Source organism: Pezoporus wallicus, unplaced genomic scaffold, assembly GCF_028554395.1.
Source record: "Pezoporus wallicus isolate ANWC-B61680 ecotype Strahan unplaced genomic scaffold, APGP_CSIRO_Pwel_v1 contig_7640, whole genome shotgun sequence".
NCBI lineage: Eukaryota > Metazoa > Chordata > Aves > Psittaciformes > Psittacidae > Pezoporus > Pezoporus wallicus.
In genome coordinates, this window is record NW_026635488.1 from 52484 (window position 1) to 114536 (window position 62053).

The 62053-nt window shown below is 41.4% G+C and overlaps 1 protein-coding gene and 1 long non-coding RNA gene across 4 annotated transcripts; both read left to right on the forward strand.

Moving 5' to 3' along the window:
- The first annotated feature begins 20752 nt into the window (after window positions 1-20752).
- Window positions 20753-45380, forward strand: C6 (complement C6). Of its 2 annotated transcripts, XM_057432402.1 has the most exons (18): window positions 20753-21094; window positions 22304-22461; window positions 23171-23327; window positions 25447-25591; window positions 26241-26382; window positions 27210-27348; window positions 28954-29154; window positions 32684-32924; window positions 33626-33748; window positions 34645-34811; window positions 35919-36144; window positions 37340-37511; window positions 39170-39281; window positions 39712-39844; window positions 40828-41019; window positions 41530-41620; window positions 42933-43174; window positions 45081-45380. In XM_057432402.1, exons 2-18 carry the CDS (start codon window positions 22304-22306, stop codon window positions 45260-45262), a joined length of 2823 nt encoding a protein of 940 aa, XP_057288385.1. In that variant the 5' UTR covers window positions 20753-21094; the 3' UTR covers window positions 45263-45380. The 2 variants fall into 2 exon arrangements, with proteins under 2 accessions (XP_057288385.1, XP_057288396.1); XM_057432413.1 differs by lacking the exons at window positions 22304-22461; window positions 23171-23327 and having other exon boundaries at window positions 20754-21094.
- An 890-nt stretch (window positions 45381-46270) lies between these two features.
- On the forward strand, window positions 46271-52488 carry LOC130611589 (uncharacterized). Of its 2 annotated transcripts, none has more exons than XR_008975270.1 (3): window positions 46271-47031; window positions 51326-51509; window positions 52120-52488. It is a non-coding gene; the product is annotated as an uncharacterized LOC130611589 (long non-coding RNA). The 2 variants fall into 2 exon arrangements; XR_008975271.1 differs by having other exon boundaries at window positions 51355-51509.
- Window positions 52489-62053: the final 9565 nt, after the last annotated feature.

The following is a 62053-nucleotide window of genomic DNA, read 5'->3' on the forward strand; positions in this document are numbered from 1 at the left end:
CCTTTATATATTTATAGACACTTATAAGGTCACCCCTCAGTCTCCTCCAAACTATAGAGACCCAGCTCTCTCAGTCTTTCCTTGAAGAAGAGGAAGTATAGACCATCCAGTCAGGTGTTACGGAGTACTTAAGGTACAGAAAATTTAGACTTTGGGTTTTGTTGGCAATAAATTGTTAAGACCTGGTGTCCTAGGCTACCGCACCACTCTGTCCAGAGCAAAGCACATCAGGTAGTAAGTATCTCAGCTTTCTAAGGGTTCAATTAAATGGTTCTGGGTTTATAAAATTTGACTGCAATTTAGCCTGGTGATGACAAATTGGTGATTTAAAACCAGAAATAGGAGCATATGAAAGCAAATGCAACCCCACCCTTCCTGGAGCTGCGCAAGAGGAGGCTGTTTTCTGGTGAAGGGAGTAAACAAAGCTGCTGCTGCTCTCAAATGTTTGTCATCTTCCCCCTCCTTTCACTTTAATAAAGCCTGAGTTCTAAATTAGAGCTTTCTAAAGGACTTGACAAAGAGAAATTTAAATCAACAATTTACATTAAGCTGCTTTTCAACTTTCAGGGCTGCTTTTTCTGTGCATTGAAAGTGCCAGTTGTGCAAAGGCTGCAGTTAACAAGTGTAGAGTGTGTTAATTTGCCTGTAATCATAATGTTTAACACAGTAGAGCTCTGAGAAGCATTTCCCCTGATGTTCTATTTGTGCAGCTAAGATTAGATTTTGGATCAAATAAATAAAACTTTTAGAGTAAAAAAAGGAGTTTAATTTAAAGGACCAAATCACTCTTGTGAGAACTTGTATATGTTAGTAAATTATTCAGTAACCATCCTGATACTTTTTCTTAATTTACCCTTTTTCCAGTCTTTCAGAAAGAAGCTCTTGACCTTCTCAAAGAATTAAATAAACAGCCTGGAGAATTACACTGACAATTTTGGAGTAACTGTCAGTCCTACAGCATTGTGCAGAGCGATAGATAATTTGACTGTAATGTTTCTCTTTTCATATCAGACCAAATGCTTGGCCTGCTACTGATGTAAGGAGCTCTTTTTTTAACTCTTTCTTAGGCACTGTGGCCAAAACCAGGACAAAAAACCTGATACCAGTGGTGTTTACTGACAACGTCCTGCAGCTTCTATTGCAGCTCCATTGAATGAATCAGATCAGTCAAAGGAAGTGGTTTAGTAGAACTTTCATGGGAGTGAAATATCAGTGGTAACTTCAGGTCTTGTGGGTCTTGAGGGTCACAGTGCATGCTCAGAAATAGTTTATTAATAAAGAGAAATGGGATTTATTTACAAGTCTGGACATGTTTTCTCTTACTTCAAAGAAAGTGGTAAATATTGTAGTATTAAAGATGCTGGGCTGCATCAAAGGAAGAGTGGCCAACAGGTGAGGGAGGTAATCCTGCTCCTCTGCTCCACTTTAGTGAGACCCCACGTTCAGTACTGTGTTCAGCTCTGGGACCATAGAGCAGCTTCCAGTACCTAAAGGGGGCCTACAGGAAAACTGGTGTAGGACAGAGTAGGTGTAGGACAAAAGGAAATGGCTTTAAACTGAAAGAGAAGAGATTTAGAATACAGATTAGGAAAAACTTCTTTACAATGAGAGCTGTAAGTCACTGGCACAGGCTGCCCAGAGAAGCTGTGGCTGCTCCATCCCTGGCAGTGCTCAAGGCCAGCCTGGACAGGACTTCAAGCAACCTGGTCTAGTGGAAGGTGTCCCTTTCTCAGTTTGTTTGCTCCACTTCCTCAGTGCTTTCTTGACATTTGTACCTCTACAAGTGAGGGTAAGATATTGGTGCTCTAATTTGCTAGCACTTCACTTGTCGAAAGCATGAAGCCTTGTGAATGGGAGTGTCTGTGGATTTTGCGGGCAGCCAGGGGTGGCAGTGGTGGGAGGCTTGGGGTCCAGCAGGTTCCCAGCTGCCCATGAGCGAGCTGAAACAGTTTCTCTATCCACTGGGGAAGGCAACCTCTGTTGTATCATGTTGCAAAGGATTCCTTTTTAAACTATAATATGTCTAACAGTTTCTATACCTTTAACATGTTCTTAAACAACAGCATTTTCCTTCTCTGCTGTATCTAAGATGTGTTATCTGAGATCCCTTTAATTGCATTTTTATGATAGATGGATATGGCTCTTCTTTTTTTTTGCTGCATCTCAAAGTTTGCCTTCAAAGCTGCAGATGACTTTCCTGTATAAGTAACACCCCCTGATAGTTCCTAGGCATTTCAGGGTACAAGCATCTCTACATAACACATCCAGGTGCTTCTGTGTTGCATCTGTGTGTCCAGATGGCAGATAGAATACTTTAAAATACTGTCTGCAACCTACACTAATCCTGTTGCTTTGAAGGTGATGACTTATGCAATTCTCAGTTTATCTGTATATGAATGAAAGAGAGAAGAATTTTCAGGAAATTCAGGAGAGACATCTGATTCTGAAATGAGCTCCTTCTTCAGACCAGACCTAGGACTTGGATAAATCTCAGCCTTTAAGGACCCTGTTTTTGGTTACTATATATCCATTTGAGCGTATGATGCTAGCTTATTGCCTGGCTTTCCCTTATGTTTAAGCCTTATTTATGTTTAATCACACTGAATTCAGTCCTCTGGCAATCATCAAGAGCTCAAAATACTGCCACCTGGGCTGACCTCCAGGTCCCACGCAAAGAATGTTGCACTGGTATTGGGGGTTTTATAGGAATTTTGCAAAGGCTAATTGTGAACTAAGCTATCCAAAGGCACCTCCAATGGTCCTTCTGTTTTCAAACCTGAAAGATTTTGGACATTTTTCAGCAGGGAAAGAGGCAGGAAAATATTCACTTCCCCCATCCCCTCATCGACCAAAAATGTTCTTGGGATGCCTAAATAAAACTGAAGTTTGGTAGGATTTAATGGATCTGGGTTGCATCAGTCTGTCATAATTCCTTTCACAGTGTTGCTCAAGGACCAAATCAGGTGAAAAGTGGCTGCTGGAAAACAATGAATGTGCAACATTGGCAGCTGTAAGGCTGTGGGGACAATTTACCTTAGACACTAGCCAAACATTCAAATGTGTTTATATGGTACTTTGAACAATTCAAGGCTTAAATCAAGAAGGGTGCTTTATGGTGACTTAGCAACCTATAAAATCCCACATTAAGAAGACAATCACATGTAATGCGAGATGTGCTTGTTCTGTCCTAAAGTCCATCACTGTTGCTCTGTTAGTGCTCAGTGTATTGCTTCCCATATCAGACACCATTAGGGATTGCATGACTTAATTTCTGAGTCTCTGCTGATTGATTCAGTTATGTTTTGGTCTAAAAGTTTTATTGCCATGAATTATAAAACACAGTAATTCTTACTGCAAAGGGGATCCATACAGTCTTGGAGCTGAATATTAAGGCATTAAATGGCAGGGTTTGCTTCCCTTTACAAGGGGTGATAGTGCAACTGCAAATCACTCACCTCAATGCAGATAACAAGGTCCTGTTGTGACTTAATTAATATCGATCCAGTTTGTATATTTTTTCCTGAGGACTTGAAAAAGATCAGGTTTTGCTCATGTTCGTAAATTCTTGAGTGAATAGTGCAATTAGGCTTCAAGTGATATTTAAAAAATTAAATCAATATTTTAGTAGTACCTCTTCAGGATTCGTACCCTGTGTTATGCAGAAAACAATAAGCCTGGCTATAATAAGCACACATGCATACACATATACATGAGGCAATATTTGTATTAAATAAGTTGGGATTTCTCTTGGGAGAGAATTCAGGACAAGCTTCCTGCTGTACAGCACTGTTCTCTCACTTGACGTGTAGCTGAATGTGTTCTACAAATCTACTGTATATAGCTTGAATACTATTTTGCTTTATTTAACTTACTAACCCAAAAACTGCCTTTGGATCATATGATCTTTCATTTTAGTCAGATTGTGAGGATCCTAGAAATGGGAAGTCTCTATGCAGAGCTGATATCAGCTGGATCGTGTGTCATTAGCTCACACTCCTGGTAATTAATACTTCCTTTAGGCAATGGATTCTTCTTTCCCTCAACTGTTCCAATTCTTCTACAAAATCTTTATGATCATCAAAACATTAAAGTCAAATTCCTGTGAATGAAACTGAATCCTACCTCACTCATTCATAAGAAAAATGATGCTGAGTTAATATGGTATCACCAATTTTTTTTTTTTTTTTTAATTAGGTATCTTGTTCAAAAAACAATTAAAATTCCTTCATGGGTTTGGTCATACAGAACATGGTCTTCTTTGCTATTATCTCCGTGTCCAAACTTCCAGTTCTAGTCACTGTACTAGTCACTTCTTCTGCATACTCTCCTGATACCCACTTAGTCTCTCTGACATTTCACTTAAGAGAAGCTTCTCACCTGACTTGATCTTATTTTTTTTTATTTTTCAAAGAAAGCTTCAACCACTATGATCAGAAAATGTCAAAATAATTTCAAAATGAAGACTCCTTTATTGTGCTTCTCAGTGCTCTACTTACAACCTTGCTTTGAAGTTTGACCTGTTCTAATTTTGGTCTGAAGGAATAGCCTATTTGTACCCACAGATGGAGCTACCTATGGCTGTAGCACTGTTATTGCACCATGCCACTTCTATGTAGCTTAAAAAATTCAGGTAACTGGCCATTTTCTTACCTCTGCAGAGCAGAATTAGCACTAAAGTATCAGCTGGACATTAATGACTTAAATTGCCATTAATGAAATGAAAGACATTTTGCGTAAACTTGGCTGGGGAGAACAGCATTAAAAAAAAGAAGGCAAATTCTGATATATGTTGCTTAATTTGTTTTTACAGGTTCACTTGGGCTAAATTACTGCAGTGGTGTGGTCAGCTTTCTTCACAAGGCCCACCATCACTAGCAGTGCTGAAAAGCCTTTCATTATGAGTATCTTTACAGGTCAAAGTTGGCGTTAAGCGAGTGTTCATGCAATGTACTATGAGTCTGGTGATGGTAATATGCTGATGGTGTTCATGGTTCAGCTTGTTGCAGGTTCTATCATGAAGACTGACTTTAAACATCAAAATGGGAAAATATATAGCCAAAAATGTGATCTTGGAATATCCTTTTCATAGTTACTAGAAGGCCTACCCAGTGACTATGTTTCACAGCCAGCCAGCTTGTGGTGTCTCAGCAGGGAGATATGCAATGATAGTCTGGAGCAGCCTGTGGAGGAGAAACCATAACCAGGGCAGCCTAGAGTGCTCCTAAGCCTCTGTGAAGACATGGTGGTTGAGTGGATGGATGGATGGATGGATGGATGGATGGATGGATGGATGGATGGATGGAAAGAATGAAACAAGGTTATTACTACACTATAAACTATACAAGCAAACACAAGCATCACAGCTCGGGCGTTTATGTACCAGGAACTTATATAGAAGCTGGAATCCAGGGTTTTCCATGCCCAAATGCTGGGAATGGGAAGATTCGGTGGAAGAAGTGTGGGTGGGAAAGCAAGCCTCAAAATGCCTTCCATTAGTAGTGTTGATGCTTCAGAGCCCTAAGTGTGCTGAGTTAGTCATGAGACCTACTTCCTGTGGAGTTAAATCTTTGGAGGGAAGCGTGGGCTTGCATCTTCACCAGTTTCCTCCGTCAGCAGCCTTCTTGCATCCTGCATCCTCAGGGCTCACAAACACAGAACAAAAACCCTTCTGGTATGTTCCTCCTTCTGCACAGCGCTGTCTTCTCTCCCCCGCATAAGTTCATGCAGACGGCAAGGACCAGAGACAGGAATCCAGACTGTGCTCAGCTGTGCTGGAGCATGTGATGAGAAGCAGGACTAGTTGTCAGTGATGTGTTTATCCAAGAAAATTAACAACTTGAAGATCATGTAGTGGAGTTAGAGGTGAAAATATTTTTTTTTAAATGGGTGAATTTACCCCTGAGTCTAAAAATTGATGCGGAAAAGGGCAGGAAAAGTGACTCAGTATAATCCATAGAAAAAAAGGCATGGGACTGGGTGTTGTAATTTCTAGTTCCTAACCTTGTGTTTGGTTGTCTGCACAATTCTTCCCTCTGCTGCCCTATCTTGAATTTCATTAATCTGATTACTTCAGTGGGAACAAGGAGAAACACCTTAAGGCTGGGATATTTGAGGACAGTTGAAGGAGTCGGCTGCTGATTTCCAGAGCAATTTTATTGTTATTAATATCTATTGGAAAGTCAAGGTCTAGGTTACTTCTAAATAGTGGTTTATGGAATTTGAAGATCTTTTCTTCACCTCCCACTTGCACAGCAAGAAGTCAGACAAATTATGTGGAGCCTGGTAGAGCTGTCAGTTGATTGCTGTATTTGTGGGCCACTACATGTAGCCATCAGGTTCCTTGACAGGTAAGTATGTACATTTTTAGACAATTAAAAAAAAATGAAAACTGAGTGACAGGTGGACCACAAAATCACAGTGTGACCTACTGGATCCACCTCTTAAATGCCTCAACATGTGTTATAAACTCAAAAATGACTCACTGAGGACCTACTGCTCCCTTGGGTAGGAGAAGGGACAGTCTATGACTACATGGCAGCAAGGAAGGAATCATTTCTCCATCTTCATCAGTCTGTCTGAGTTTCCACCAATGTCTGTTACAGAGGACTTAGCAGTGAGTAGATCATGCAAGTGTAATAGAGATTCCCCTTTATTTTCCTGGATATTCAAGGATTTATAGTGCAGCTCAGGAGATTAAGGCTGCCTGATGTGGCTGAGCTGGGAGTTGGGTCAGCCTGGGGGTCTCACCATGGACTTTGGAGGAGCTCAGCAGGGAGAGTGAGCAAGAGGGTGTCTTGCAGAATGGCTAAGACATATGACGCAGCATATAATTTTTCACACACCTTCATCCAGATGTTCAAGGATTCATGCATGCAGTTATCCTTGGGTACAGAGGAAAGCTCATGAACTTTTCACAGCCAGCTGCACTCTGCATGCGGGTCACATGCAAGTAAATGCATACGCTGCAAGTTTGGCATACAACTGTCTTTCAGACGCATGCGTGAATGTCAGCATAAGGGGTAAGCATTAGATACCCGCAGCTGAAAACCTGACCATTAGCATGCAAAGGAGTTTCAGTATTATCAGTCCCCTGTGTTTCATCTTACCATAAATGGATCACTGATAAAACATTCCGAGTCACAGAGAAGAGCACAGCTCCTGTAATTGTAGGTGAAAAGATGTAAAGATGACATGGCAACACCACCAGCTACCATCCCACTGTAAGACACGGGAAGTGACAGAGAAACATTCAGGATCTGGTCTACCTCCGGTGGAGGCACACATGCACAGGCAAAACATCATTGGATGAATCTACAACCACAGCTCCTGGCTCTGCTGCCAGGATGCTGGACCAGGAGCTGAGTTCCATCCCAAAGTTTGGGTGGAGAGCTGAGAGCATGTCTTTCTAATGCAACTCTTTCATTGACTTTTAGATTTCACCAGTAAATTCTGTCCAGCATTGGGCAGAATTGCCTAACCACAAAAATGCATACATGTAAAATTTTATTCATGTTTGCAAAACTGTAACTAAAAAGGTGACAGAGCTGACAGAGACATTATGCTTTTCAGAATTTGTGGAAAGCTGCTGTAACTTACAGCTCTCATTGTGCCTATGGAAAACATGTTAACATGTAGCAGGAATATCTCTAAAGCCTGTCTATAGGGGTAGGGACACTAGTGGCAGAAGATAATGTTTAGTCCCAGGGAAAAAAAAAGAAAATCACCGTTTCCAGATTTGCCCGTTTATTGGGAGTGCTTTTTATAGGCTTTCCTGTGCAAAGGACCTTGCTTGCTCCTCTACTTCTGTTTGGTTGACCCGTAAAACAAGCACACAAATACACATGCACTCATCTGTCATTCCACCTGTATCTCTGATTAGAAAGATCTAACCATATACTTGCTTGAGTTACTTTCTGAATCCATCATGATTTATAGTGTATCATGTTTCCTGTAAACAGCCTGTTTCAGGTCAGAGTGTAATCAAAAACAATTAACGCAATTACTCACAAATGTGTTACAGGTAACGCTTCAGATGCCGATACAGCACTGTTTTTCCTCACAGGCTCACAGGCTGTGCGTTTATGATTTCCTAGTGTTGCCATTCATTGTGGTTAAACCAGGGGGTGGATATGGGAGAAAAGTACAATTTATTGTTCCTAACTCCCCACAGTGAAAATTTCAAGTGTGCCAGGAAGACCTCAAACCCATTTGCCTATTCTATTTTCTATTCACTGACTGATAAAGAGTAAGAAGACGACAAGGGTGGAGGCTGCCATGCAAAATCATCATATTTGAAATATTGTAAAGCACTATAAGAGAAAAATAAAATTACAGAACTCATATCTAAAATTAAACGTGCTAAACATGTTGATTTCCAATAATGAGTTTTATAATTATAGAGTGACTATTCAAAGGAACTGTAACTTTAGGCAGTGAAATCTGGAAGACTTGAAATACCTGTGAAATTCAAATTTTGTTTGGAATCTAGCCCTGTCTTTCTCTTTTTTCTCAGCCACTGCCAAGTACTTTACAGTTCAAGAAAGGCTAATGGAGCTATAAACAAAGCACAGATGCCTCACACATTTCCTTTATTAGGCTGTGGTATGAAAATAATCACTGCTTCCACAGGATGGTATATGCATAATTGCAGAAGTGCCTCAAATCTCCTGCTTATCTGCAGAACAGGTACACCGTAACTTATTTTTCACCTACAGTTGGGCTGGTTTAAGGGGCTGAAACTTACCTGAATTCACTCTGTGTCCTCTTAGATTATTTTTTTAAAGTGAGCATTGGCCTAGTGGGATGATCATTAACTCATTACATTTCTAAAGAAGGATTGACTACTGTAAGCTCAGTTTTAAAAGCTGCCTCAGGTAGATGGTGGGATATCTTTAGATCACCTTGTGAGCCTGTCAATCCTGCACACACATTAAAGTTCAACATTTCCCACTTGTACCAGCATGAAACAAAAATATCTCAGCTGAGCTGAACAGTGTTGAAACTGTTTTACAGCCATGCAGCTGTGACTGAGTTCATTAGCAGTAGATCAGGGCTGTCTCGTGTTCTCCTAAGCCTTTCCTGAAATGCAGGTTCAGCAGTGCTGGACCCTAGGCAAACAGCACTGACCTGCTCCAACTGATGTCTCTGAGCACACTCTGCCTCCAGGGTCAGCTGTTGCTGCTGCTGCTGGACAGAGACATGGCATGATCTAAGCTCTCTAAAAGTTTGAGCAGGGCTCCAGCTGACCCATCTCCCTGTTTCCTGTGGAGATGGTTGCAGGAAAGGGGAGTCCGTGTCCTTGGAATGATGCAGTAGGATCCATCCAGCATTTCCTTAGGAGTAGGCAGTTAACAGATGCAGGTAGCTGGTGGTCAACTTCACAGCAAGCAGATGTATTCGTGCATATACGCATATTTCAGGACATGAGTCCAAATCAAAAGGAGCGTGGTCAAGGGAGGTGATTCTCCCCCTCTACTCCACTCTTGGGGACCCCACCTGCAGCACTGCATCCAGCTCTGGGACCCCCAGCACAAGAGGGATGTGGAGGTGTTGGAGTGAGTCCAGAGGAGACCACAAAGATGATCAGAGGGCTGGAGTATCTCGGCTATGGAGACAGGCTGAGAGAGTTGGTGTTGTTCAGCCTGGAGGAGAGAAGGCTCCAGGGAGACCTCAGAGCAGCTTTCAGTGCCTAAAGGTGCTGACAAGAAACCTGGAGAGGGACTTTTTACAAGGGTATGTAAGCATAAGATAAGGAAGAATGGCTTTAAACTGAAAGAGGGAAGATTAGATTAGTTATTAAGAAAAAGTTCTTCCCTATGGGGATGGTGAGACAATGGCACAGGTTGCCCAGAGAAGCTGTGGCTCCCGCAACCCTAGCAGTGTCCAAGGCCAGGCTGGACAGGGCTTTGAGCAACCTGGTCTAGTGGAAGGTGTCCCTGCCTGTGACAGGGGAATGGAACTGGATGAGCTTTAAGGTCCCTTCAAACTGAAACCATTCTATGATTCTGTGAAATGAGCAGAAAGACAAGATAGCCTGCATGTGCACCTTGCTGTTCACTCCCCATTTTTCTGAATCTGAGTTTGCTGGCTCTTGCAGGGCAATCATTTCTGTCAGATACAGATAGTCTCTGTGCAAAGCTAAGGCTGATCTTTGACTTGAGTCAGCATTGCTGTCCAGTGAAAACACAAAGAGGCTCGGTTATGTATGTATCAGCAGCCAGAGGAAAAGCTTTCCATGCATCAGTTTTCATGAGCCCTGATGTTAAGCATTTGCATCTCAGCTGACAAGAGCCATGGTTTGATTTTTAGGTCTGCTCAGAAATATCACTGGTCAAAGCACGGCAGAGTTGGAGGAGAGGATCTGGGACCCCTTACAGCTTGGAACCCTTTTCACACACCCCTGCTGCCCACCAAACCTTGGCTGTTCCACTGAGTGTGTGGCTTGCAGGGAATTTTGGAGACCCAGCCTTTAGATGGGTGGTATGTCTATGAGGGAGGTCAGGAGCCAGGTCTTTAAGATACGATATGTAGGATAGTTGTCTGATACTGCAGGGGAAGCAGCTTCTATCTGCATAGGAGATTATTTCTCTGCTCCATTGTACAACCCATACAATGACCAGCAGCCCTCAAGTCATTCTAAGACTTCTAGTCTTAGAAGCAGAAGATGTGAAATCTTTCATTACTGATACAGTTGGTCTCTATTCACAAAGCCATTTAACAGTCATGGTTGTGTTGACCTGAGCCTTACCTTTGTTTCAGTGTCCTGAGGCTCCTGAATGTCCCCATGGAGCCTGGCTGATGGGGTTTATGGCTAAAGCCAGAATGGCCAGAGAATTTCACAGCACAGCCTGAGACTATCCTTAATGCCACACCAGTCTGCACAGACGTACTGGTGTTTTGTATCCAGCTCAGAGAGGATACGGAGGACATATAGTAGTGCTTCTGGTCAGAGGAAGAGGAACCGAAGATACACAAGGTGAGCTGTTTGCAATGATCTCTTATCAGTCTGTTCTACTGTGTAGACTGGGGTTTGAATTGAGCTCTGAACTTGCTCCATCTGCCCCTGAGTTACTGCCAAACACTGTCAGAAACCTCTGATCCTTATTTGCCGCAGAAAAGAAACCAAGCTATTTGTTCTCTTGGCTCTGTAACGTACTTCATGTTTGACCTAGAAAGTTCATATCTGGTGGAGAAAGACTCCTTCAGAGCCTCGTATTTGGGGTTGTTTGCTGTGATAAAGTTACTACTCATACAGAAACATGGAAAAAAATACCCACTAGTTGCAGAGATGAATCAGCAGAGCTCTTAATTGGTATCAATTTACAGACCTTGCCTAGTGTTCAAATAAATTCAAATCTCTTTCCCTATATACTTGTGATTCATCTAGTTTCTCAGTAGGCAGGTTTGAAAAAGTTGAAATTTAAAGTATTTATTGTGTCAGTTTTAAGTGCATTCTCTATTTTATATTTGTAGTTTGATTTCAACATCGAAAATCTCTAAAAAGCTTTGGATGTGGGTGCTCCCTAGTGGTGAATTTTGCCTGCTGTAAAGCTGAAGGAATTTTGCTAATGGTTGTGCAATTTCATACCTTAATTGCTTTGAATTTAAACCCCTCAGAAAGCCTGTTTGGGAGTATAAAGTCATTCACACGTATCCATGATTGCAGGACTGCTCTTTCATGTAGCACAGGGCCTTTATGATGTGAAAAATGCACACAGAAGTAAATAAAATCCTTTTTCTTTCCTAGGCTTTGTTTATTTCTGTCCTTAGCATTAATGTGCTGCATAACCCCTCCTAAGTAAGACGAGATATGCAACCCTTGTTTCTTTTCTCATTCTGTATCAGGCACCAATGAAGTAAGACACATACACAGAAGCATGGAGAATTATTCTGCTTTCAATCCCATCCCACGGGTCTAGTTCCACCAGAAAGTCTTGCAGTTCCCAGTTGGGTGGTTGCTCCTGTGAGGGACTTCATGGGTTTCTCCCCATAAAAATGCCAGGCTGCGGTCAAATTACTGGCAAAAAGGACTTTAATGAATGCCAAACTAGCATCAGCCCATACCTCTCTCTTGGGCTGGACTTTACCAACCTGAGAAATATCTGAGAGAGGAGGAAACCACCCAGCTGTGAGTCCACTCTTGACTGCAGAATGACTGTACACAGCCAAGTGCCACAGCTCCCTGGTGCAGCAGGAGCCAAGCACAACCATGTTGCCCCTGAGCAACAGCAGTTATGCCAAAAAAAAAGTCTTTTCTGCCCTCATCTGCTGCCAGCCATGGAATTACTCTGAGCCTGAGCTGATGAACACAGCCTTGCAGGCTGTATTTGCACTGGTAATCCTCACTGTGTCAATCTCCTCCAGCACAAACTCCCTAAAGCCTTTGGGCTTCCCGAGCATACTCTGGGATTTATATCTACACAGGCAAGTGAAGGAGCAAAAGTAGCTGTTAGTGCCATCTATATACCTAGATCTGGTATCTTATAAGTACATGTATATAATATATATATAAGCATATAAATCATTAATATATCTTTTAAATCACATCGCTCTCAATCACTCAAGCCCAGCACAATAGTGCTGGATCAGGTTCACTTGTGTGAAGGTTGCTAGGGCTGTATGACAGTAAAGGGAGTACCACAGCACCACATACACAGAGGCAGTGGGGTACTTCTGCCCCAGGGATCCTGCCACCAATCCCAGTCCACTAAAGGACCATGCTGACTGTGATTGTTTAGAGAAAGAGGAATTGTTCCAGCACTTCAGAAGGATCCAGAGGACCATCAATTTTTGCAGAAGCAGAGCTGAGAATGGGAATGCTAGGACAGGAAAAGTGATTAGGAATGAATTCAGTTCCTTTCACCTTTTCCCTGTGGGGTGACTTTCAGGTTCTGATTTAATCAAACAAAGTGATTACCAGATGCTTCTTTGATTGATGTTTATCAAACTTTTTGGTAGTAAATACCACTGCTTATCAGGGATCCTTATGGCTTCACATTTCTCTTTTTAAATCTTTTCCTGTCCTTTTTTCAATCAGGCAGGATATTATCTTCCTACCTCAGTACCATGTTATCTCTTTCAGGAAGTTGAGACCTACCAGTAAACTGGCTGGAAGCAAATTGAAATCAATCTATGGAACCTGTAAAGGAAAATTTAATTTTCTAGTGTTTGCCCTATGTATGCACATTACTAGACCTTACTTCCTGATGCAAGAAAGACCAGTACAGAAGATGTCTCTGCCTTTTCTCCAAGTAATTCCCATGAGTTGGGTCAGCTTTCGAGAGCTGGTTCCCTGGAAGTTTCCAAAGCCCATAGGCAGGCATTGTGTATCCCAGCTCCCTTGCTGCAGATAGGGAGTAGTTGCCCCAGTAAAAGGCAGGTAAATCGGCTGTGGCTCAAACTGCTGTCTCCTGAACTCTAGGTATGCTAACAGGTACTCATGGTATCACCATCTGCATCAAGCACTGATACAGCTGCAGAGTAATTTGTTATATGAAATGACAAGTATTTTCTCCTTTCTTTGGTCTAGAATACACACTCAACTAAGGGGTACAAGAGCCTGACAGCTCAGTTGTCCCTCCTGTTTGCTAGCTCTCTAGAAGTGCTATCATTTCTTACAGAAGAACTAAACAGGTGCAGCTTCCAGAATGACTTGCTGGGTGATGTTTCAGGGATCCTGAATCTCCAACACTATTTGCTACCTCAGATCTCAACATCCATCTCTTACTCCAGTGCTCCAGTCCTATGGGTACTGGGAGTGAGTCAGTTTGCTCAGTGATTTAAAGAGTGACTGGGAGTAATTTTGGAGGCAACTGCAAATGGGGACTCTCATTGCTGTGTGATAGAAGACTAGTGTAGGACCAAGTGGAGATGCCAGCCTCCATGCAACGATACCCATGGTCCAGCCCTCAGTGCAGGCTGATGAAGCAGAATGAGAGTGTGGAGCCAAAATCCTGTCATCTCTTTCTTACATTTATCCGTCCTTGGGCTGGGGGGGGGGGGGGTCCTGTAATAGTCTGGGCAGTCTTTAAAAGTCTCACTGAAGCAAAACCCACTCACTTCTATGAAGGAAGTCACATATCTCCTTTGGATTGCATGGGGGAAACTTACTCTTTACAGATCCTGTTAAGTGAAGAAGGGCACTGTCCTGGGTTCAGCAGTAGCAGTCATGTTTCTCCTTCTTGGTAGCGAGTGCAGTGCAGTGTTTTGACCTTTGGCCTGGGAACAGAGCTGATAGCGATGTTTTGGTTTGGCCAAGGATTTTGTGAGCCTCATGCTCTGCCAGGGAGGAGGGGAAGCTGGGAGGAAGCAGAGACAGGACACCTGACCCAAACTGACCAAAGAGGTATTCCATACCACAGCACGTCATGCCCAGGATGTAACTGGGAGTTAGCCGGAAGGGCTGGGAGACTGCAGGGTTGGAGGAGGTATGGGTCGGTGCTTGGTCGGGCTGAGGGGGGCAAGTTATCGGTCGGCTGGTGCTGAGGTGTTGTATTCTCTTCCCTTGTTATTTCCTTTATCATTATTATTATTGGTAGTAGCGGTGGTGATTTGTGTTGTACATTGGTTGCTGGACTGTTCTTGTCTCAACCCGTAGGAGTTGCACCCTTTTGATCCTCCTCCCCATTCCTCCGGGAGAGGGGAAGGGGAGAGCCGGGGGGGGGGGGGGGGGTGCTGCTTGTCAGCTCAGCACCACTCACTGGGAGTGCCTGATGGGGTTTAAACCACGACAGGCACACAACCATGCTTTGTAGCTTGTTCTTTACAGAGGGGGGGAAGAAGGGAGAGAGTGAATGAGCAGCTGTGTGGTTCTGAGTTACTGTCTGGGCTTAAACCATGACATTCAGTAAATTGTGTGCTTATAGAAATCAGAAATTGTATAAATATGTAGTATGAATTATACTTTCAATATAAATTAATATAATTATAAATTAAATTATAAGATATATAAAATATAATTTTCTCCAGGCGGTCTGTGCAGGGGTAGCAGAAAAGGACTCCCCCAAGAATGTTGTTTGAGCCTATGTGACCAAGGGTGCCTACTCTGCATATAGAATAGGGATACCATGAACAGAAAATGCTATTCTCCCCATGGGCAGGCCTCAGGGAATGTGTACAGGTTTCTGACTGCAGAAGGGGAAAGCAGAATTGCAGACTGCCTGACCCAGGAGCAGAGAGTCCCTGCACTGGCAATTGACTATTACAACCATTATGGGGAAAGGGCACATTTTTGGCATCATAAAAGGCTTAAGGGTTTCAGTCTTGGCAGTTCCAGCTGGTTTCTAACCCCTTCAAAGCATGAAGAGACATCTGCTGCTGCATCTTTTAGGAGATAATTTTTTAAAGAGTTGTTGCAGATTTTTTTTAAGTCTTATTTTAATTTGATGCATGAAAAACAGAGAGATAATGGTACTGAGGAAATCCTCCTCTGTGATTTCTTCTTGTCAAGCTTAATCACCTTAATTTAAGCACTCACAGGGTTGTAGGAAGGGGGCTGTGTGTATGTGTGATTCAGGTTTTTCTGGGCACATCAGAGATAAAGCAGAGAGAACTGTAGGGGAAAAACTGCAAGACAGTGGAAAAACATGTTCATATTAATTAATTCAAATTAATTTGAAGCATTTTTCAAGTAAAAATTTCTACTTCTTCCTGGAGAGAGGAAAAAAAAAAAAGAAAGGAAAAAAACCCTTCTCTTTTAAAAATATTATTCATCCTAGATGCAAGTTTTCACATTTAAAAAAAAAACGGGGAAGTAGGTATTTTCTATGAAAAATGTTAAAAAGCAATTTCCATTAAAGTTTTGACAAACATTTCCACCAGTCTCTCATAAAAATAATGATCAGAGTATGTTTTATGGTCACTAATGATGCCATCTCATAAGTACTTGTGAAGTGTTTACCAGGAAACAAAATAATTACATCACTTTTTTCATACAGTTGGCATGCTTTAGATACAAATTCTTCAACATAAAAGCAGATTGAATAGTAGCTACTTAATTATAGCTTTTTTTATTCTGAAAAATGTTATAAGGTAAGGTGGTGTTCATATACCACCTATAATACCACCATATACCACTGGGCTAATACAAGGTGTGCATCAGGAAGCCCAGCCCATGCATCCTCCTTCCAGCTGGGTACTCAAATCACTAGCTAGTACCAGGTGCCTTCTGACCTCCTTTCCTTCCCCATGAACCTTGCAGTGTTGACTTGTTGTGGGGTAGATGGGATCCTGGTGCTTTGTGTTGTAACTCATGCAGTGGAGGATGTGTGACCCTTCTGAAATAGACCAGCTCAGACTCTCTTCATTCAGATGCTGCTTCCTCCTTCCTTGGTGGCTGTTTCAGTAGTCAGGGTGCTGTGAAAAGTGTGGCTGAACTTCCAACCACCCTGCACATGGAGGTGAGGTAGCTGAATGTTGAGCAAATGCCTATTTGTAACATTTCTGTTCTATTCCCTGTCCTCTCTGCTGGTAAGGTGCCCTACAAACATGGAAACTGGGATTTCATTTCCCAGAATTTTGTTTTTTTTCACTGTGTGGTAGATAAAATTCACTTTACAGCATTTCAGTCCCTGGCAGAAGGGATGATTTTGCTGCTTTGGGAGGATGAATCTGTGCTGTAGTTATGCTTGGGTAATCTGTGGTTGTGCTTCAGTCCATCAGAGTTGGCTGTTAATGGGGATGAAAGCCAATGTGACCTCTAAAGGTGAAAAGTCTTAATTTCCTAGTGATCTATGGGATGAAGAAATGGCTAAACAGTAGCCTGAAAGCATGTAAAAGAAGGAAGGTGCTGAGCAGGGCTTTCTGTCCTTGGCTCCAGCCCACCTGTTACCACATCATGCAAAGAACAGGGCTGAGGCAAAGCAGGCTTGTGCTGGGTCTTCCTAGTGATGCAAGCAGTGAATGTGCTTTTCTGAGCTAAACACCTCAGACTGTGCCTGATCTGGAGCAAAGCCACCTAAACATGTTTCCAGAAGCAGAGGCTGGGTTTATTTGCTACTGTTCAGGGGTGGCCGTGGCTTTGAGCCCTGCCATGATGAAGTCCTGGGTGTTGGCCTGCTACTGATGCAGCAAATACTTCCAGTTTGTTAACTGAAGTAGAGAACCAGCAAATTCTGTATAGAAGAGGGAATGCCTGACTGTTCATTCAACAAAGCAGCTGGAGAGGGCAGCTGCAACTAAATGATCTCAAAACCTGCAGTACCAAGTCTTAACCTGCTAACACAGTCCTTGGACAGAAATTATTTTTCTCCACAGGTGCAGCTGTTTCACAGCACTCTCTGTGATGCTACAGCCCCTATTCTCAAAGCCTCTGCCTCTGCTGTTTGATCCTGCAGCACCTTCAGATCCGTGGTGGCCACCAAGGAGGATGCAGCGGTGTGGGCTTCCCAACGAAGTCAAGTATAGGCGATGGGCACCTGGCTGCAGCAAAGATGCCTGCCACTGCTGTGCCATGCCAGGGGCAGTGCCACCCCCATCATCAGACAGCATGGTGATGGACAGAGTAAATAAGATATTTTATGGTTGACTTTTCTTATTGCCACAGGATACGTCAGAACAGCTCAGTATCAAAGTCATTCAGATGGCCTTTCATGCTTAAAGGCGCCTTCCTTTTCTTGTTTTAATATCTCTTCTTATGGAGTGCATACAGGGTGGTAGAATTGTAAAGAGGACGAAAGATACCTCATTGAATTACCAAATTATGTGCAAAGTGTATTTTCCTCCTAGTCCAACCTTATATCAATCTGCCATGTAGGTAGCAGAGATTCTTCCTGTACTTCGTTTTCAGGAAGATTTTGAGACGAAAAGAAAGGGTCTAGTGAATATTATTAGTTTATGCTCTTAAAACTCCAGATGTCGTCAAAGAGCAGAGAGCTGAAGCCATGTCTGCAAGATCAACGTGAGATGAGTGGTGCAGTTCAGTAAACTCTTGTTATTCATCATCCAAAGAACTTGAGACAGGTTGTAACAGTTCGCAGTCATGAATTTCATGGGATAGGATGAACGATTTTTCCTGCCTCTGCAGCTTGGGGATCTGGAAAGCACCAGGGGATGTCACTTAACTGAAGAGCTGTTTGACTTCTGTTTTGCTTACCTCCCAGAAAATGTTGTGGTGTTTGCCTCCTTCCTTCTGTTCCTCCCTCTTTACAGTTCTAGAGTTTCTCCCTTGAAGAGAGCTTTGGAATGAAAGCAGAGGCTGCTCTCAGAAGGGTGTTAGAGGTTGACTTAGGAGGATAATATGTTTTTTCTGAGTAGGAGGAATTAGATATAAGATGAAATAGACGAGGCGTGACCTTGTGAAACCCAGCTACAAATGCTACAATCTCAGGCAGAATGCTACTATACTTACTGAATTTCTCCCCTCCCTTTGAGATAACATTCTTTGAAAAATGATCATTTATAAACACATTGCAGCAGAGATGAAGGGATGTTAGGTTTGTTTTGCTAGAGAAATATTTGTTCTAGAAATAACAAAATTGAGGACACAAATATGTGTACAGACGCTTTCAAAGTCTGAGTGCTGTAAAATGGAATGCAGTTCGACACTGACCTCTCTGAGTTGCTCTCAATTTGATTTCAGTGACAATGCTTTGGTCTTTGGGGAATACTGCACCAGAGCTTGTGACCAGAGACTTGATCAGGCACCCCATCACATGTGTATGAATGCCTAAAGGACCACAGTCTGCAGGAAGAGCATCTTTTGGTGATGATGTTTTTCCTGTGAAAATCAGTTCTTACAGACACCCTTTGCATGAGACATCATTGACATATTGCTGACTAAATTTCTAAGTGCTTGTATCTCTAAGCGGACTTTGATTTCTTATACTTCTAAAAGGTCATGAGGAAAGGTATAAGGGAAGGATGCACACGTGGAAGTGCTGGAGTGCTGGTTTCCAGCCAGGGCAGAAGAGAGTGAGATTTCTCTGATGGTATCCTACAGACAAAGCATGCAAGGAATTGAAGTATGTATATGAAAAGCAGTGTCACAAGGTGAGATGCCATGCTTGGGAAAAGCTTTCTTTAGTCACTTTGATTTGAAGAGTGCCGACTTTGTTATCCTGATCCAGGTCCTTCATGCTTTTGATCAGCTCACATGTTTGCAGACGAGCTGACAATCTCCAGTTTCAGGCAAATGAGTTAAGTTCACATGAACCCCCAACTAAGGATTCAATATGAATGTACTCATGCTGTCCTCAAGCCCTGACTTCGTTGCATAGTCCACCAATGCCAGTCTACACCAAGCATTTCTCTGATGATGCTAACTGTGGTGCTTCTCTGATAGCTTTTTCTCTAATTACGAATAACAGAGACTTTCATAAACTGGATGAAGCACCTTTTCCTTGTAATAAATTTAAAATTCATAAACCTTTTTAGTAATTCCTTGTATTCCTGTTAAGAAAAAGTGTAAAAGTGTTTCCTCTGCTAGAATCTTTTAGCCATCTTCATTATGCTACTATGAACACTGACTTGCAGCTCACAGTTGTGGTTTGTTTCTACAAGCCTGGGAGAAGCCAGGCATCTCCTCTTTGGGGTCCCACTATGGCTAGAGGGCTGCCCTTGGTGACCTGGGAGTGCTAAGGTTTAGAAGCTCACTGGAATGTAGATGCCAATATTTTTCACTTAAGTTTACAAATCACACTCAGAGGCAACCATGGCACCAGGGTGATGACTATTTTGATTTCTTTTGACAAGTTTACAACATGTAATAAGGATCTGGCAGAACATCAGGTTGCTAATTGTGTCCTCAAGTTGTGTAACAGCACTTCTTTGGCCAAACCTAGAATTAAAAAAAAACAAACCAAAACCAACAAACTGCAAAGGCAACTGGAAAATGAAGCTATGAAGGAAGCTCTGAGTTTTTCTTTTCAAGGATATATATAACCATGGGTCCCAGCAAGTCGGGAAATTTGTTTCGAAAACTTTGACATCTTGACATGTTTCTGCCAGTCTGCTGGTATGAAGGGGGATTCAATGCAGCATTCCCTCTGGTTAGGATGCATACTGAGTATTTGAGAGGTTTGGGGTCATGTTCCAGACACTCATTATTTTTTTAGGGCAATCTGCTTTCTTGGTTTGTGCTTCTCATTGCTGTCTCTGTTCTGCATGGGTGTGCTCTCTCACTTTCCATTTTAATTCCTGCCCTATGCTCTCAGTCTTGGGATAGTGCCTGTGTTGCAGGGAAGAGGCTCTCAGCAGCTCGTCTGCTGTCTGCATTTGCCAAGGGTCACTATGCTCCCAGAGCTCATCACAGAGGGGAGAAGCCAAAGAGCTGTATATAACCTCAAATATAGTTTGGATTTTATTTTCTCTGGGTGGCCCACATTTGCAGAGAGGGTGCAGCAGCAGATACATGTTTTTTCCCTGGCCTGGACTCTGTTTCCTAGAGAAAGCAATAACGAATTAATAGACATGTGCCACCTTACAAGATTTCTCTCTTGCCTTCAGACTGGAAGAGAGAGAAGAGAAGGTTATGCAGCTCTATCTGGCAGCACAAGGAGACTTGCAGTATACATTGAGGCATTAAGGACTAATACAGAGGTATTTTTATTCCTCTCAGCTCCTGATGGGCAGCTATATTTATATAAATTTATATAAATTACTGTTTCTCCACAGTTTTCTAGAATATGTCTCTCTTGGTGTACTGGTGGAGAGGCAGTTTTATTCTGACCATTTCTGCTACTAGACTACGTCTGCCTTCATTAATGGATAACCAAATCAAACAAACCTCCAAACTTTAGCATAAAATACTGCAGCAAACCATGCCAATGTCACACCAGTCTGCAAAGTTGACTGACTTTGCAGCTAACTGTCTTACAATGAATTAATAAGGAAGATTTTTTGTTAGCTTCAAGGCACATGGGTTACAAGACATATAAGGAAGAGTTTTGTGTTCATTTTTTTTTTCCTTGACGATGTTGAATTAATCTCTCATGTGTGTACATTTTAATGGCTGTTGATTTGCTTCTGATGTTTTGATTGTTTGCACTTTTGCTCACAGACGAGAATAAATGGTGCTTTTCTATATCCAGTACAGCAAAGGAATAAGCAAATTAATCGTTCTGTAGGGCTTCATCTCTTTTCTAAGCCAGCAACTCAGGTAAGCAAAAAGATGCCTCTTCTCCTCCTATTTCATTAGCTAGACTGTTAATTTCTCTGTTTCCAGTTTTACCATATTTTGGGTTTACTTATACTTGGATCTCTCTGAAAGGCATGTTCATTGATGAATTATTGTGTAAAAAGTGCTCTGAGTCCTCACTACAACAGCTGTGTGAAGACTTACTGGCTTTCTTTACCAAAGGAGGAAGCAACGTTTAGACTTGACATAACTTCATTTTTCTCAGCAAGGTATAAAAATCATGATAGCATATATGGCTAAAAACCTAAAATAGAAAACAATTCACATTTCGTTTCAAACTTTCAAAAAAGAATTTTTTTTGAGTATTGTTTTAAAATAAATATTTTCTTTTAAAACTTCCTATTGGCTTTTCATTTTTTGAAGCAAAACAATACAATAAAGATAATATTCTACTGTAATCGTGTACCAAATTTAGTGTTGATTCAATCAATGAATAAACAGTTTGTCTGGAAAAAGTTTTTCAAGTTTACTAACATTATTACTTCCTAAAGACTGCCTATAACCTTCTGCCTCATCAAATAAAGTTTAATTGACCACTGCAGTAGAAAGTGGTTATTTTTTCTGTCTTCTCCTGTTGGTAGAAAATTCGGATATGCTTTGAATAGTGATGGTTTGCAGTTTGGACAGGCTAGTCAAAACTAAGAACAACAGAACGCTAAAAGAATAATTCACTCCAGCAAAACACTTATACAAAGGGGATTCATAGGCATGTGAAAATGGTTACAGGGTAATAGATGAGCTCATTGCTCTTAATTTCCTGTTTGATTTTTTTCACATTTTATGAGTTATCTCATGCTTTTATTTTTATTCCTAGATAATATTTTTGAGAATACCTCTAAGCAAGAAGAGCAATCGTAGGTTTTTATTTGTCACATTCAAAATTATTTATAAGTGATTTCTTCAACAGAAATAATGTGCAGGCATGATTAGTACTCCTGATAAATAAGTGTCCAAAAAGGCCATTGAGAATTTTGGTCCTTAAAGTATTAATTAAATTACTGATAAATGTGTGTCTTGCATTATTGCCCTTTTCTAGGTACATTGCCTAGCAACTTTGCATCATAAAGCAGATTTATAGACTTTTCAAATTAGAAGAAATGTCTCTCTAAAGATACAGGCATAACTGTAAATGAGTTTCCTGAGCTTTTGTTATCTGCCCATGTGCTTTAGATGGACAGCTTCACTACAGACAAGACTATGTTAATTCACCTGATCCTTCTGAGCCTCGTGATTGAGAGCAGCCAGGGGTGCTACTGTGAACATTACCCATGGGGATTGTGGTCTGCCTGTTCACAAACCTGCAATTATGGCACACAGACGAGGCACAGGTAGGGCCAACCTATCTCATTACTTCTGTGCCTCCGCTTAATCCCTGAGAAAAAGACCCCAGCACTTCTGAGGAGGGGGACCTGTGCCTGAAGCTCCAGCTTCCGTAATATCCTGAGAAAATGTGTCATACCAGTTTACCAGATGAATATATTATATTTTAATTGTGAAACTAAAAAAATACAATATTATATATATACAGCATTACAGTGCCTCCAACAAACCTGTATCTGCCAACAGATGTAGTGAGGGTGAGCCCCCTATAAGAGGGGCACCAGTGCCCAGTGCCCTGGTCTGGGAGCTCTGCCCAGCTCAGAGCATTATCATGGGAGAAGTCAGCTCCAGCTGGCAAGTGTACAAAAAGTTTCTCCCTGTATGGTTAATTTTATTAATCTTATTAAAGTCAAATAAAGATTCAGCAGCACCAAATTAGATGTAATGCGGTGGTATACTCTAAATTTATGAGAAATCCCCTCTTTTCCTCCTGGCTTTTTCTGTACTATTCTCTGGGACAGTAGAAGTGAAGTGGAAAAAGTTGCTCTGTAAACATAAAGCATATTTATATTTTCCTTTTAATCAACATTCTGCAACTACCTATTATCTCTCAAGTTGTTTTCATTGGGCTCAAAATAATTTTCTGTATCAGCCTTCACACACAGTTAGAATATACCTATGATTCCTTCCTAGCATAACTTGTAAATTTGTTTTTAGGCAAATAAGAATGGATGAATATTATAGTCAAAACTTCTGTGACCAGCTGTGCACAAAGCAGGAATCTCGTGCATGTAACCAACAAATATGTCCTATCAACTGTCAGCTTGGAGACTTTGGCCCTTGGTCAGAATGTGACCCATGCATTAAAAAACAAGTAGGTAGAAAAAAAAAGAGTAAATTCATTTATGAGAACTTGCTTCAAAAGTTCCATTGTCACAATTACAGTTGATTTTTCCATATAAAGGATAAATCAAGCTGTAGAGTTTGCATTTTTATTTAAGCAGGAGAAAGTCACAGTATCTTTGGCTTATCCATAGCATGCTATATGTTCTAAAGGTAAGAAAAATGAGATGTAATCATCTACTAAAAAGAGTTTACCCACAAATCCTAACCAGTAGTGGCTAGAAATGCTCAGGCTGTGTGTCAGACTGGTAGTCAGGATCAATTTGAGATTGTTTTTAAGAAATCCAGAGCACCATTCCTCCAACCTTTTAAGCCTATACAAAACTGAAGGGGATGTGCTTAATATCTGTGGAATAAAACCCCAGGATGTTTTTTTTGTTTCCTCTTGGTCTTGTGTCTGTTGACTGTTGGTATACTTAGAGGTGAGATGGCAGAGAGGGAAGAGGTGAAAAGTCAAGTTCAAGTGGATTTGACCTAAAGGAACCAAGTCCTGGCCAATGTAAGGTTCTAGGAAGTGGAGGGGACTGCAGATTGCATGGGGTAGTTATGTGGCTGGGTCTGAGCTTTGAGATCAACTGTGACAGCAGCTCTGTTTCTGTGCAGATGCAGTATACGACTCTGAATGTCCTGCTCAGCTTCCAAAATCCATTCTGTGCCTGAAAAACAGTCTTGAAAAACCTGTCAGATACCCTAAGTGTATCTTTACATACATATATAACTTTCTGATGCCCAGGCAGGATAAGGAAAACATGAAGAATCTGTTCTAGGTGTGAATGTGAACCACCATATGGGGTTCCTATCCTGCAACAGGGATTGAGAGTATGAGGGCAGAGCAGGGAGAAACAGTGAAAGTGGGAGACAGTGAACTGCAAGAGCTAGAAGGGGAATTTTTTGGTAATGAATATCTTCCTAAATGGCTGAGTTTCTTACATATGCATATGTAGAAGCATTGTTCGTATTTGTTAACTTCAAATATTGGTGCAACAGATTAGGTGCTTCAAGAAAAAAAGGTGCTTTTGTGGACTGTGATCCATTTTTCCCTCCAACATATAAAGATCACTGCTTGTGATAAATACAAGCAACTGTCAAAATGACATGACTTACAAGGTTAAGTGTGAAGATTAGTGTAAACAAGGTCCAAGTGAGGGGAAGAGATGAAGAAGTGGAAGCTCACACAAATAATATTGTGAGTGCTCTGGACCCCAAATGGAGTAATTGTTATCTTGAGCTCAAAAGCTTTCAGATGATCTGGTGTTGCTCTTTGCATTCTCCCTTCATAGTCACTTGGTTACTGATTTTTACTAGACATCTTCCTGCACTGTTTGAGTTCAGTAGTTCTCTACAGGAAGAGAAGTAACAGAAGTCTGCAAGGAACTGTGCTTTCCAGTGGGAAAAAATTCTTGGAGGAGCAACTGTTCAGTCTCATGCAGATAGGTCTCACTACCAGTCTCTTAGAGTGAAAAATATATCTGAAGTGATTTGTCTAGCAGCATTTATTCAGCATTGTTATTCTGCAAGGATGTTAGTGACTTTGGGAAAGAAAACTCAGTCAGCTTTAGCTTTTGCTCCCATATCATGTTTGGTAACAGAAACTGTCAGGAGAACCATTTTTTTCTTCCAGTTCATCCAGTGCACTTGAGACAAGAGGCCCCACGTGTGGGAGCCAAGCCAGATGGTTTGGGGATGGCACTACATGTCCCTGTCAGAGTATTTCTATTTCAACAGAGATGATAAAGAACATGAAAAATCTCCGTTAAGATTGTTGCACACCATTTCCTGCTGTGCCATTAAAACTGAACACATAGGGACTGAACTTTAGATTCTTCCAGTGATGTAGCCCAGGTTGTCAAGTGCTTCATCATGTGTGCTCTGTCGGGGCTAGTGGGGCTCTTGGATTCCAGATCACTGCCCCCCTTACCTGGGATGATGGCATGGTAGCATGTAAGGAAAAAAAAAAATTATTTCCTTTGGGACCCTAGTTTTGATAAAAGCTTCAGCAGCCCTGAGGCATGTGACTGTGCCTGAGGGGGCACTCAGCTACAAAAACAGCTCACACAAAGCACCCTGGTTTTACTTCTTCTGCCTTACAGTTTCGTGTCCCGACATTCCTGCGACCATCACAGTTTGGGGGTCAGGCCTGTACGGAGTCACTGGTGGATTCCCGCCCATGCTTCCCAGCTAAGCTCTGCAATGTAGTGGAAATCGATTGCAAGAATAAATTTCAGTGTGAAAATGGTAATGATAATCTTCATTGCACAATTGTTGCACTATTAGGTAGTCAAGTGATTAGACATTGAGGCAAGAAAGGTCCAGGTAATCTAGGTTTTGTATATTCCATACAAAAATTCCAGGGGAAAGAAGCAGGGACAGAAGTCTGCTTCAGAACTTCATATGAATTAGTAGCAGCTTATGTTTACAGTTTCTTCTGTAACTAGAAGTAATTCAAGTGCAGTCTCTAGCCTGGGATGTCAGTATGACCATGAGAGATAGACAGCAGCACTGTTCCAATAATATTTCTTTGCACAAATTCTTCATGTACAAACATATCCATAGAGTTTGTCTGAACATAAACTTGCACTGTTTTTGTTGAATTTCTGGTATTTCTTGTTTACTTCAATTTAAATATACCTCATTAGCCTTAAAATAGCTTTATCTTCATACCCTTTTGCTAATCCTAAAATGAAGCCTTCACATCTTCAAAGCAAGGCAAAACTGGCAGAACTGAAATATTCATTTCTCAAAGGAATAATCTATGCATTATACTGCCTCATTATTAACTCCTAAGACAAGTTCACACCTTTACTAGGGAAAAAATACACACTACCCTTTTCTGTATTCAGACATGCTGAATCTTCACATTGCTGATGCTGTTTCTCTGGTGCAGGCCGTTGTATTGCAAAAAAAATGGAATGTAATGGAGAAAATGATTGTGGGGACAACTCTGATGAAAGAAATTGTGGGAGGATAAAGACCGTGTGTAACAGAAAGTATGAGAGCATCCCAGGTGTGCAGTTAATAGGCAGTGGGTAAGCCATCTTTTCTTATTTTTCGAAAACCTGAAATTCTTACCTCACTAATTTACATAAAAACATAATCCCCAATTAGCATTTGAAAGTATCACATTAAAATACATAATCTCTCATATTAAAATTAAGCAGAAATTGTAAAAATGAAGCCAAACCTTCAGGCTAATCCTTGCCCACAGCATCTGTCAGTCTTGCTCTGAAGAGCTGGTGGACTAGACAAATTGCTGTCAAGGAGCACTGCACTCTGAGTTACCCTTCCTGCCTCACAGCAACCTTAGCATTGCATACTGGCAACGTCCATCTCAGTTATTCTTAGTGCCTCAGAAATTTTCAGGGTGTTGAGGGTGTTGCTTTTTTTGTCTATGATACCTTTCACATGATACCAACCATCACTTCTTCCAGACTACTAATTTAAGCAGTGTAAGATCTAAACAAGGGATGCTTATCCCAAGTAGTCATTCATTTTCTAACTGAATTTTGAACTCGGTGCACTCTGCTTAACATCAGTTATGGCAGAAATGGAGAACTGCTTGTTCATTTTACTAGGCCATTCTCTGTTTAAGGGTGACTGTCTCATAATGGTATTGGAATTACCTAGACAGCTAAGCACAGATGAAAAGTAGGAAAAACGGCTGCTACTGCAGCATTTTTCAGGTGAATTAGATGTCCTTGTAGAGGAACTTCTTTCAAAGCACTTACATAACACAGATGTTAATGCCATTTCATTCAAACCTACAAAATCTTCAGTGCAGCTATATACCACAGAAAGTTTCAAGTCTATATGTCTTTCTGGAATTGTTTGATCTCTGGTTATATTTTTTTGTTAGATTTCACATTCTGGCAGGAGAGAGCCGAGGGGAAGTCCTTGGCAACTCGTTCAATGGAGGACAATGCACCACAGTTAAGCGCAAAGAGACAAGGAAATCGTATCGTGTTCCTGCAAACCTGGAGGCTGTCAGCTTTCAGGTATTCTCAAGTAGCAGCTCCTGGCTGAAAAACTATTTCCATAATTACAGTCCAAGTTGTGTGCTCAAGTCTTAGGCAGTAATTTGTGGTTTAGGACAAGATTTCTCAACTTCATGAGGTCAGGACATTCTTCAAGTGATGTGTGGAAATTGGAAAAATTAAGCAGTCACGTGGCTCTACTCACACCTTTAAGATCTGTGTTTACTCACTGCACAGTCAAATGATTGATTTGGGCTTCTCTCTTGCTTCCCTACGGCTGTGGCCATGTCTTTGTTTTGATTTGAGCCTTGCTCGTTCAAAATGCAGGATGTGAAAAATCTCAACTAATGTGTGAAAACTGAACTGCTGATTTTTGCCAGGAGTGCTGTGCGTTTTTAGTATTACTTGAAGGGGAGCAACTGAAGAAAGGACACCCTAATATGTTCCATGGAAATTGCAATTGGATTGGCCATGACATAGAATAGCAGGCTGGAAGGGATCTCAAGGATCACCTGGTCACTCTTCCTGGCAAAGGCATGGTCTAAACAAGATGTCCCAGTGTCATGTCCAGCCAAACCTTTAAAGTGTCCAGCGTTACTGGAATTTGCCACTTCCCTGGGGAGATTATTCAAAGCCTTTTTGTTCTCATTGTGAAACATGTAGGTTTTATAAATAATGGTGAAAAATTACTGTGTGCATAAATATCCAGTGTGGAAAAACAAGCCTTGGTTTGCCCAGGTCACTTTAAAGCTGTGTGGTTTATTAATTTACAGATGTCCATTTCCAGAAGTGTTAAGGGTTTGTGAATCTGACCTTTAAGAGTATATCTATATCTTCTTAACATTTAGACCAGCCTTTGGTATAGAAGGGTCACTGGATCAGGCTTTCTTTTTGGAACTCCAGTATGTTTTCATGCAAAAGCATATGACTTCTTGCAGAACGGAAATGGGGAAATGGATCACCTCACCTCTGAGGTTCCTTAGCAACACTATTAATTAAACAAGTCTAGAGAAGGAAATCAAAAGGCATCTTTCAGACATGTGGGTTTTGGGAAATTAGTAACTTCTGATCTGATTCTAAAGTTTTCCTTGTGCAACAGCACCATTGAGGCTTATCAACTTGATCAGGCAGGTTTGCTCCCAGCTCCTCTCCACCTACTGGGAATTAAACTGGGAATTATGAAGAAAAGACAGAAAACATGAAGCTCTTTGCCTTGTACAATACAGAAGCCATGGGACTGGGACTTAGTCATAGTGTGGACGTAGCATGAAGGTCTGACAGTCTTTGAAATGTCTGTTGAAATACTTTGTTGAAATTATTCCTAAGCTTTGAGGCATGAGGGTGAAAAATTTAAAATAAAAAAAAAAAAGAAAGTATTACATGCCTTTTTCTTGTTTTCTCTCTTGTATAAATGCCTGTTAGTAATGCTACTTCTTATCTAGTACTCACTTCACCTATTAACCTTTCTCAGCCTCATCTTTAGGGTTAAGAACAATTTTCAGCTTACTGCCAAGTCTCAACTAATCAGGCATGTTTCTTCCTTAAAAATCAAAAATTCAATGCTTACTAGGCTTCTGTTTCAGGTTATTATTTGGGAAAATGTGTTTTGCTTTACTAAATCTACAGGTGAAAGATGAAGAGGATGATGTAACATCAGATTTCTACAATGATTTAACTCCCCTGAGTGATAGTGCTCATGGACATAGTTCATCCACTCATGGTGCTCAAAGATCTTCTGGTGTTCCATTTTTATTCTCAAGAAAGAAACGGGTTAAAGTCACATCATCTTCCTCCTTCAAGAAAGCTGTTGAAGCCTCATATGAAAAGGTAACTGAATGTTGCCTCAAATTTCTTCATTTGATTTGATTTCTGTCTGTTCATTTCAGAACTGAGCTACCAGGGGCTTCTTTCCTTATCAAGGCATTGGCACAGCATTTAAAAAAACAAGTAAGCAAACAAATAACTATGCTACTAGAATCACACATTAAAAAGTTTTTCTGAAACTATGGGATGCTCCAGGTTATAACATATTTTCCACAATGCAACATGCACTGCTCATTTTAGTATAGAAATCATAACTTACTCCATTTAAAAAAGTATAGATTTAACATAGAAATGAGATTATCAGATCAGGTAAAACACTCCTTTTCCTGTCATAATTATAGAGCAAGTAGGGAGAATGCCATGTAGTAACAGTAGCAAACAACTCTGAAAAGAAATGAAGTGCACTCAAGAATGTTGTACATATGCATGTGCTGGCAATTATTCTACATTAGTTTCTGATTTGGTGACTAACTTGCATATTGGAGTCTTATGGCTGCCAAGATATACTTGATGATAATCTTGGAAATAACACATCCACAGAAAAGTGTCTGAGAACCGAAAACCTTTTTACCATGAAATTCTGCACCTTTAATACAGTTGAATACTGTGGGATATAAGACTGTGCCCTTTTATAGTTTAATGGCAGTAAGGGGTGGGCTATTGTTTACACAGCTGAGTCTAGATGACCACTTCCCACCCTTCTCTATCCTAAATGTAACAAAAAATTCTTACCATAGGACTGGAATATTAAGTAACACATTTCATTATAAACTATTTTTCTATTCTTTCATTATAAACTACTCCAGTTTGTTGCTATTACATACTATTTATTTTCTTCCTTTTCCTGTCACTGAATTCCCATGCTGTTATTCCAAAGGACTTCTGAAGGCTCTGTATCAGAGTTTGTGCCCATTCCCTTAACCTGTGTTTCAAGTGTTTCTGGTGGTAGCTAATTGAGCGGGACTGCTTGAACTACAATTGAAAAACTGAGAGCTCAAAGATAAGAGGCCATCTCTGTCACTGGTGATGTGCCATGGCTTAAGCCCAGCCTGTCACTCAGAAACCCCACAGCTGTTCATTCACTCTCTGCCCCGCCCCTCCCCCCTCCCCCTTTCTCCCACCACTCCCTGAGGGATGGGGTGGAAAATCAAAAGAATGTAACTCCCACAGGTTGAGATAAAAACAGTGCAGTAACTAAGGTATAACACAAACCACTACTGCTACCGCCAATAATAATAATGATAAGGGAAATAACAAGGGAAGAAAATACAACCGCTCACCACCGACCGATCAATACCCAGCCCGACCAGAGCAGTGATCTAACCCTTCCGGGTAACTGCCCCCAGCTTATATAGTGGGCATGACATGCTGTGGTATGGAATACCTCTTTGGTTAGTTTGGGTCAGGTGTCCTGTCTCTGCTTCCTCCCGGCTTCCTTTCCTCCGTGGCAGAGCATGAGACTCAGAAAAGCCGTGGTCAGACTAAAGATTACCAAGCAGCAACTAAAAACATCGGTGTTATCAGCACTGTTCCCAGGCTGAAAGTCAAAAAACACGGCACTGCACCAACTACTAAGAAAGAATAAAATGACTGCTATGGCTGAACCCAGGACATGATGTCAGGCAGGGACAGACATGATTCTGTGGCAAATCTGCTTATGATATTTGGGATAAAAGATTACTTAATCAGCATGTTCAGGTGATACCCTGCTTTGTAGAAAATTTCCAGTTAAAACTACTCACCTCAACATCAGTCCAACTCAGGTTGTGTTTGGTTCCCTTTTGTCAATGAAGTTGTTTGTGTATCAAAACTGAACTTGGATACTGTCCTGGGTTCAGCTGTAGCAGTCATTTTCCTTCTTCTTAGTAGCTGGTGAAGTGCTTTGTTTTAAATGTGTTGATCTGAACCAAGGACAAGTACTCATGTTTGATTCAGAGCAGGCTTTCTTTAGGAATAATAATTTCCGATCTACTAATATTTTATATTAATACCTGTTACTCATGGATCAAGCTTGCTACAGGCACCAAGTTTTACCACTATGATTAAACATGTGCCCAGAAATAACTAGAGACTTTGGAATCCAGTTTCTTGGGATTGTTCTACAAGTGAGGGTTTCCAATACTGTGTGAGCCTCAGGGATTTAACAGAGAAATCACTAGGTTTGACAACTGTAAGGTAAATTGCTAGTAATAAAAACAATTAATTGCTAGTAATAAAAGCACTTAAGATCAGTAGCAGCAAATGCAAATGCATGATGTATGTCAAGCAGAAATTCATATTTAGTATGCAAGAGATGAAAAGCATGCCACAACCAGCTAAGGTTTTAGAATCCACGTTTGCCAAAGAGGCTTGTAATTCTGTATGTCGTAATTGAAATGTTAGCTGGCACAGCTGAAAATTGAGAATAAGAACCTAAATCACCTGAAAATCCTAAAAATGGATTAACCGCAGGGTATTTTAGGAGCTAAGTGCAACTATGGGAAGTGTTACATAACTATTTCTTCCATGCTAATTCTTACTGCAGCAGAAAGCTGCATATCCTTAGCTTATTTTCCAATGTGCAAATGAGGGCAATGAAATGAACACTGCAGTGCAGGACTGAGAGCCAAAATCCAGTTCATGTGCTATGTTGCTCAGTCCTGGCTTGGACCTCCCTGTCTAAATGCATCCTTGAATCTTCCAAGCCAAGTGACCTTGAAGACAGAAATAGAGGAGAGCCAAACTACCAGCAGCAAAATTCATCAGAAGCACCTATATATAATTCAGTACCAATTTTTTTTTTATAATGATTTTTTTCTATCTGCTGGGTGGTCATTTGTTCCAGTTTTATGCCCCTCCTGTTGCTCGTGATCTTTTTGCTTTGGCCTTGTACTGTCTGTTCCTTTTAACACTTCGTAAATCCCTTTCAGTATTTTCTGTTCCTCTCCTTTCTATTTAGTTGAAAGCCTCTAGCACTAGAAAAATATATGAATTAGATGTCTCAAAACCACTAGTTTTTTGTAAGATAGTAGAGGTTTCCAGTTTCTGAACTTTCTTTTCTTTTGCCTCTAGTATTAATAGCCCGACACTTGAACTCAATGAGATCTTTAACACTGTGGTTTAGTTTTAGTTTTAGCAGACTGACATATTCTGAAACTTCATGACATTGACTTAGTATCCAGAATAGCCACTCACCAGATTGCTTGCAAATCAAGCCAAGCCTTTCCTCTGAAATTTTTGTTTGTTTTATCAGTTCCTGGTATATTTGTTTTGGCAGGAATCCTTTTGCTTTCTGTTTGGTAGATGCTCAGGGAGTCCTGATTTTCTTTAGAATGCTGTATACACCCACAGTGTAAAGGAATAATGAGCATTGTCCTCAAGAACCTCACAGGGATCTTGGAATCTCCAGGTATAGTTTGTTCATGGTTAAAGCAGCATGATACACATGATTAATCAGTTCTAGCAACGTATCTCAGGACATAATTTTGGCTTCTCTACTTTTTGCAATTAACTACCTATGTAGATGCTATGACTACCCTTTTCTTTCTTCTAGAATTCCAACTTTATTAGAGTCCACAAAATAACTTCTGTTGCAAATTTCACAATGAAACAGTCAGATCTGCAGCTCTCAGACGTCTTTCTAAAAGCACTTAACCACCTGCCCTTGGAGTACAATTATGCTTTATACAGCAGAATATTTGATAACTTTGGCACTCACTACTACACCTCTGGGAAGGTGGGCGGTTCCTATGACATTCTTTACCAGTATAGCTCTGAGGAACTGAAGAACTCAGGTATGTAATCTTTAAGAAGAAATTATCACAATATGCTTACTAGCTTTTCCTATCACAGTTTTTAGGTCTTTCACCATGTAGTATGTCCTTCAACAGCAAAAAATATTGTTTAGACTTGCATAGATCCAGGAATTACTTACACTGCCTGGATAAAGAACAAGAATAAATTTTGCTTACATTATATTAATTTGAAGAGTTCGAGAGGTCCCTTACTTGATAAAAGTAATTAAGGAAACTTAAGACATTTAGGTCAAGACCAGGTGCCACCAGGAAAAGGTGTTCCAGCATACTCCAGTGTAGGACTCAAGTCTGATAGGTGTAAATGTTATTTTTAGGGATACAGTCATTGAAATTGTTGGTATTTATTAGAAATTACTAAAAATATTTCCATGACTGCCAGACTATCAAAATGAAAACACAATACAACAAAATTGGAATTTTTAAGTTAAAAGCTGTAATCCTTAATGCTGTTGCTGTAACTTGCATGGATATGGGAGGGTACCTAAACGGTATAGCAGGCATGACGCAGTCCAGTGCTGTTTGTACCTGGGGAAGCAAGCACCTGCAGTAGCAAAATCTTCAGTGGTGGGTGAGGAGCAGGGAGACCTGTGATGGCTCACCTCTATGTGGGAGCCTGGGGGCATGGTGCCATCATGTAATGTGGTTACAGGGATGAAGCTGCTGCTCTGTGATATTTCTAGGCCTGGCAGTGGATGAATCAACAGAGTGTGTCCGAACAGAAACAACAAGGCGTGTGTTCCTCAGGAAGAAAAAGAAAGTCAGTACCGGATGCACCACAAACAGGATGACTGTGAAACATGAAGGTGACTGTGATGAAAACAGGGCTCATGTCCTGTTACTTACCCTGATAGATACCATTTCCCTTAGCTCCAGGGTGTCTCCCAGCTTTGCTGAACTGCAGATGCTCATCCAGAGAAGCCACTGTCTCTGAAGAGAGCACTGGAAACATATAAAAGAAATTATGATGTAGAAACACTACTCTTCTGCTCTGAAGCACCACCACTGGAGATCCAGTGGCACTGGCTCTTCCAGTCAGTCACAGATCTGGCAAACATTCCCCATAGCCCTGGGTCCAGGGCCAAGCGTACTGAAATTGGAAATGGACACATGATCATGACTGAATCTATGATCTTTAAGGGTTGCTCAGGGCTCATTGAGAGAGTTGGGCAACAATAATATACTCCCTGATCTTCCTCTTCTGTTTTTCTCATGTCAGCAGACATCTAGGATTTCCCTGGCCATGTCAGAAATGTGTCTCAGGAAATGTGGAAAGATGGTGCATTCTGCAAGAATAGCAAGAGTCATATTCTGCACCAATGAAAACAGGAATTTCATCACCACCTACATGTTTTTGTCCTCATTTTATAATCATTTCCCATTACTCAGGTGTTAACAGCTAGGAAAAAGATCCTGTATCGCAGTGTGTATTCTAGTGAAGCCTGCTGTACCCCCTGCAATTTTTTCAGTGTCTTGTGTACTTCTGAATATCTGTATCACTGAAGTCTCAGGCATTTTCTTTTGAAAGACTGACAGGCTGCTGTCATAGCAGGGATTGTTTGTCTGAGCTTAGACTTTATTATTCCAATCTTCAAAAAATCTTAGTATGTTGTTTTCTATCCTCTTACACTTTCAGACTGTTGTTACATCCACCATCTTTAGAGCCTTTGTCTGACAATATTGTGGTGAAATTCCCTTTCAGGTTCCATTCTGGAGTCAGCTGAGCGGTCTGTCTCTCTGGTAAAGGGTGGCAGATCAGAGCATGCTGCATCTCTGGCCTGGGAGAAAAAGGCGGCTTTTCCAGAACACACAGTCTTCACAGACTGGCTGGAATCAGTAAAGGACAATCCTGTTGTGATTGAATTTGAGGTAAGAGAAGAATAAGAAAAATGTTGAGGTAGCAAAGCGCTCACCAGTTAGCAGTTTTCAGAGAGCTCTGCGAGTGTTTTCTCTTTTAATGTAATGCTGTGTGTGATATGAATGTATATGGGCTTAAATACACAAAGCATTTATTTGAACTGCTTCTTGTGCATGTAGGTTTCTAAGCTACACCAGGTTTGCATTGTCGATGGACAATTAGAGTAAGAAGGAGGAATGCAAATGAATTGCCGTGTCACCAGAAGGAGCTCAGGCATGGACAAGGATTAGTTACTGTGCAGGAAAGCAGTCTGAGGTGCTGGGAACACTTTTTATCCCTGTGCTCTTTCACTTGTTGCAAGGTATGGCACATAGCCAAACTGAAGCAAAGCAACAGTCCCCTGTTATCTCTGTCCTGCTCATATAATGCCAGCATGCCAGCACTGTTGTGAGTGCAGTGAGCTGCCTCCTTCCACAGCTGGCACAGCAGCCACTCTGCAGCAGTGTCAAAGCACTCAAGGCAAGTAGCAAAACCAGCCTGAATGCAGTGATCTTTAACTGCAGATGCTGAGCTTCTGAAGGCAGTGTAAGTTTGTCTCACACGGCAGGAACCACATGTAAACAAACCTTATGTCATCTATAGTGCTCTGACTTATTAGACATAGTATTCCACTTGTTTCATTTTCCACCAGCTCACAGAGCCCTAAACTGGGGAAAAGAAGTATAAACGGGGTAAGCATAGAATCACAGAATGCTTTGAGCTGGAAGAGACCTTGAAGATTATCTAGTCCTAATCCCCTACCATTGGCAGGGGCTCCTTCCACTAGACCAGGTTGCTCAAAGCCCCGTCTAACTTGGCCTTAAATACTTCCATATGGATGTATAGCACTGTCATGCTCCTTTAAAGCATCTGCAACTTTCAGCATGCCTGACTCCTGGTGTCCCTGCCCATGCCAGGGGTGTTGGAACTAGATGATCGTAAGGTCCTTTCCAACCCTAACTATTCTATGATTCTATATGGCTTCATATGCAGGCCCTAGTGCCTTTAGAAGTGCTGCAGCTCTCCCAGCAGGACTCTGTTGTGTCTACGTAACTGCTTACTGAACAGCTGCCTTCCAGGTGTCACCCATCATGGATTTGGTGAAGAATGTGCCGTGTGCTGTGACCAAACGTCGCAACCTGCAGAGAGCCCTGAAAGAGTACGTGGGAAGGTTTGACCCTTGCCAGTGTGCCCCATGCCCCAACAATGGCAGGCCTGTGCTTTTTGGGACAGAGTGCCTCTGCCTGTGCAAGGCTGGCACCTATGGCAAAAGCTGTGAGACACAAGCTCCAGGATACAAATCAGGTATTTGGGGTGATACTGTCGTAGTGTAAATATGGTTCTTCTGGTATCTATTAACCAAGGATTAATCTGAAATAACCTTCCATTACTAAATCCATAACATTTACCACACGGTGATGGTCAGAAAGAGTAAGAATAAAAGTAGGATTGAAAATAAAGAATCAAATTGAATAGGCACAGCTGAAAAGAAATTGTAAGACATGGTAGAAGATTCCTTAGCTACATAATTAAGATAATAGCAAATGAGCTTTTCAGCAATATGTAGGAAGTTGAGATCAAAGATAATCGATGTAAAAATTATGAAACCAGTTCCTTAGTTTTCCCTATAGCCTATTATACTCAAGACTAAATGGCTAATGGAGATAAGAATTGATTACATGTTGAAGGAAAACTCAGTTGTCTTGAGGAGAGGGAACATAATCATCATTCTGAAGAATTTAAAGAACTACTTCATGCAAACAGTGTTTTTAATTAAATTGGCACTAGTGCCATGCCTATGGGAAACAGAAGAGACTTCCAGCATTATACTTATGATTATGTATATTTGTATTCAAGGACCAAAAGAGGACAAAGGGAAAATCACTAAGGCAGGTTTCATTTTGTGACCCTGATAAAGAAATACTTGGAAAAGAATGAACAATCGAAGACATGCAGATAGAGATGAATGTAGAAAGTATATTTTACGCAGAAAAGAAAGGATGTGTAAATATTTTTTTTATATATATGCTTCATGGTGCCACAGACAAAAAACCACAAGGGCTAAAAGAAGACAGTAGTGTTTTAGTTTTGCTTGCATATGGTGTGTATTAGGGATTTAGACATGGTGCTAGAGTTCAGGTTTATTTAATAACTTATTAAATACTGCCCTATGTAAAAAGGTTGACAGCATTGTAAAAACTCAAACATCTGTATGTGCAATTGAAATAAAAATTGGCTGATTCTGGGTTTGAATGTTACCTGTGATCAAAACTATAAAGAAAGGTATATTTTAGGTTTTCATAAACCAGCTGGAATTTGGCTGACCTCTTTTGAAAAACCACTTTTCTAGATACAATCTAATCCCTTAAGAGTAAAAATTTTAAACCTCTGAAAAACGCCATAATGAATTTACCATCATTTCTTTTGTATGTGGCCTTAAGAGAAATACTATGTATGGTACAGATCTACCAAAAGATGAGATTTCTTTTATTTCCTGAAGTTGCTGTAGATGGCCGCTGGGGGTGCTGGTCTGAATGGAGTTCATGCAATGCTTCCTTTAAAAGAAGAAGGACCCGGGAGTGTAATAACCCCACCCCTGTGAATGGTGGGAAGCCTTGTGAAGGTGAACAGGAAGAAGAGGAGGACTGTTATGTCTCTGTGTTCACAGACAGGTAAGAAGATGGTAATTCGAAAGATCTCCTTAGTCATGAGGCAGATACAAGGAGCTCTCCAGAATGGCTTTGTGACTACCAAAGAGAAATAGCAGACATCTGTCCTCTCTGAACTTCTGTGCTGTGGTTGAGAGAAGGAAATACCTGAAAATCTTTGAACTTGCTGCAAGTTTGGTTGTATTCATTGTTCATTCCTAGAAACAACTGATGAATTACATATAAAGTGTGCCTGTAGACCTCTCAACACTGCTTTACATGGCTTCTTGTCCAAAACCATGGAGAACTCATCTGTTTCCTTTCATGGGAGTTTGCAGGTTCTGTTTTTTGAATACCACACCTTATTCTCTTGGACATTTAGGTCTGAACTTAATCTCAGAGAGAATTACACCGAAACCACCGACCTTTTTGTATTTTCACTCTATGTCTGATGTACCTGTTTTGCATGGTTTGAATTTAAACCCTAACTCCAACTCCAGACTGGCTCAGTTTCTTGCATCTTCAAGAGCAAGGCTTTGTGCAGCTTCAGTCTTTCTCCTGGAACCAAGAGCTGAAGCAGGATTTTCATCATCCCTGCTGTAATGACTACAGAGGAGATTCTGGAGCAAATAGCAGAGGATTAAAAGCAATGGGCTCCACAGTTGCTACTCATCTCAGTTAGACACCATGGCTGTACAGCTCCATGCTCACAGAGATTAGCCTCCTTTTGCCATTGCCTGATGGCAGCAGGGGGGAGTTGACTAAACCCAGCCAAATCACATGGGTTTCTCAGGGACTTCTGCCATCTGTTGTTCTTCACCTCTTTTTCTTAGCCCATTGTCACGGTTTAAACCCAGCCAGCCAGCTAGTTCACTCACTCCCCCCTCCTTTTCCTCCCTCTTTCTTTCCTTCCCCACACCCCCCCACCCCCCCCGCTCCTGGAGAGATGGGGAGGAGAATCGAAAGAATGCAACTCCCACGAGTTGAGACAAGAGCAGTCCAGCAACCAATGTACAACACAAATCACCACCGCTACCACCAACGACAGCAATGATAAGAGAAAATAACAAGGGAAGAGAATACAATACCACCTGCCGAAAAAACGAGTCTGATCCAGAAGACCCCGTGTCCTTCCGGGTAACTCCCAGTTACTCCCCCGGGCATGACGTGCTGTGGTATGGAATACCTCTTTGGCTAGCTTGGGTCAGGTGTCCTGTCTCTGCTTCCTCCTGGCTTCCCCTCCTCCCTGGCAGAGCATGAAACTCTCAGAGTCCTTGGTCAGGGTAAACATTACTTAGCAACAACTAAACACATTTGAGTTATCAGCACTGTTTCCAGGCTGAAAGTCAAAACACAATGCTGCACCAGCTACCAAGAAGGAGAAAAATCGACTGCTACTGCTAAACCCAGGGCATCCATAAAAATATTTCATTACTTATGTCAGTAGAAATTGTAGCCCTGTATCTATCACATTTTAATGTTCTTGCAATCTCACTCCTATCAGAACCTGCAAATTTTGATGTTCATCATATTTTATTTAACAGAATAATATTGGTCTTTTAGCATGGAGAGGGGGACAAGACACACTGCATTCCTTTCCAAAGCTCCTGACATTCTGCCATTGTCATTTGGTAACATCAATGCTTAAGATACATCATTACCAGCAAATTTTTACTTTTCAGAGCTGCTCCTTGTATAAATGATGATGAAGCCAGGAGAGAAGAGGATGTCTTGATTGGTGAACCTGAGTCTGGATGCTCCAGGCCAGACCCACCAGAATACGGCTTTATTAGGGTGAGCATGAAAAATGAGTGTTACAGAAGGCAAGTATACCAATTGCAGAGCTGGGAAATTTTGCAGCTTTTTTGCTACATATGCCTTACAACCAAGCTAGCTACTGTGCCAGCTGAGCTTGTTGCTGTATATGTGGCATGCTGTAGGACTCTATTCCATCAAAGCCCACCAGCACCTGAAGCAAACACAAGGTAGAACTCATTTCAAACAGTAGTCCTTGAATTGTTTTGTAACCATGACATCTGGTAGTTCAGATGAACAAACATACCGTTATATAGGTTGAGTGGATGACTCATTATTTCAGAGTAGGAAAACCACGCATTCGTTACGTCGTATCATCAGGCTTTTACCATTGTTCCTTTCAACAATGTCTAGTCTCATTACCATAGATTTCTGAGGTTTTTTTGGTTTCTTTTTTTTTTTTTTGTAGAATGAAAAGAACCAGTATGCTGTGGGGGAAGAAGCCGAAATTGCTTGCGTGAGTGGTCATGTTCTCAGTGGCTATCAATTCTTTCGGTGTCTGCCAGATCAAACCTGGATGCAGCAACCTGTTGAATGTCAACGTAAGAAAGAGAAAACTAATTTAGCCTAGCAACAAAACAGGAGTGGAAGAAAAAGGCAAAAAAAAAAAAAACATTTTAATGCTGGTTTTAACAAAAGAATCTGTAATGATATTTGAGAAGATGGCATTTTAAAAAGGTGTTTCATGTAGATATAGCAAAAGCCTACTGAGTCACTGCATCATTCCTCTTTCAATTCAGAAGTACAACTATTATGTTCTTTGTAAGGACATTGTAATATTCAGTGCTTTAAAAAGCCCTCAGATGGATGCTGTGACGTCCTTCTCTTGTCTGCTTTTAAATATCTTTACCAGAAAGACTCACCTTTTGTTTCCAGACTTACAAAGGTATCTTTAAGTTGGTAGAGTTATGATGAAGAAAGTGTTCTTAGAGGAATTTGTCTACCACTTTTTGTACTAAATGGTACACCACCCACCCAGGTTGCCTTCAAAATTTCCACAATAAATCAAAGCTTTCAAGTATTTACATTCCAGTTAAGAAGTAAGGACCGGAACTGACCTGGGTTTGCTAACAGGAGAGATTCTGATAGTTTTCTAGAACTGGTGTGATTTCACTGACTTAGTGTTCATTTTATAAAAAAAAAAAAAAACAAACACCAAGTTTGCTATGGCCATTAATTTTAACTGTTCTGTTACTGGCTTCATGTGAAAAAAAAAAAAAAGTTGTTAATGCCATTCTTATTTTTAAACTGTGAAATTAAATTACTCATGCTAGCAAACAGTAGAAACACATTGCAATTATTTAGTTATTGATTGAAAAATATTTAAAAAGACTATGACAGTTCACTGAAAATTTCCAGACTTAATTATGTTAAATATTTATTAGTTTTTAATGTCAGTCAAATGTTCAGTGTTATTAAGCGCCTTTATGGCTCTTTAGATGAAGCATTAGGACTCGCTGTAAATATCTACCATAAAAACACCATAAAACCATCAAGAATTATACTTATTTCTTGTTTATTACAGCCTTGGTTTGTCTCAGGCCACCAACATCTGACAGTGTCACAATTTCCCCATTTAAGCAACAGTACAGTGTTGATGAAACTGTGAAGCTGAGCTGCCAGGCTGGGTTTATAGTCACAGGTCAAACACAGTACACCTGTGGGAAAGACCTGTCCTGGATACCACCTGTTTTGAGACCTATTACATGTGGAAAAGGTCAGTATGCCTGCAGATACCTTACTGTTTCTATAGTGCTGGTATTAACAGCACAGTTTTAGCTAGTTGCCTGATTTAAAGATGTATAACAACTGTTGATTAATTTTGGTTTTACTTTGTGCCTGCCACAGTGCCATATAATTTCACCCCCAAACTTCTGCGTTAAGTTCAGAAATTTTGGGTGCAATGTACCATTTAATTATAAAATTGAGATACTAAACCTGTTTTCTTAAAAAAAACAAAACAACACCCAGCTGTGTTAACAAGGCTTTACAAAGCAGAGTAAGAGAATGCATTCTACTAAAACTTCAGCTTCTCTCATTGTACAGGATTTTCAAGTGATTTTTGCAAAGACTGATGTCTACTTGCAGAATCTCAACCACAGCAGCTTCTGAAGAGAAAAATAAGGGATAGGTAGAAATAAATCCATTTTAGGTTTCATAGCAGGAGTACAACATATTTTTGTTCACTCTGTTGCTAGTTACAGTAACTCTCACTCTTTTGTTTCAGATGTGCAAACTGAAATTAGAGGTGTTTGCAATCCAGGACAAAAGCAGGTTGGATCTCAGTGTGTTTGTATGTCTCCAGAAGAAGATTGTGGGTAAGTTAAGTACTTTAATTAGAAAAAGAAAAGCCAAAGTTTCTCCATTTATAGGCCAAGAGCCCACTGTGACACAAAACAGAAAGACTAACAAAAGACAACAACAATTCACTACTTTCTGTTCGGATATTAGGCACCTATGCCTCTGTATCCAAATTACAGCCCCATTTATAGCCTGTGAAATAAATGAATGATGACATTAACCAAATGGCACATGATGGCACATCTTTCTAATATACATTATCATCTGCTACTAGAGTCTTCCTTTTCTTCTCTATATTCCTCCAATTTCTATATTTTCACTGTCATCACCTTGCTATAACAGGCCATACTCCTTATGTTTGAGATTTACCTTTTTCAGATTAACATTCTGCAAAATACTGTATGTTTCAGAATCCAGAGCATATGAAAATGTATGCAACTTGGATTTATTATCTCCATACAACAAGACCTGCAGAGACCATTAAGCAATCAAGTGAACTGAGGGCTATCCTAGAGGATCTTAGTAAATGACTGGCCAAGGTGCAGATGTGGGTCTGGAGATAGATAAGATGATCACAAACTGGATATGAGCTGGGCAGTTCTAGTGCTGAGATCACAACACATTCCACCACAGGGCTCCTGTGTGACTGCAGGCAAGTCCCTTGGCATGGGATTCATCTCATTCATGTCAATGCCCAAATAACCAGGTGTCTTCTCTGTCAAGAGCCCTTGGGAAGGGAGAGAGCATGTTAAGGGGGTGATAGACGTTGTCAAACATACATGGGCCAAATCCTCTGAGAACTAGAAATGTTTCGTTGACTATAAACTTAATTCAGAAACATAAACAAGGTGAGTTGTATTGCTCCCTCTCTTTGGGAGATGACTAGGCTCCACAAAATAGTGCTGCTTGGAAATGCCTGTACTTGCTCAGAACAAACCCACTCAGGAACCAAGAGCAATACATAAAGAAACTACAAGCAGCACGGCTGTTTTTGCCTGCCATTGGTCCCAAACTAACTGTGCTTCAGAGGCAAACTGTCACACACAGCTGCAGGGCTGCATTAACTCAGACAAGCCATCTTGCAGAGGTAATGGCACTTCCTGATTTCTTGTGTAGATACACATCCTCCATTTCTCATCTGTTTTGACAGGACCAAAGCTTCCTCAGCTCACAGCATGATGTTGTATCAGGTGCAGGTCTTGCAGTAGCTAGGACAGCCTAGACAGATACGCAGCCTGGCCATGGCTTTGCTGTGTTTGCTGGTGGAGTGTTTAGAAGCATGGATTTGTTCCACAGCCTGCTAAAATTTTTCTTTTTCCCTTGGACCAGTCACTACTCAGAAGACATCTGTGTGCTACATGCTGCTTCTGAACAGAACATTACCAAGCCCAGCTGTCAGTATTCAGCTGAATTGTGCCTTGGACAGCAGTCATTTCATTTCTTACATGCTGGCCCTTGTCATGGTAATTCCAGCCTGGACTGGGCTATTGAAAGGGCAAAGCTCTCCACAAAGAGCTTGAAGAAAGTTCCCTGTGGCTATGACACCTGCTATGACTGGGAGGAGTGTCCAGGTACGACTTTTGAATGGTGGGATTTATCCAGCCCTTTGGATCTGAAAATGAAATGTGATGACTCCTTCACTGCTCCAGGAATGAGATTTAGAAGCATTGTGGTCAATATGAGCAATTTACGGTAGGAGGAGGGTGGAACTGTGGTCAGCCCTGTGTCTCTGACAGCAAGTGTTATACCTAGATACACGCCTTTTCCCTTTACCCACAAGTGGTGTAGCATTGCCACTTCTCATTAGTAAGGCACAAAATGAAGGGAATTTTTTCAGTAAAATTAACTTTTGAATCTCTAATCACAAAAATGTAGTTGGCAGTGTTATTGTCCATTCCCTTTCAGACTACTATAAACAGTAGTTTGTAATTCAGGAGTTAATTTAGGCCACACCTTCTATAGCATATAATTAAATTATGAAATTAAATCATGATGCTACTTTAAAAGCAAGACTGGGGCCAGCAGGCTTAATGGGATCTTAATGGTAAAATTTGAAAACAACCATATGTGAAAACTGTGTTAGAAGTTTTAATGAACTCACTAAGCTGATGAAATCCCTAAGAGGATTATTTTATAAACACTGTTGTGCAACTTGGCTATTTACTGTGTAAGTTGGTGATAAGAGCAGTAGGTTTTCCTGTAAATGTCTGAGGTGCTGGCTGGCTCTGCACATATTGAGTATTTGCCAGGAAAAGGCTGAGTGGCAGCCACACTTATTCCTTCACTTGCTTCCAGAGACAAATGTGATCCGTATCACACCTTGTCTTGTTACGATAAATTAAGCAACAGCAGTGTGCAGTAATCTTGAGACCCTGTTTTGAAGATGCAAGATTTCGGTAGCACAGGATTTGTAATACGTGGTTATAAAATTGCTACATGAAATGCTCATTGTGGGGCTGTAGCAGAGGGCATCACCATTTTGTGGCCCTGAAGGTGCATGCTCTAGTGGAGCCTATAGACACCTTAGGCTCCTGCGAAGGTGGCTATAATTTAAAAAAAATATATTGGGTTTATTTATTCCAGAGCCCCTAAGATGCCTAGGTCTGCTCTCACTGTGGAAGTGGCTTAAAGCAGGATTCTGTGACAGCACCTCAGTGTTTTTCTCTCAAAAGCCTACAGAGGGGCCTTGTTCAGTGAGGAAAAATGAGAGAGACAAAAAAATACATTAAATAAAATAAGTATTTATTGTGGCGCTCAAGAGGTTTGAATTGGACTTTCCTCCTCACCATGTTCATAAAAGCCCTCTTTCTTATGAGAATACACAAACATTCAGATTTGAAGTTTTGATTTTAGAATGTTTAGTTGGTATCAACAGATGCAGAAGACACTGCAGTACGGCTAAATGGAAGAAAACATGTTTTTCGTATGTTTTCAGAAAAGGGAAGCAGAAACTTATTTTCCTGCCTAGGGAATTTCTGGGAAAGAATGTGAAGAGTCAGAATCTGATTAGGTCAGAAATGGGTAATGAAATAACCCGCAGGACTGAGCTTTACCACAGGCCAGCAGCAGGTAGCTTAGCATTCATAAAAGGAGCTTTAATGAAATAGGAGTTGACACAATGTGGACCTTAAGACACCATTTCACAGCAACATTCTGTGATAGGATAATTTGGAACAGAAAGTCAACTTAATATCTTTTTGTTTAAAAGAAAAGTCAGGGAAAGTCAGTGGATAAAAATAGCTACTTAATTTATGCTTCTGTATCTAAACCATTGCTGCAAATCCTGGCATTTAAAGCTGGTTTTGCATCTAGTCTTAATACCCTACCATCTAGTGTATGACTATAGGTTTTTGTAACTAATGTATCATGAGCCTCCTATAATGTTTTTTCCCACTGGACTTTGACACGCTCTCAAGTTGTAAAATATGGGTTTAGTCATGATATTTGCAGCTAAAATTCCAACATGTTCATTCGCAGAGACACAGACCCAGTGCTCCTGCCTGATGCCTTACCAATGCCCCAAAGAAGAGAGACAAATTCACTGCATCCAAATGGAGTCGACAGGGAGGAGGAGGACAGTCAGTCATTGCATGCTGGCAGCCATGAAATGTGCTGGCATCAAACTGGAGGTGCTGGAGCAGGGGAGCTGCCTAGTGTGACCCATCAGTTCTCCTGGCAGTCACCATGACCATCCCACCATGGGCAGGCTGAGCAATCCTGGGAACAACCTGGCTAGTTACAAAAGGACAAGTAGATTAAAAATTAGATTAAAAAAAAAAAAATAAAGCTCACTTAACAGATTTTTGGGAGATGAGTGGTAATGGCCTTTTTTTGGTCTGAAAATTGTGGCATTTCACAAGAAGGGCTCAAGTTGATGCAGAGACTCAAATCCTTGTTTATTACCACCAAGCCCTTTTTATCCCCTTGTTCGGTACTTTCCCAACCTGCACATACATACAACGTTCAATCTCATTGGCCACTGTGAAACTCTCCAGGTAAATAGTCCAATCACAATGCTGCAGACCCTCTCACAATCCCCACATTCTCTGGCCTCCAACTGAGATTCCCGCCACAAATACATCCTGGCCCATCCTCCCAAGGCTTGCTCTTCGACCTTCCCTGTCCTTCAACGTTCCAACTCATTGCCCCAGTGCTTGTCAATCATCAAGGCCTCAGAACTCATTCCCAAACTGTTCTTCATGCGAATCTTATCACCTCCACTCCCCACAGAAAATGACTTGGGTTGTCGGGTACAGGGACTGCTCTCAGTGCTGGTAATTGGATGCGCAGAGAAGGTGAGAAGAGCAAGAGGGCAAGGAAGAAAGAGAAGCCCTACTTCTGGCATTCTGTGGTCCTGGATGAGAATTTTCCTTTCCTCAGCCGCTTGTTGCTTGTCCTTGTCTTTGTGACTGCTGTGCACCCTGCTGACTAGTTATAATTAGAATTTTCCCTTCAACACCCAGGATTTTACAAAACTGAGGTTTAGAAGCCTGACTTCCAAAGAGAAAGCTGAAAGTTAACTTTTTTTCACCAGCAGTCAGCATAACAATGAAAATCATGAGAAGTGTCCATTGGTGAATAACTTGTCCTATGTATAAGTGTCCCATCTCACCAGGCGCTGGGCAGGCTCACCTGGGAGGTGGGAGTAGGCTGGAAGCCTTGCATTTCCCTGCAAGAGGTATCAGACCCCTATATGTGGGATGTTGCCAAGCTCCGCAAATCAGCAGCTGGTCTCAGCTGGATGAAGTTCAAGGAAAAGAAGCAATTAATCCTACTGCTAAACAGAATGAAGCATTATGTTTTCTTGCTTAAAACGTGTAGTAAAAATTATTACAAAAGTAGATAGACTTTCCTTTGTAGTTCTACAGCTTTTTCCTCCAAGTGAAGATATATACCAATATGCTGGTTATAGCCTAGGAGAGGGTTGCAAATTTGATCGCTCCCAGATTGGTTTTAGTGCCCTTATTTCCCATTGCTGGTTGCATTCTGTGGGGAAATAATTCAGGATGGCTATGTACGCTTTCGTCACAAGAAATAAAGATCTCTTGCTCCCAACCCTCTAACCTTAATACTATCTTTCCATTACAGAGTGATGAAAATCTGATTCCAGTGTGACTGTCTAGCAATGTTTCTGATAGGAAAATTTCGTCATTTGATAGGTGGAACTTTTTTTTCCCCTGATACTTCTCACCATAATAAATTGCCAGATTAAGGTATTTCCTGGTAAACTGAAGGCAGCAGAGAGCTCCCTGGCTGCCACTTCTCCAGCACCTCTGGTCTCAGGGTGGCTGTGTGCTGTGCAAGCACTTGTGTTAAGACTCATCGTGTTCTCTCTCTTGCTGATGTAGATAACTCCCATTTTTTTTTCTATTTTACAGTTGAGCATTATGGCATAGAATTAAGACATCATCTGCCACTCTCTAATAATGTGAGATTCAGCCATAAACTGAACCCAGAGAAAATATTCAGCTTGCTGAAATTAGTGGGAGTTTTGCTGCTGGCTTCAGTAAGGTCAGGACTGAGCTTGCAAGAACGTTGGGTTTTCTGCTGTGCTCTGTCACAGGGGTCTCCAACCCCAACACTGAAGATTGCAGCTCTTCAATGCTTCCTGCAACATCTCTCTTTTTCTTGGATAAGGTCTCTTCTACTGTGATAGCTTATATCAGGTAATGATAGATTTTTCTTGTTTACTGGTGGCAGGAAATGTCATCCCTGCTTTTCCGTTGTAAGCTCTGACTAATGTTATATGCCTTGATGGGTCATTGCCTTGCGTCATAAATTGTAATTGGGGAAGATGAAGCAAAGCTGAGCAGAATCTGTCAGAGTAACCAGGGTCACAGAGAAATTACAGATTCTCAAAGAACAGCTTTTTTGGTAATGCAGCTTCTCAAATCCCATCTGTTTGTTCTTAGTGTCAGAAAAGAGGCATTATCCAAAATGAATATAATGAGCCTTTCCACTGAGGCAAAGTTCCATACAACATCACAGCATATATAATTTTTCACTAGCACAAGACTATGTGAAACGTATGTGGAATACACTTACCACAGTGAGACAGCTGAGGCACAATTCAATGGCTGAACAATTATCAGCTGCTGTTGTGGGCTTCTGTATAAATAGTTATTGCAGTTGTAACATAGAATATGAAATTTGACCAAATATAGGAAAGAATTGAATATAATGTTTCTTATAATGTTTATCCTTATGCAACCTCAGAAAGGGGTAATCCAGAATTTGCCTCAATGGTTTGAAGATAAGCAGATATATAGGTTTAAATATCAACCACCACATTTTTGCCAATAAGCCACTGCTTAAGTATAGCAATTAATATTTCCTGTTACAGCTATGACAGAAATTATCTTGTTTTAACTCTTTGAGTCCTGATGTATTTATTTCAGCTCCTATGTGAGAGGAAACATCTCTTAATTTAAGAATTAGGTACAAAATATGACTGTGACAATTAAAGGCAGAGATTCTAGATACAGGGAGCACAGTAGAAGACGGGTACCCGAGTTTTTGCTAGTGCCACTTTTGCAGAGACTGATAAACCAGAGACAATCTTGGCCAGTTTTTTCCCACTGGGTTCCTGCAGAATTCACTGCTGTCCAACGCACTCCTGGGCTTGTATTCCAGGGAATCCAGGGATGCAGCTCCAGCAGCAGCATAATTTGTGGCATTCATGGTAGCTCCAGCTCAATGTATTCAGTTTATATGTATAGTGGAAGAGGTACATGACCTTTCTCCTCACCCAGAGGTCCCTCAACAGTAGGCTTTGGCCAGTTGTTTCAGAAAATGGAGGCCTCAGCTATATCTGTCATAGAACTGACCCAGCCCTGCTGGTGGAACGTTATGGGATAAGCATGCTGCAAATAACATTGTCTATAAGTTAAAACTTAACTAGATTTAATACACTCTTGTCTAGGAGATGTCAATTTCATTATAAGGGGTCTTTCAGCCTGCTCCTGAGGCTCTGTGTGCTCATGTGTGGGTAAGTGTGAAGTATTCTGACATGGAAGATTTTGAGTAAGATGATTTTCCTTCTGTGGTTACTAGGAGTGAGATGCCACTAAAAGGTGGCTAATGATCTTTGGTTGTCCTTTTAGTCAGCTGAGGAAAGAAACAGTCCTTTCTAGGAAAGAAATAGGCTTTCTGTCTTCTTAGGTGGACATCTAATAACAGGCTTGGTGTGTCATGCACTTAAGGTGCCTGTCTTCCACTGTTGACTGTGAAATGAGCTAGCAGTGTCTATGCCATATGCAAATATTTACGCTATAGATGTCTAAAATTGGATTCAATTAATCTTAGCTCTTCTATTTTTAAAAATTAATATATTTTTAAAGTATTTAAATATATATACTGCAATTTGTCTTCCAGATCAGTGCCATTTATATCACTGCTTTTCAGGAATAACTGGCTTCATCCACAAAGGGTGAAAGCTGTTGTGGGGCTTGGCACCTAGGTAACTCGGGGTTAGAGACTGTCTCCCAAAATTCTGCTGAACACTAAATAAGATGTCTGTACTCCTTCCTATTGCATGCTCTGTGAATCAGAAACCATTGAGTGTTATTCACATGTGAGTGGAAGAGATGAGCCTGTCCGTATGAGACACAGACAGCCCCTGGCAAAATGAGGGTGGGATGACTTTAGTGCATTGTGCTCTACTCATTACCCAATGGAGTTTGGGGCCCAGTTGTTCCAAACCTGGTAATAACCAAACCCAGAGCAGAAGGGGCTTGATTTTAACATGTTGCTTTTTAGATGAAGCCCAGTTGTTTTTTTTAATTTTTATCAATCCTCCCTAGAGTCCCCATCTATTCTAAGTTGAGAGTCAAGGGGTCTTCAGCCTGACACAAATAAGCTTAAAGGAAGACAAGAAACTACTGTAGAGAGGTATGCTAATGTTCCCATTTTGTTTCTGGAAGCTGTTACTTCCCTAATTTGCAGGGTAGCAGAACCTTTAACCCAGCATCATCCTTATGTCATGAACTCATTCACCTAGAGCACACAAGGTAATTCAAGCATCAGGACCTGAGGGCATAAGGCACAGACCGGCTTCCCATGGGGCTCCCCCACACTGCCCATGGACCAGGACACCATTTCAGCCCACTGAGGCCATCAGAGCCTTCCCTGCCTGGCCATGGACCTCATTGTTTGGGATCACTGCCCATGGGACAATGTCCCAGCCTGGCCTTGGCTTGTCTCCATCCACAGGGCCTGGGCTGCCCAACTCCCTGCATGTATGGGGTGACACACTTGGGCTTCCTGTTGCTGCTTTCAACCCTGGGAGTCATCAGGGAGCCCTGGCCTTTGTGTCACCCTGCCAGGAAGGCAAAGAAGTGCACATTTAGCTGGAAATCATAAGCATGTCAGCAAGTACAAACTTCTGATGATATTGTCTTTATTGGGTGTAAACCTCTGTCTCCAGGGACTTTCTGTCTCTGCTGCTTTCTGCTGCTGAGATCTTGCTGAAATAAAGACAGTCTTCTTCTTTTATTATATCCTTGTGCTGGCATAGTGTAAATAGAGCAGATGATAGGAGAGCCTTAGTTTTTCTGTGGTGATATCTTACTTTTTACACAACTCAACAAAAGTTATCACACACAAGTGATTGCACATAACTGGGCACCAAATGGAATTTCAAGTCTCTAAGGAAGAAGAAAGTCTTGTCAAATGCTATCTCAGAGGCTTCATGTCCCAGTCAATGTGACCTGTGCGTTAAAACCCACTCAGGGAGAAAATAAAGCTGATTATCTGATGTTTCCTCAGCACAATGGCTGTTTACTTGCTTCTCATTATGGCTTTCTGACACAGCACTGCAAAGCACCCAATCCATAGCTTGATTACCAGTCTGGAGAGAGAGCTGCAATTAACAGCAGAGCAGAAATTAGATCTGTTCCTGAAAATCAGCTTGGCTAGAAACAATTTAAATTTATAGCATAATAAAACATAAATGGTTGAAAACATTTGGGACTTTTTTCCTCTGATTTCCACAATTAATGTTTACGATTCACATGCAATCAGGGTAATACAGGTTATATACACAGGTGGTATATGTACCATTGCCACAGTGTCTCTCCAGAAATGAGTCACTGAATGTTCTGCCAGTCATTCTTCAGGGGGTGTGCAAGACTTTGGAAGGCCCTGACTGCCTTTAAACCCATTGAAGCTCACCCTAGGAGTGTGATGATTGCTGCCTGCCACCTCCTGCTGTCTTTCAGGGGACCTCAAGGAATAATTGTAACTTTGGACAAGGCAGGTTGGATCCCAATGCATCTGTACAACTGCAGTTGTCAGTGACTGTGGGTAACAACATGCGAGGAAGTTTGGTGTTTCCATTCACTGAGATTATTGCTCAAAATAGTCTGAAGCCCTGAAACAACTGTTCTAGATAACCCATTAAAAGTGAACCACGCTTACAGCCAGTGTGGTATGATTTCAAACATGAACATATGCCACATAGTGCTAGATTGCATTACAGAAAAATGGTGGATTTGGTTCACCACGGCCATGCACCAGGGAAAAACATCCATCCAGAAAAAGACGTATCCAAGTGCTGCAACAGGAGCAGGGATAAATAACTATGACACATACCAGTCAGGCTGCCAGATTCAAAAAGCATGCTTTAGATTTCAGGAGGCAGAAGTGAACTAGCTTTTTGTGAAGTCTGGGAACTAAGGATTTTTTCTGATTAACTTTGAATTTTTCTCTCATGATAATGACAGTTCTGGAGACATTTGTGTCCTTGTCAAAGTTGCAGAATGGAAGAGGATGAAGTCACATTGCCAGTATTTGGTTGAAAATGTCTAGACTTCTGTGTCCTGGTCTCTGTAATCATGACATTGACATGAATTGGGCTATTGAAAAGATAAAGTCTTCAGTGAGGAATGAAAGGAAACAGCCCTGCAGGTATGACACCTGCTAACACTTGAAAATGCATTAGGTATAATTTTCAAATGCCTTGATTTAGGTCTCACATTTTGAAAGCTAAATTTGATGGTCAGTCCTTGGACTCACAAAAGTTTCATGACTGCTCGTTACAAAGCTTTGTGCTGCATATAATGACTTGCTGATTTCATTTCCAGAGGTTTGAAAGGTAGCGATGAGTCTGGCAAGTAAGTACTTATCTTATGAAACCATTCCGGGAGCTGCTGTTATTAACAGTGGTCACCCAAGGAATAAAACTAATCTAACAAATGTATAGCACTTTAGAGTTGAGCCTTAGCAAATGGGCTAATTTCCTGGAATTGTACCAGAACTGTTGCTTTATAAAGAAATTGTTCTTAAGATTTTATTGTTCCTGTAAGTTCAGAATATATTGCAAGGGCAGTGTTTTTAATCCCGACTCCCTAGAAGTAGCAGAGTGGGGTCACTGTAACACTGCCAGCATTTCTGTTCCCTGCTGACCAGTCTGGTTGTGTCTGTGTTGCTTAAACTAATGAGGCCCAGGACATAGCCTTCAGGAAAGGGCATGATTATCCCCTGCTGAATTATTGAACATGGTTTTGGTCAGTGCTAGCTAGTCCTTCCCCAGGAGAGCATTTGGGCCCAATTCCACCACTCACATAGGACAAGGACTGTCTCCAGCAAGACAATCGTTTTTGGTCGTAGGGGGTTAGCTGGCTGCATGTGAATTGACCCATACCCCTTTGCCTCTGGGATTGTAAAATGAGGTCTGTCCAATTTTATTTACTGTTATAAGCACTGATTATTTTCTCTTTTCCAGGAACTCATAGACTTGATTTACTTTGCTCTCATTCCTGTATCTGTTTTGAAACTCTCTAGCATGCACCAGGGACACACAACATTCCAAAGGGTCAATGTTCAGGGCCAGAAAAATGTTCCTCTTTTGAAGTGTAAATGAAACTTGGCAGTAGTGTTTCAATCATTTGGGATGTCTAAATGTGGATGGGAAATTTAAGAAACTGAGATTTTTTTTGGTATTGGCTGAAACCTCAAGCAAAGTTCTGTATGTTCCTTCAAGTTCTCTTAAGTTAAACCTGAATAGTACAATACCTGGTGGTACCAAATGAGTCATGATAATCATCTTATATCCTTGGTCTAATTTGCAAGGCAATAATTTCTTACTAAGTGCACGTGAAATCCCAAGTTACTTTGTTAGCATCTGTGCATACATGGTTGTTTTGTCTGTGAAATTCCTCTGTGAGTTACTATGTCAACATTGCTGTACAACACTTTTATTTACTGTGTAGCAAGGTGAGAACAGCAGAGGGTTTTCCTGTAAATGTGAATTTTTTCTTGGCTGACACAGTGTGCAGAGCCCTGTCAAGAAAAAGCTGCATAGTGGCTGCATTCCTTACTGGTTCGATGGACATGCTTGGGGGTGTGTGCAGGTATGTGTTTGTGAACATGTGCAAAAACACACATTTACTGGAGGGGCTAAAAATGCTTTAGCACTGGCCAACACCACCACATGCTCCCATCACTGATATTGCCATGTATGTTGCAGTCCCCATCTAGGCTGCAGCTAGCTTGCATATATGAGTATGCACAACAAAGAGATTTCACCAAAGGCTTAATCATTTGTGCCCCCAGAGGTACAAGCTCAGTGTCAGGATTTCTGCTTACATTTTAACCTTACAGTACATGTCCTCTCTTTTTAAAATCAACAAGACTTGCAAATACTGAGAAGCATCTTGAGTGCAGCAGCAAAACAACACAAGCAGCCAGTCCTTGCTGGATGCGTTTGTGGCTGGCACTGCTGGACCTGGCTCTGTATTTGTGCCACTTCTCAGACTGAAAGCTGGCTGGAGTTTCAAAGCACAGCCCTGTGCTCAAGTTAATCCATTCTGATCTCCCCACAGGCTTACTAGCTTAGCCACTGTATTATCCTAGTACAGCTACATGGCCCCCAGATCAGGGTATCAGTGTCCAGACAGCTTAAAGAGTAGATATGCATAGCTTAAAGGCCATCTTTGGGACTTATGGGGATTTGGCCTTCTTGGGAAGGCATCTTAGTGGTGAACTTCCATAAAATCGGGTAAAAGGAAAAGTAGAGAGGAGAAAAAGAATAAAACTTCAACTATTCTGTAGATGTTCCCCAGATTTTCCCACTGAGTGTCACAACACCTATTCCTCTTACTTCAGCCAGTGTTCTAAGGATTAGAAGCGGTCTGATTGCATCTTGGTGTCAGCTTCATGTAGAAAGACGATATCCAGTATTTGTGTACTGAGAACAGTGGTATGCACTGAAACAAAGAGGCAATCCTGTTTTCAGGGAGATAGCAGCATACACGTGTCCCAGGAGATGATCCAAATAAATCAATTCTCACTCAAGAAATGCCAGCCTTGGTGTTTGTTTGTTTGGTTTTTTTCTATTTGGAGAAGATTTGCAGCAGCCTTTGCTGCTACATGTGCCTGGACTAATTGCACAAGTAGAATGCTATAACCTGCTTTATGCATGTGACAGTACTTACACAGCTCTCCTTGTCATAAGATTTGATCGCCTGAGCAACAGTTCTCAAAATACAAGAACATTGCTTGAGTTTGTCAATTGCCTTTAGATCAATAAGGTCTTGTAGTACAAGCAAGTTCAGTTAGCATTATATATTGTGTAATTATTCTGGAAGCTAATACTACAATCACTGTAGAAGTCTCAGCATAATTGCTGTCAGAAGTAAAATATAAAATCATGACTTTACTTTACCAGGAGCTAATGATCTAGTCTGGCTAAAAACACTCTGCTCAAAAGCACCACTTGCAGGCTGCTTGTCACTGCTTCCCTCTTGCTTAATTTTATTTTGTATATTCACATTCAATACAATTCTTAGAGGCTTGACTATACTAAAAATACATTTGAAGAAGTGCTAAGGTGAGTTGATGGTTTTCCATTGCCTGCTGTGGGGCAGGATTCCGACCCCTGACCAAGAAATGAAAACAGCTCCCTGAGGAATATGTGCAAGAGAGCTGAGCCCTGAGCAGTTAACATGTCTCCTGAATTTGGCCAGAAGATCCAGGGTGCCAGCACCATCCTTCCTGCTGGTCAGGGACAACTCTGGTGTTTTGCAAGAGAGAAAGAAATAAATTAATAGCAGTTTATGTTCCTGTGTCTCCTGTCATACGCAGTAATGACTCTGCTGTTATTTACAGTGGTGGCTTATCACAGTGAGCAATATGGCAGAGCCACAGTGTGGTGGAGCTGGTCTGTAGTAATGTTATGAATATGGTGATGCAAAGGCTTTAGATGGTGACAAGACCAGGGCAGGAGGTTACTGATTAAGCTTCTACTGGGGCTGGAGTCAGAATGCACAAAGCAGCAGTGCAACAGCTCCCAGCTTGAGAGGAACTGGCAAAATCATCAGATATAAAGATCTGTTCCCAGAGAAACTGCAAACGCGTTTTGTCAGGTTATGAACTAGCAAGTGAGGGAAAACAGCAAATTAAGCCTAACAAGAACGGGTATGGGATAGAAGTGCGCTTGGCCAAAGCTGGCTAAAGAAGACAGTAACAGAACAAGAAATAAAAATGACTTCTCAGTGGCAGGGAATAATATACCTTGGAAATATTATTTACACCAGCTTTTTAATGTTTTCACATAATGTTTTTCTTGAGAACATTTTTGGTTTAGTTAGTGATGTTTTGCTTTAGGCAGGGCACTAAAGTGCTGGTCCATTTACATCTGGGAAGTTCCTGAGTGGGCTGCAGATCAGGAAGTGTTTCAGGAACCACAGCCTCCTGCTCCATGTGTCTCTACCCTAGAAAGGTGGAGGACACCTATGGGTGCCAGGGTGTGAGCTCAAAGAGCCAAGAGAAGCACACCAGGGATAGTCTCCAGTGAAAGAGATTTGCAAATGGTAGCTCACACAATTAGTCCTACTGTTGTTAGTTTAACAACAGTAGCTTGGTGGACATTACTTGTCCTCCTTCAGTTAGTCTGCAGGTACATATTGGTTCCAAATCTTTTCCAAGCAAGCAGGCTCCCATCTGGGAGCAAACTGGGAAGTTTCTCCCATGTATAGGAAGACAAAGTGTCTATCACTCTTAAGGTGTTAATTTGCTGCTCCCAGCTTATGCCATGTTTTACAAATAACCTGAGGCTGCTACTGCTTTGTTCCAGTCCCACTGTATACTTCCCACTTTTTCTTCTGGATTATCTCCTTTCTCCTTTTCCAGCTTGGCATTTTTCAGAAAGGGAGCCTGCTACAGGCCCATTTAAGAAGAAGTCTATCTACCTGTGTTGTCCCTTCAATAGTATTTGAACCTGTTGTCTACCTTTTAACATGTAAGTGAAGGTTAGACATCCCAAAGGTATTATTTATTACCTTTCATGAATATAGGAAGCTGAGTAGAGGAAAATCTATCCTGTGTCTTCCCCAAGGGCAAGGATGCAGTGAAGACTTGTTCTTATTAATTAGAGACTCTAAAAGAAACAAATTTGTAGAAAAATGGGTCTTGATAGTGCTGCTGCTCAGGGGACCATATTTTTGCAATACAGAAACAAAGGCTGAATGGCACTCCACATGCTGGTTCTGTCTACCAAATAGTGTCAACAAGGTGGAATTTTTTTCAGCATTACTGTCCTTGTACCTGCTGCTCTACATCAGATAAGCTTTTTCACTGAGCAGTTTATGATGGTATCTTCCAAGTCACTAGCCAAAGATGATCCCATGGGTCTGGCTTTTCAGTCTGGATAACAAGTGTACCTTACCTAGATCTGAGTGAAATTTAATCTGCCCCAGCATCAGAGCAGCACTTAATTTCCCAGTTAGTTTCTGTCTCTCAGCAGCTACTTAGAGGGTAATATTTTTTTTTAATTGAATGTAATTTGCAAAAACTTATCAGCTTGCTGTGAGTTTTGTCCATTCTTTTTCCTTCTCTCTTCACACAATGTATGAAACTGTTGGTCCCTCCACACATCCCTGCGAGTATCTCTTCCCGCTGATAACAGTGGCAGATACTGAATGAACATTAAGATGCTCCCTCCTGTGACATATACGCATTGCAGATCTTATTGGATCTGGTATCATTGACTGAGAAATGTGAAAGCATGGCTCTCAGTAGCTCAAAAAAACCCAGTTCCCATAAAAGCCTGTTGTCTGCCACAGAAGTATTCTGCAGCATTCCATTTCTGCTCTTCACAGTTCAGCTGCCCAAAGCTCAGGTCATCTGATATCTAATTCCTCCCAAGTACCCTGACATATGGTGATGTGGCTCAACCAAAAGGAGCATGTGGTCATTTCATTCAGGTAAAACAAAGGGGTTCACCAGTCCCCGCCATGTAAGTTTTGCTAAGCTGATTGACTCTATGGAACCATGGTCCCCACTTTGTTCTGTTCTTCTTAGTGATAATTCATCTCACTGTGTTTTATCACTAAGAAAAAATGTCCTGCACTTCTTTTTTGGTTTAAGAACAGTATGGTGATGAGGTGGACAACAGTGACACGGGATGCTTCTATAATGAAAGAGCCAAATTATGGCCAGCAGATGTACACACTATAGAGATGAACAAATGATTGCACAGACTGTCATCCCAGCCACTGGTTCTACATGAACCTGGTTTTCCTTCGTTAAACAATCATACTGCTTTGAAGAAAACTTCTACCTACCCACCTTACTTCTTCCTACTGCCCAAGCAGCATTAGACAATCAGCTGGTTGTTAGAAAGAGAAAAAGAAAAGGAATCATGTCTGTTCTAAAATGCTGTCAGATATTCTCAGATTTCCAGGAAAGATGATGGAATTGAAGTGCTTCATGACCTGGAAAAATACATACTGAAACGGCATGTGACAGAAGTCAGGCAGAGAAAGGACTGCGGTTCCACAGGAGGAAGGGAAGCAGACCCTTGCTGAACACCTGCAGGCAGGCAGTGAGAGGAAAAGGGCCTGTGACCTACAGGGAAGGAGCTGACTGGGCTGAGAAGCAGGAGGGGAAAAAAGATGGAGTGAGTTGTGGGGAGTGAAGGTGATAAGATTTGCATGAAGAACAGTTTGGGAATGAGCTCTGAGGCCTTGGTGCTTGACAAGCCCTGGAGTGATAAGTTGGGGTGTTGAATGACAGGGAAGGTCAAAGAGAAAGCCTTGGGGGGATGGGCCAGGATGTATTTGTGGCAGGAATCTCAGTTGGAGGCCAGAGAATGTGGGGAGTTGTGAGAGGGTCTGCAGCATTGTGATTGGACTATTTACCTGGAGAGTTTTACAGGGGCCAATGAGATTGAACGTTGTATGTATGTGCAGGTTGGGAAAGTACCGAACAAGGGGATAAAAAGGGCTTGGTGGTAATAAACAAGGATTTGAGTCTCTGCATCAACTTGAGTCCGTGTTGTGAAATGCCACAAATGGTGCCCACCACGTGGAGCATTAAAACCGACTAGTTGTCAATCCAGTGGCATGGCTCAGCCGAACTGCTTGCTGAATGTGAGCAAAGGTGTATGCTGAAAAGAAGCGAATTCAAACCATACAGATTGCCTCTCGCAGGATAGGGATAAGTGGCTTAGAATTATGGGGTCTGCTTTAACAAAAGAGCAGGGAAATGTTCTAGAAGTCTTTGCTATGATTCTTAAGCAGTATGGGAAAAAAGTTGACAAGGAAGAACTGAAATGTATCCTTGTCTGAGCATCCAAAGTCAATCCATCTATTAAGTCCACTAATATTTATACCCTGGAGATCTGGGACAAAATTGGTGTTAATTTGTGGGACTGTGCTACAATGATGAAGTTGCTGCCACTTTTTTGAGCCCGTGGTGAGTTATTTCTGAAACTTTAAAACCTCATGCCAGCTCAAAAGCACAGGAGGCAGAAGCAGCACCTTTGTCTCCCTCACCACCACCCTCTTTGCCAGACTCTGCCGTGAGATTGAAAGGTCAGTCTGCTGTTCCTGCTCCTGTAGTTCTGCCGCCTAATAATTCTGATGCTGACCTGGATGGTCCTTTTGACCATGTGGATCCAGAAAAGGAGCCTGATTTATATCCCCCAGATCCTTATGACAAATGGGCAGCTGTAACGGGGAGAAGCGAGACGAGTGGGGGATGTAGATAGATTGTGTGCTTTCCCTGTGCTGTATGTCCCAGATCAAGACCCACAGTGAGAAGGTCTCTCCTATGCTCTTATCAAAGATATCAGGCAAACGGTGGCAGACCATGGACTTGGAGCCCCATATACATCTCATTTGGTAGAGTTTCTCTGTGATACTAATGTAGCAGAAGTTGGCGAATACAAATATGTCCATGTTTCTGTTGACCCTTGGAGACCTTTCTAGATATGGCTAGCCACTTCTTCCGACGTCGGCTGGCCCCCTGCGTTGGAATGAGTGTGCATTTTGGTCAGTATAAAAGCCTGAGCCTCATGCAATGTGTGTGGGGGGGAAGAACCTAATATCACCCAGGGTCACCGCTGCATCCACGGGGACACCCGCTAAGATTGAGCCTGCCACCTCACGCTATGGTGATGCTTCTCAGAGCTGGTTTCCTGGAGGTCTTCACAGAGTCTTTGCGCCACGTTATGAACACAGGGCCGTGTAGTGGTGGTAGCGATTATCTGGATTTTGTGTTTCGAACATTGTAATTCTGTGGAGTGTGCTTGTGGGATCCCTTCCCTCTGTGTGTGTGTGCATGTGTGTGTGTGTGTGTGTGTGTTGAGGGTAGACAGTGTTCTGTGTATTTTTTGTTGCTGGGTTCGCGTAGAAGTTTTTAATGGGGGGCGTAAGCAGGTAGTGAGGCCCCTTTAGTTGTTTGATAACCATGTTCAAAGGAAGCTGCCCTCCGATTTGTCTCCCAGCCTAAAGAGCGCCTTCAACATGCTGGTTGCATGGGAGGAGGCCTGCTTAGTGTGTTTAAAGTAACCTGGGGTGAATCTGAGACTTGGAGGAACAGATGGATCACTTGAAACAAGAACTGCTAACTGAAAAAGCGAGAGGGGCAGCGCAACCACAAGCTTTATCAGCCATCACCCAAGCAGCATCAGGGTGGCAGAAGAAGAAGAAAAAAAGAACGAGACAAGGCAGCCATGAAAAAGGAAGGAGCCAGCTCAGCTCCTGTTTCCAACCTGCCTGGGCCTTTAACTGCAGGTAATGACACAGCAAATTCCTTGACTGTTAACACTGTGCAGTTTAATTCTTCAGCCGCTTCGCATTCCTTTTGTATCAGAATGCCTCTGCTTTAAGGAAACACTTTAACCTGCCTCCTTGTCAAGAACTGATAACCTGGGGGAGGGGGTATATTTGTGTCCTCCTACCTACAGGTCCATGGCAGCTGCCTGCAAAGTCTGTCAAGCCACACCATGGACACACTGATGGAAGAACCCGATGCCTCCACTACAGGAGCTGACAGTGAATACCCCGAGCAGAAAGAGATAGAGGAAGAGAAAAACAAATGATTGCAAAACATCACTTGGGGGCAACTGGAAAGTAACAACTTGAATATGTGTGCTTGTAACGTAGCTATTAGAGGCTGTGATTTTGTGTATAAAACCACCTGTATTTGCTAGCCAGTTGCTAATAAGAAACTACACCTTGTATTGTATGGATTTGTCATTTGTAATAAGAGATGTTAGAGCATGCAAATTTTCTAATATGATGGTAGTGTTATAAGCAGGTATTGATAGCAGATACATAAAACAAAAAAGGGGGAGTTCAGGGTTAACCGCACAAGAACGTATAATGAAAGTTTTTATGCTTTGAATTTTTAAATCGCTGGACAGAGGATGGACCTCCTATATATCTCCATTTGGGGGGTTCTAAGAATTTTGAACAGGGGAAAGCTCATGTTAAAGTACGTAATCTTGAAACTCATGAATGGGAAGGCCTGTTTCCTTTAATAACCTGAGGACAAGGGCACGCTTGTGTTTCCACAGATAAAGAACCTTGTTGGGTCCCTGCACAATGGGCTCGTCCTGCCTTGTCTTCTGTCTCTTCATCACAAGAGGACTGACCCTACCGTGGTTTCCCGCCCAGCCGAAAGAGAACATCTGTAGCCAATGTGACAGGACAAGACACCCTGTTCCTGTTGGTTGCCACATGTATGAGTCCTTTCAGACTGCTATTGGAAGCAATGGCAGCCTCCAATCCTGTGGACACATTGGATGGCTGGAGGGTATAACAACACAGCAGCAAGAAATCGATTTGTTAAGATCTGTAAAAATGGATATGTATCTGTACTTTCATTATATAGTTTGAAACCAATTCTTAGTGCAGAATGTTAACTCTTCTTTAACTGTTTATTTGCTAGGCTAGGAGCACGATTGAAAAAATTGTATTAAGAGAGTTTGTTTTGTTAGTTTTTACTAGCTTATACAGTTTCTTATTAATCTAGCTGTTAAGCAGGTGTTGATAGTTAATACACAAAAGAGAGATGGAGTGAGTTGTGGGGAGTGAAGGTGATAAGATTTGCATGAAGAACAGTTTGGGAATGAGCTCTGAGGCCTTGGTGCTTGACAAGCCCTGGAGTGATAAGTTGGGGTGTTGAATGACAGGGAAGGTCAAAGAGCAAGCCTTGGGGGGATGGGCCAGGATGTATCTGTGGAAGGAATCTCAGTTGGAGGCCAGAGAATGTGGGAGTTGTGAGAGGGTCTGCAGCATTGTGTTTGGACTACAGGGGCCAATGAGATTGAACACTGTATGTATGGAAAGTTGGGAAAGTACCGAACAAGGGGATAAAAAGGGCTTGGTGGTAATAAATGAAGATTTGAGTCTCTGCATCAACTTGAGTCCGTGTCATGAAATGTCACAGTGAGTAATTATAAAGAAAAAGGATAAAATATGGATCCCTGTGAAAATTCTGATGGGTCAGATGAATAGAGAATTCAGGGACTGAAGTATTTGAAATGCAGCCTTCATTAATATTTTGTCTCTCTTATCTCTGACTAATTTATTTTATGGATGCAGAGATCTGTTCCTGCTGATGTTTCAAGATGATTATCAGGCAACCTTACTGGTTTTTGAGCTGTTTCTTAAGCAGGAATTCTCAACATTTCTTAAAGGCTTGTGCTGGATTTTTGCATTTCCCTTTGTTTGAAGACATGTCACCAAGTCACTATTTTTATGTGTTATCTATCAGGAAATTTCCAGGTGATTCTCTCTTGCCTCTAGCAGATACAGAAGGTATTGATACCCAGTGGGATCATGGTCCAATCACGTTGTGCCAGTTGCCCCAGGAAAAAGGCTAGAAATCGTGAAAAAAAAATTCGTAGTAACCAAGGTGCAAACATCTGTCTGCTCTCCAAACATGATACTCCTGAGCAAATAATACAGAGAAAACTGATCAAATTAATTTGGCTTTTATTCTACTTGTTTTCATCTATAAGATATTCACAAATATTCATGATTTTGCTCAAAACCCAAAAAATTGTTGTTAAGTTCCAGGTGGCATAAGGTTTATGAGATCTTTTCTATTAGTGTGGTGTCAACCATCTCCAATATAGCTTGCCCAGGGAGAAGGAATCTCAAGGCAAAGCATGCAGCTCCTGCTCTGTCTTAATCCTCATTGCCAGCAACACGGAAAGC

Coding starts and splice junctions, on each gene's coding strand:
- C6 (XM_057432402.1), top strand. CDS start 22,304: ATGGACAGCTTCACTACAGACAAGACTATGTTAATTCACCTGATCCTT. Junction 36,145..37,339: donor AGCTCCAGGATACAAATCAG/GTATTTGGGGTG, acceptor TATTTCCTGAAG/TTGCTGTAGATGGCCGCTGG. Junction 41,621..42,932: donor TCTCCAGAAGAAGATTGTGG/GTAAGTTAAGTA, acceptor CCCTTGGACCAG/TCACTACTCAGAAGACATCT.